Source organism: Scyliorhinus torazame, chromosome 21, assembly GCF_047496885.1.
Source record: "Scyliorhinus torazame isolate Kashiwa2021f chromosome 21, sScyTor2.1, whole genome shotgun sequence".
Classification (NCBI taxonomy): domain Eukaryota; kingdom Metazoa; phylum Chordata; class Chondrichthyes; order Carcharhiniformes; family Scyliorhinidae; genus Scyliorhinus; species Scyliorhinus torazame.
Genome location: NC_092727.1, coordinates 7612877 through 7678458, shown reverse-complemented (window position 1 = coordinate 7678458; position 65582 = coordinate 7612877). Strand labels below are relative to the sequence as shown.

At 47.4% G+C, this 65582-nt stretch overlaps 1 protein-coding gene across 1 annotated transcript; it reads left to right on the top strand.

Annotated features, from left to right (window-relative positions):
- The first annotated feature begins 36635 nt into the window (after positions 1-36635).
- On the top strand, positions 36636-64977 carry sdhdb (succinate dehydrogenase complex, subunit D, integral membrane protein b). Its single transcript, XM_072486398.1, has 4 exons — positions 36636-36724; positions 43446-43556; positions 50787-50931; positions 61649-64977. The coding sequence occupies exons 1-4, from the start codon at positions 36637-36639 to the stop codon at positions 61812-61814; spliced, it is 510 nt and encodes a 169-aa protein (XP_072342499.1). The 5' UTR covers position 36636; the 3' UTR covers positions 61815-64977.
- The last annotated feature ends 605 nt before the right edge of the window (positions 64978-65582 follow it).

The following is a 65582-nucleotide window of genomic DNA, read 5'->3' as shown; positions in this document are numbered from 1 at the left end:
GAAGTGTTCCCTGACTGGAAGGGAACATTCCTGCCTGGTGATTGTCGCGCGATGTCTGTTCATTCGTTGTCGCAGCGTCTGCATGGTCTAGCCAATGTACCACGCTTCGGGACATCCTTTCCTGCAGCGTATGAGGTAGGCAATGTTGGCCGAGTCGCACGAGTATGTACCGCGTACCTGGTGGATGGTGTTCTCACGTGTAATAGTGGTATCCATGTCGATGATCTGGCACGTCTTGCAGAGATTGCCATGACAGGGTTGTGTGGTGTCATGGTCACTGTTCTGAAGGCTGGGTAGTTTGCTGCAAACAATGGTTTGTTTGAGGTTGCGCGGTTGTTTGAAGGCAAGTAGTGGGGGTGTGGAGATGACCTTGGCAAGATGTTCATCTTCATCAATGACATGTTGAAGGCTGTGAAGAAGATGACGTTGTTTCTCCGCTCCGGGGAAGTACTGGACGCCGAAGGGTATTCTGTAGGTTGTGTCCCATATTTGTCTTCTGAGGAGGTCGATGCGGTTTTTTGCTGTGGCGCGTTGGAACTGTTGATCGATGAGTCGAGTGCCATATCCCGTTCATACAAGGGCATCTTTCAACGTCTGTAGATGTCTGTTACGCTCATCCTCGTCTGAGCAGATCCTGTGTATACGGAGAGCCTGTCCATAGGGGATGGCTTCTTTAATGTGTTTAGGGTGGAAGCTGGAGAAGTGGAGCATCGTGAGGTTATCCGTGGGTTTGCGGTAAAGCGAAGTGCTGAGGTGACCGTCCTTGATGGAGACGAGTGTGTCCAAGAATGCAACTGATTTTGGAGAGTAGTCCATGGTGAGTCTGATGGTGGGATGGAACTTATTGATGTCATCGTGTAGTCGTTTCAGTGATTCTTCGCCGTGGGTCCAAAGGAAAAAAATGTCATCGATGTATCTGGTGTATAACGTTGGTTGAAGGTCCTGTGCGGTGAGTAGGTCTTGTTCAAACTTGTGCATGAAGATGTTGGCGTATTGGGGTGCGAATTTGGTCCCCATGGCTGTTCCGTGCGTCTGGATGAAAAACTTGTTGTCAAAGGTGAAGACGTTGTGATCCAGAAGGAAGCGGATGAGTTGCAGAATTGCATCTGGAGATTGGCAGTTGTCGGTGTTGAGTACTGAGGCTGTTGCAGCAATGCCGTTGTCATGGGGGACGCTGGTGTAGAGTGCCGAGACGTCCATTGTGACGAGGAATGTTCCTGGTTCAACTGGTCAATGGGTGCTGAGTTTCTGTTCGGAAGTCCATCGTGTCGCGACAGAAGTTGGGCGTACCTTGTACGATGGGTTTCAAGATGCCCTCGATGTAGCCAGAGAGGTTTTCACACAGGGTCCCATTGCCTGAAACGATAGGACGGCCTGGTGTGTTGGCCTTGTGTATTTTCGGGAGGCATTAAAGATCTCCAATACGTGGGATGAGGGCACGTAGGGTGCTCTGAAGATCTGGATCCAAGGTCTTGATTAGTCTGTTAAGTCGGTGGATGTGTTCCTTGGTCGGATCTCCGGGTAACTGTCTGTAGTGTTCTTGGTTGTTCAGTTGTCGGTATAGAAACCCACGGATTCTTTGCAGTAGTCCGTTCTGTTCAGTATGACAGTGGCCCCTCCTTTGTCTGCTGGTTTGATGACGATGCTGCAGTTGGTCTTGAGAGCACGGATGGCATTGCGGTGTGCTTGGGTGACGTTCGAGGCTGTCTTGTGAATGCGACTGATGAATCTGGCATTGACGCGACTCCTGACGGCTTGAGCATATATGTCGAGTCTAGGGCAGCGGCCTTCCGGAGGGGTCCAATTCGACTCTTTCCTCTTCAGTTGCCGCACCGCAGATCTCTCGGTCTGCTGTTCCGGTTCATTGGTAGTCTGCTTGGGTTCGCTGTTGGCCTCTTGGGGTCTGTGGAAGAATTCCCGGAGCCTCATTCGCCTGATGAATTCCTCCGTGTCTGCCGCGAGACTGATGGGGTCCATTTTGGTGGTGGTGCAGAAATTGAGCCCTCTGCTGAGGACTTCGATTTTGTCTGGTTGAAGGGTGTAGTCTGACAAGTTGACAATAGATTTCCCTGTATTGTTTTCTACTGTGGTACCGGGGGTGGCTTGATGCCGAGTTTCTCAAGCTTCCTGTTCTTGGTGTGCATATAGGTGGCAGAGGACTATTGTCTCATCTGTTTCGCGGTGATCCGCAGCTGGTCTGCTGCGTCCTGAGCGCAAGTTGAGAATATGGCCTCTATCTTGGTTTCCAGGTTGCATCGTCTGCAGTAGAGCAGGCGTACGAGGTGGTTGAGGAGTGTGAGAGAGGTGCAACGGCAGAATCTCTCAGCGTAGTCTGTGTTGTAGGTCGACTTGAGTGGGTTTGTGATCTGTAGCCCTTTACGGATCTTGTCTGCTTTCTTGCATCTTTGGAGAAACTTAATGTATAAATCAGCATATATATAAATCAGCAGAGTAACCCTAATAACTATATATAAATCAGCACTGTAACCCCAATAACTATATATAAATCAGCAGAGTAACCCCAATAACTATATATAAATCAGCAGTGTAACCCTAATAACTATATATAAATCAGCAGAGTAACCCCAATAACTATATATAAATCAGCACTGTAACCCCAATAACTATATATAAATCAGCAGAGTAACACCAATAACGATATATAAATCAGCAGAGTAACCCCAATAACTATATATAAATCAGCACTGTAACCCCAATAACTATATATAAATCAGCAGAGTAACCAAAATAACTATATATAAATCAGCAGAGTAACCCCAATAACTATATATAAATCAGCACTGTAACCCCAATAACTATATATAAATCAGCAGAGTAACCCCAATAACTATATATAAATCAGCAGAGTAACCCCAATAACTATATATAAATCAGCAGAGTAACACCAATAACTATATATAAATCAGCACAGTAACCCCAATAACTATATATAAATCAGCAGAATAACCCCAATAACTATATATAAATCAGCAGAGTAACCCCAATAACTATATATAAATCAGAAGTGTAACCCTAATAACTATATATAAATCAGCACTGTAACCCCAATAACTATATATAAATCAGCAGAGTAACCCTAATAACTATATATAAATCAGCAGAATAACCCCAATAACTATATATAAATCAGCAGAATAACCCCAATAACTATATATAAATCAGAAGTGTAACCCTAATAACTATATATAAATCAGCAGAGTAACCCCAATAACAATATATAAATCAGCACAGTAACCCCAATAACTATATATAAATCAGCAGAATAACCCCAATAACTATATATAAATCAGCAGAGTAACCCCAATAACTATATATAAATCAGAAGTGTAACCCTAATAAATATATATAAATCAGCACTGTAACCCCAATAACTATATATAAATCAGCAGAGTAACCCTAATAACTATATATAAATCAGCAGAGTAACCCCAATAACTATATATAAATCAGCAGAGTAACCCCAATAACTATATATAAATCAGAAGTGTAACCCTAATAACTATATATAAATCAGCAGAGTAACACCAATAACGATATATAAATCAGCAGAGTAACCCCAGTAACTATATATAAATCAGCACTGTAACCCCAATAACAATATATAAATCAGCACAGTAACCCCAATAACTATATATAAATCAGTAGAGTAACCCTAATAACTATATGTAAATACACAGATTAACCCCAATAACTATATATAAATCAGCAGAGTAACCCCAATAACTATATATAAATCAGCACAGTAACCCCAATAACTATATATAAATCAGCACAGTAACCCCAATAACTATATATAAATCAGTAGAGTAACCCTAATAACTATATGTAAATACACAGATTAACCCCAATAACTATATATAAATCAGCAGAGTAACACCAACATCGATATATAAATCAGCAGAGTAACCCCAATAACTATATATAAATCAGCACTGTAACCCCAATAACTATATATAAATCAGCAGAGTAACCCCAATAACTATATATAAATCAGCACTGTAACCCCAATAACTATATATAAATCAGCAGAGTAACACCAATAACTATATATAAATCAGCAGAGTAACCCCAATAACAATATATAAATCAGCACAGTAACCCCAATAACTATATATAAATCAGCAGAATAACCCCAATAACTATATATAAATCAGCAGAGTAACCCTAATAACTATATATAAATCAGCAGAGTAACCCCAATAACTATATATAAATCAGCAGAGTAACCCCGATAACTATATATAAATCAGCAGAGTAACCCTAATAACTATATATAAATCAGCACTGTAACCCCAATAACTATATATAAATCAGCAGAGTAACCCCAATAACTACATATAAATCAGCAGGTTAACCCCAATAACTATTTAAAAAATCAGCACAGTAACCCCAATAACTATATATAAATCAGCAGTGTAACCCCAATAACTATATATAAATCAGCCCAGTAACCCCAATAACTATATATAAATCAGCAGTGTAACCCCAATAACTAGATATAAATCAGCACTGTAACCCCAATAACTATATATAAATCAGCAGAGTAACCCCAATAATTAAATATAAATCAGCAGAGTAACCCCAATAACTATATATAAATCAGCAGAGTAACCCCAATAACTATATATAAATCAGCAGAGTTACACCAATAACTATATATAAATCAGCAGAGTAACCCGAATAACTATATATAAATCAGCAGAGTAACCCCAATGACTTTATATAAATCAGCACTGGAACTCTAATAACTAGATATAAATCAGCAGAGTAATCCCAATAACTATATATAAATCAGCAGAGTAACACCAATAACTATATATAAATCAGCACTGTAACCCCAAGAACTATATATAAATCAGCAGAGTAACCCCAATAATTATATATAAATCGGCAGAGTAACCCCAATAACTATATATAAATCAGCAGAGTAACCCCAATAACTATATATAAATCAGCAGAGTAACACCAATAACTATATATAAATCAGCAGAGTAACCCTAATAACTATATATAAATCAGCAGAGTAACACCAATAACTATATATAAATCAGCACTGTAACCCCAAGAACTATATATAAATCAGCAGAGTAACCCCAATAATTATATATAAATCAGCAGAGTAACCCCAATAACTATATATAAATCAGCAGAGTAACCCCAATAACTATATATAAATCAGCAGAGTAACCCTAATAACTATATATAAATCAGCAGAGTAACCCCAATGACTTTATATAAATCAGCACTGGAACTCTAATAACTATATATAAATCAGCAGAGTAACCCCAATAACTATATATAAATCAGCACTGTAACCCCAATAACTATATATAAATCAGCAGAGTAACCCCAATAACTATATATAAATCAGCAGATTAACACCAATAACTATATATAAATCAGCACTGTAACCCCAATAGCTATATTTAAATCAGCAGAGTAACACCAATAACTATATATAAATCAGCACTGTAACCCCAATAACTATATATAAATCAGCAGAGTAACCCTAATAACTATATATAAATCAGCTGAGCAACCCCAATAACTATATATAATTCAGCAGAGTAACCCCAATAACTACATATAAATCAGCACTGCAACCCCAATAACTATATATAAATCAGCAGAGTAATACCAATAACTATATATAAATCAGCACTGTAACCCCAATAACTATATATAAATCAGCAGAGTAACCCTAATAACTAAGTATAAATCAGCAGAGTAACCCCAATAACTATATATAAATCAGCAGAGCAACCCCAATAACTATATATAAATCAGCAGAGTAACCCCAATAACTATATATAAATCAGCACTGTAACCCCAATAACTATATATAAATCAGCAGAGTAACCCCAATAACTATATATAAATCAGCAGAGTAACCCCAATAACTATATATAAATCAGCACTGTAACCCCAATAACTATATATAAATCAGCACTGTAACCCCAATAACTATATATAAATCAGCAGAGTAACCCAAATAACTATGTATAAATCAGCAGAGTAACATCAATAACGATATATAAATCAGCACTGTAACCCCAATAACTGTATATAAATCAGCAGAGTACCCCCAATAACTATATATAAATCAGCAGAGTAACACCAATAACGATATATAAATCAGCACTGTAACCCCAATAACTATATATAAATCAGCAGAGTAACCCCAATAACTATATATAAATCAGCAGAGTAACCCTAATAACTATATATAAATCAGCAGAGTAACCCCAATAACTATATATAAATCAGCAGAGTAACACCAATAACGATATATAAATCAGCACTGTAACCCCAATAACTATATATAAATCAGCAGAGTAACCCCAATAACTATATATAAATCAGCAGAGTAACCCTAATAACTATATATAATCAGCACTGTAACCCCAATAACTATATATAAGTCGGCAGAGTAACCCCAATAACTATATATAATCAGCACTGTAACCCCAATAACTATATATAAGTCAGCAGAGTAACCCCAATAACTATATATAAATCAGCAGAGTACCTCCAAGCTACTGACATCGAAACAAACCTGTTGGACTTTAACCTGGTGTTGTAAGACTTCGTACTGTGCTCACCCCAGTCCAACGCCGGCATCTCCACATCATATATATAAATCAGCACTGTAACCCCAATAACTATATATAAATCAGCACTGTAACCCCAATAACTTTCTATAAATCAGCAGAGTAACCCCAATAACTATGTATAAATCAGCAGAGTAATACGAATAACTACATATAAATCAGCAGAGTACCCCCAATAACTATATATAAATCAGCAGAGTACCCCCAATAACTATATATAAATCAACACTGTAACCCAAATAACTATATATAAATCAGCAGAGTAACCCCAATCACGATATATAAACCAGCAGAGTAACCCTAATAACTATATATAAATCAGCACTGTAACCACAATAACTATATATAAATCAGCAGAGTAATACCAATAACTATATATAAATCAGCAGAGTACCCCCAATTCCTATATATAAATCAGCAGAGTACCCCCAATAACTATATATAAATCAGCAGAGTAATACGAATAACTACATATAAATCAGCAGAGTACCCCCAATAACTATATATAAATCAGCAGAGTACCCCCAATAACTATATATAAATCAACACTGTAACCCAAATAACTATATATAAATCAGCAGAGTAACCCCAATCACGATATATAAACCAGCAGAGTAACCCTAATAACTATATATAAATCAGCACTGTAACCACAATAACTATATATAAATCAGCAGAGTAATACCAATAACTATATATAAATCAGCAGAGTACCCCCAATTCCTATATATAAATCAGCAGAGTACCCCCAATAACTATATATAAATCAGCACTGTAACCCCAATAACTTTCTATAAATCAGCAGAGTAACCCCAATAACGATACATAAACCAGCAGAGTAACCCCAATAACTATATATAAATCAGCAGAGTAATACCAATAACTATATATAAATCAGCAGAGTACCCCCAATAACTATATATAAATCGCAGAGTACCCCCAATAACTATATATAAATCAGCACTGTAACCCCAATAACTTTCTATAAATCAGCAGAGTAACCCCAATCGCGATATATAAACCAGCAGAGTAACCCTAATAACTATATATAAATCAGCACTGTAACCCCAATAACTATATATAAATCAGCAGAGTACCCCCAATAACTATATATAAATCAGCAGAGTACCCCCAATAACTATATATAAATCAGCACTGTTACCCCAATAACTATATATAAATCAGCACTGTAACACCATTAACTATATATAAATCAGCAGAGTAACACCAATAACGATATATAAATCAGCAGAGTAACCCCAATAACTATATATAAATCAGCACTGTAACCCCAATAACTATATCTAAGTCAGCAGAGTACCCCCAATGACTATATATAAATCAGCAGAGTAACACCAATAACTATATATAAATCAGCAGAGTACCCCCAATAACTATATATAAATCAGCACTGTAACCCCAATAACTTTCTATAAATCAGCAGAGTAACCCCAATCGCGATATATAAACCAGCAGAGTAACCCTAATAACTATATATAAATCAGCACTGTAACCCCAATAACTATATATAAATCAGCAGAGTAATACCAATAACTATATATAAATCAGCAGAGTACCCCCAATAACTATATATAAATCAGCAGAGTACTCCCAATAACTATATATAAATCAGTACTGTTACCCCAATAACTATATATAAATCAGCACTGTAACACCATTAACTATATATAAATCAGCAGAGTAACACCAATAACGATATATAAATCAGCAGAGTAACCCCAATAACTATATATAAATCAGCACTGTAACCCCAATAACTATATCTAAGTCAGCAGAGTAACACCAATAACTATATATAAATCAGCAGAGTAACACCAATAACTATATATAAATCAGCAGAGTAATACCAATAACTATATATAAATCAGCAGTGTAACCCTAATAACTATATATAAATCAGCACTGTAACCCCAATAACTATATATAAATCAGCAGAGTAACCCCAATAACCATATATAAATCAGCAGAGTACCCCCAATAACTTTCTATAAATCAGCAGAGTCACCCTAATAATTATATATAAATCAGCAGAGTACCCCCAATAACTATATATAAATCAGCAGAGTACCCCCAATAACTATATATAAATCAGCACTGTAACCCAAATAACTATATATAAATCAGCAGAGTAACCCCAATCACGATATATAAACCAGCAGAGTAACCCTAATAACTATATATAAATCAGCACTGTAACCACAATAACTATATATAAATCAGCAGAGTAATACCAATAACTATATATAAATCAGCAGAGTACCCCCAATAACTATATATAAATCAGCAGAGTACCCCCAATAACTATATCTAAATCAGCAGAGTAATACCAATAACTATATATAAATCAGCACTGTAACCCCAATAACTATATATAAATCAGCACTGTTACCCCAATAACTTTCTATAAATCAGCAGAGTAACTCCAATAACTATATACAAATCAGCAGAGTAACCCCAATAACTATTTTTGAATCAGCAGAGTAACACCAATAACTATATATAAATCAGCAGCGTAACCCCAATAACTATATACAAATCAGCACAGTTACCCCAATAACTATATATAAATCAGCACTGTAACCCCAATAACTATATATAAATCAGCACAGTTACCCCAATAACTAGATATAAATCATCAGAGTAACCCCAATAACTACATATAAAGCAGCAGAGTAACCCCAATAACTATATATAAATCATCAGAGTAACCCCAATAACTACATATAAATCAGCAGAGTAACCCCAATAACGATATATAAATCAGCACTGTAACCCCAATAACTATATATAAATCAGCACTGTTACCCCAATAACTTTCTATAAATCAGCAGAGTAACCCCAATAACTATATATAAATCAGCAGAGTAACCCCAATAACTATATATAAATCAGCAGAGTAACCCCAATAACGATATATAAATCAGCACTGTAACCCCAATAACTATATATAAATCAGCACTGTTACCCCAATAACTTTCTATAATTCAGCAGAGTAACCCCAATAACTATATATAAATCAGCAGAGTAACCCCAATAACTATTTTTGAATCAGCAGAGTAACACCAATATCTATATATAAATCAGCAGCGTAACCCCAATAACTATATACAAATCAGCACAGTTACCCCAATAACTATATATAAATCAGCACTGTAACCCCAATAACTATATATAAATCAGCACAGTTACCCCAATAACTAGATATAAATCATCAGAGTAACCCCAATAAGTATATATAAATCAGCAGAGTAACCCCAATAACTAAATACAAATCAGCACTGTAACCCCTACAACTATATATAAATCTCTGGGAGGGGGGTTGTCCCCGTGTTACAGGGTCTCAGTGTGGGTCTCCCTATTACAGAGGTTCCTGGGGGAGGCAGGTCACCCCCGAACCTGGGGGTAGGCGGGGCTACCCAGGCAATCTGGGGGATGGGTGCTGCTGAGTGGTGCAGGGAGGGAGGCTTTGGGCCGATTTGTGGCCCTGGGAATCCCTTGTATTCCAAGCCATGCATACGTCTGCATGGTGTGGAACATTGAATTGCTTACCGGTTTGCGCTCCCAGGGGAATTGTAAACCGATTGCAATTCAGCTCTGGCAGGAGATCACAGTCTTTCAAACGAATCCAGCCCATTGTTCTTGTCTTTTTTTAAGATGAGGTCGTTTATGGGAGGAGTCAGAGATTGAAGCAGCCAGGTGTTGAGTTTCAGTTTTGAGTTTCTGTTGAGTTAGAGATTTGACTGTGTACAGACCTGCAACTTTCCTCCAAACAGGTTAGTTAAATACATTTTGCCTGTGAACATAACATCAGTTTCTGAAAAGGCTCGCAGGTTAAACAACAGTTGACACAGGCAATAATTTGCAGCTGGATCTTGAAGGATCTTCTGGTGATGTCCCGGAGGACTGGAGAATAGCCAATGTTGTTCCTTTGTTTATGAAGGGTAGCAAGGATAATCCAGGGAACTACAGGCCGGTGAGCCTTACTTAAGTGGTAGGGAAATTACTGGAGAGAATTCTTTGAGACAGGATCTGATTTGTTATGTTGTAGGTGTAACATAAGCTGCTTCCCTGTGGTGCACTTGACAAAGGAAGGTTCAGACGTGGAGATAACTTCAACACGTTTATTAAACTATTTACACTTCTATTACTCGGGTTCGACACTACTGCTAATCCTAGTATAGCTACCCAGACTGACTAACCAGTTGCTGCAATCCACGTGGTGTGTGTAATATTGAATCAACCCTGTGTCTGTACTCACTGACTGTCTCCACTGGAAAGAGGCAGATCATGTGTGTGGTGTCCTTTATATATGGGTTGGTGTAATGCCCCCTTGTGGTCGTGTCACCTCCTTGTGTATCATGAATGTCTATTGGTCGTGTCCTATCTACTTGATCTATTGGTTGAGTGTGTGTGTGTGATGTCTCTTGTGCTCCCTCTAGTGTCTAGCTAGCCTACATGTATTTACATTGATGCACATCACCACAGGATCTAGTCCCATTTGGAAGCAAATAGATGTATTAGCGAGAGGCAGCACAGTTTTGTGAAGGGGAGATTGTGTCTCACTAACTTGATAGACTTTTTCGAAGAGGTCACAAAGATGATTGATGCAGGTAGGGCAGTGGATGTTGTCTATATAGACTTCAGTAAGGCCTTTGACAAGGTCCCTCATGGCAGGCTGGTACAAAAGGTGAAGTCACACGGGATCAGGGGTGAGCTGGCAAGGTGGATACAGAACTGGCTAGGTCATAGAAGGCAGAGAGTAGCAATGGAAGGGTGCTTTTCTGATTGGAGGGCTGTGACTAGTGGTGTTCCGCAGGGATCAGTGCTGGGACCTTTGCTGTTCGTAGTATATATAAATGATTTGGAGGAAAATGTAACTGGCTGATTAGTAAGTTTGCAGACGACACAAAGGTTGGTGGAATTGCGGATAGCGATGAGGACTGTCAGAGGATACGGCAGGATTTAGATTGTTTGGAGACTTGGGCGGAGAGACGGCAGATTGAGTTTAATAGGACAAATGTGAGGTAATGCATTTTGGAAGGTCTAATGCAGGTAGGAAATATACAGTGAATGGTAAAACCCTCAAGAGTATTGACAGTCAGAGAGATCTAGGTGTACAGGTCCACAGGTGACTGAAAGGGGCAACAAAGGTGGAGAAGGTAGTCAAGAAGACATACCGCATGCTTGCCTTCATTGGCCGAGGCATTGAGTATACGAATTGGCAAGTCATGTTGCAGCTGTATAGAACCTTAGTTAGGCCACACTTAGAGTATAGTGTTCAATTCAGAAGGATGTGGAGGCTTTAGAGAGGGTGCAGAAGAGATTTACCAGGATGTTGCCTGGTATGGAAGGCATTAGCTGTGAGGAGCGATTGAATAAACGCGGTTTGTTCTCACTGGAACAACGGAGGTTGAGGGGTTACTAGGGGGCATAGGTTTAAGGTGCGAGGGGCAAGGTTTAGAGTAGATGTACGAGGCAAGTTTTTTACACAGAGCATAGTGGGTGCCTGGAACTCGCTGCTGGAAGAGGTGGTGGAAGCAGGGACGACAGTGACGTTTAAGGGGCATCTTGACAAATACATGAATAGGATGAGAATGGAGGGATACGGACCCAGGAAGTGTAGAGGATTTTAGTTTAGACGGGCAGCATGTTCGGCACAGGCTTGGAGGGACGAAGGGCCTGCTCCTGTGCTGTACTTTTCTTTGCTCTTTTTTCTTTGATCTCTCTCTCAAAGTGGTTTATCCAAGACATCTCTTTACAGCACATATTCCTGGGTTGGCTAATTGTATTTAAAAGTGGATTTTGACCCAAGATGGGTTCTGTTTGAGTGGAGATAAATGATAGCAGTTAGGATTTACTGTTTCATTGCCATTATTTAGCATTGTTTAACTGGTAATTGTAAGCTATTTTCTTTTGATGTTAACGTTAATAATATTGTGTTAGTACTAACGTTTGTTTGAATATACCATATCCCCATTTATGCATGGAATCACTCCTGGAGCAAAACATCCTTTCTTTATAGTCTTACAAATGAAATAAAAGTTTGGGGTTTCTGGATGATCTCCTAGCAACTGTTGGGGTCGGTCCATGATCATAATATATTCATGTCTGTTACTAGAACAGGGACACTTTAAGAGCTCGATCACGTGATGTACTGATGACATAATCGGCAGATTTGGGCAGTCGCTCTACACTAGCAGCCTGTGTCACAACACCTTCCCAATAAAGCTCTTGTTTGTTTTGTACCTTTGTGGTCTGAAAGCTCTTGATCTAAAATACCACAATACTTATTGTGCGCCCCAATAGGTTACCTTCATCTGGTTCCTATTTTTAAAAACCTGTTGTGAACCTCGCCAATGTGACAGAAATTCCGAATGTGGGGAGCGATACGGCGGCGAAGCCGCTACTGGGAGTTATGTATTGAAATGAGATTGCGATCTTCCTGGGCAGGCGCCTCATCATGTCACCAATGGGGGAGGGGGTGGGGCGGGGAAAATCAGAAAACGATCTCACTGGAGAGATTCCCGTTTTCCAGCTCTCGAGGGATTTTGTGCCAGTGTTACCATTTGCTCGATGTGGACATGGAAAATCCCCCCCCCCCCCCGCATAATTATTTCTCCTTGTTTTGTTGAGGTGTGTTTATGTCATTCAGGAGTGAAACCTTGGTGTCTGAACAAAATGAAGTCACGAGCCACAGTCCAGGGTCTCTCTGTGCACTGATAAACCCTCTGATATCCTGTCCCAAAGAATCACTGTCCAGATCAGTGACCCTTGCACCTTGATGCTAATTGTGTTCACTACAAGAATATGTCACGTGATGCTATGTGTGCTTTAAGCATCTTTCAGGGGGGGGGTGCAGGGGGGGGGGGGGCTGAGCACCTCCCCCCCCCCCCCCTTCCCACCGTTTCCCATTGTCTTCAGAACAGATGAAGATGTAATGCTGAAGGAGACAGGTAACTGTGCGTACAATAGGATCAAGTACTTCTGAAGTCCATGTTTCCGCTGTATTCCAGCATGGTTTGTATGAGATGAGACTCTGCACACAGCGTGAGTGCGCTGACCTCTACCAGGTGACTTCCGGGGGCTCCCAGTTGCTACCTTGTGCTCTCTGGAAAATCCTCACTGAACCGCATCATCCAACTTGGGGAATCATGCAGCTATCAGGGCCTTACGGGCATGCCTGCCTTGTCTGCCCAGAGCAATGGCCTCATCGCCTGCATCCTGAGCTTCCAGGAGCTTATCGCCCTCCTCCCATTCCAATTACTCCTCTTTAAAGGAGGCGTGCAGCTCTTCCATTTCCTCATCATCCAGACACCCTCCCCCTTGCACCACTGGCCCAGTCTGCAATAAGCCACAATGGTGTGTGACACCATCTGGGGCGTGTGCTCCACCAGATCTGTCAAGGCACCGGAACCTAATTTTCAGGATCCCAATTGTGTGCTCCACCAAATTCCATGTTTTGGCTTGAGCCTCATTGTACTTTCTCTCATCTGGAGTCTCAGCCACATCCTCTGTAGATAGATTGTGTCCTGGAGGACCCTGCCCTGCAACCTCTGTGGACCCTGGACGATACCAGGGATCCGAGATCTGCTGAGTATGGGTGAGGCCCAGATGCTCCCTGGGTACTGTGTGCAGAACTGCATTATCCGCATATTATAGTCACAGACCAGCTGAACATTCAGCGAGTGGGGGCCCTTGTGGCTCACATGCTGCTTGTCTTTGGAGTCCTGGAAGGGGCTACTGCCTTAGAAATGGAGCACAGCGTTAATTTCAATTCCACTGGCAGTCAATGTCCTCATGTGCCCAAGGTGTTAAATCCTGCAGAAGGTGGACTATGTGAGTGACCAGTTCCCGTGACAATCTCAGTCTTCAGCAACATTAATTTTGGTTCATCTGCAGGTGGGACAAGTGCCTTCTATATAACCTGGGTCTAGCGATTTGTCCATGAATTATAGCATTCTGTGGATCTTCCTCTACATATGAAGTGGCCCTGCTGCCCCTTGATCTTGAGGGTTGTGCTCCTCCCTTTGATGAGACAGGCACCTCTGTCACATTCTGCTCCTTCTTCTATGCTGCGTATAAGCCGTGAGTCAGACAGTGAGATCACCAGGATCCATGTTCCTCATCATCTCCTCACTGCAGTATCAAAGAGAGAGACGCGAGGGTCAGCATTTGCCTCCGAAGGACCTCTCAGTTACATCTCCGGCTGTGTCTCAAGGTCCCTTCACGCAAGCCGGAAAGTCTTGACCATCACTTGGATGACCAGTCTTTTGTTTGCTTGATGTTTGACCAAACCTCCACCCACCTCAGCCCCACCCCACTATACCTTCGGCCATTCGACTTCATCCCGTGCTCTCAGCTCAGGCCCAAGTATTATCCAAACATGCACTCCAAAACTATGTGGTCAGCTTGCACCATGAGGATTACTGCTCAATGCTTGAATAACTACAATGCAAAGAGTTGTGAGTGCCTCCCTCAGTTCCATGTCTAGCTCTTGTAAGGGGGTTCTCCCACTTGCCCAGTTGTTCTGCAGCTCCATAAAACTCAAATTATTTTGCAATCTGCATCTGGGCGGTTAAAGGTTCAGGAACAATCAGTAGCACTGTCAGGAATTTGTGTTGCTTGAGTGGATATAAATGCTTCAAAAGCCAGATTCCAAACATGTCAATGGAGCTGACGCTGAATGGTTTCAACTGCAGGGGAATGTTCAATAGGGAAAAGCTTTTCCAAGTGCACAGCAATGATTTCTCGATTTTTTTTCACCAGGATGGTTCCAGTGTGTGGCCACAATAATGAGTAGCAAATTTCTTCAGATTAAGTTCCCGATGGGCAGCACGGTGGTGCAGTGGTTAGCACTGCTGCCTCACGGCGCCGAGGACCCAGGTTCGATCCCGGCCCCGGGTCACTGTCCGTGCGGAATTTGCACATTCTCCCCGTGTCTGCGTGGGTCTCACCTCGACAGCCCGAAAAGATATGCTGGGTAGGTGGATTGGTCTCGCTAAATTGCCGCTTAATTGGAAAAAAAGAAATGGAGACTCTAAATTTATATTTAAAAAAATTAATTTCCCGACATTTGACGGCTGGAAATACGGCCGCAATTGATGGCAGCATGGTAGCACAGTGGTTAGCATTGTTGCTTCACAACTCCAGGTGTCCCAGGTTCGATTCCCGGCTTGGGTCACTGTCTGTGCGGAGTCTGCACGTTCTCCCCGTGTCTGCGTGGGTTTCCTCCGGGTGCTCCGGTTTCCTCCCACACGTCCCAAAAGACGGACTTTTAGGTGAATTGGACATTCTGAATTCTCCCTCCGTGTACCCGAACAGGCATCGGAATGTGGCGACTAGGGGCTTTTCACAGTAACTTCACTGCAGTGTTAATGTAAGCCTACTTTGTGGCAATAAGGATTATTATCATTATTATGTGGGGGAGGGGTCAACCACATCCTGGATTTACATCGCTGAGTACCGCGACTGGGGCCTTATCGTGAGACTTCCCAATCACGCAACCAAATACACTGCCCAAGTCGAATGTGGAAAATCGCAACCATAATCTATTAAAACACAGAAACGTCAATAAAGTGAAAGATTAACTTTGAGTGTAACCTGAGTTCTGCAGCACCCAAATTGTTAATCATTCTAGAGTTCGATAACTCATGTGACTTAAACGGTGATCTTTAAGCATGCGACTCCTATTGGTTTGAATAAATAATAATTTAAATAAATACATTGGTTTAAATAAATCCCGATACGCAAACAAGGCATTTGAATTGAAATGAAATGAAAATCACTTATTGTCACAAGTAGGCTTCAATGAAGTTACTGTGAAAAGCCCCTCGTCGCCACATTCCAGCGCCTGTTCGGGGAGGCTGATACAGGAATTGAACCCGCGCTGCTGACCTGCCTGGGTCTGGCTTAATTTGTGGTGATGCAATTGTTAAACAGATTTTGCTTCAGTTGGTAGTACATTCCATTTCGCCTCATATCCTTCCGCCTGAAAAAGATTCTACTGTTCTCAATCTTGGTAGGAAGTCTTACAACAACCAGGTTAAAGTCCAACAGATTTGTTTCGAATCACTAGCTTTCGGAGCACTGCTCCTTCCTCAGATGAATCATTCACCTGAGGAAGGAGCAGTGCTCCGAAAGCTAGTGATTCGAAACAAACCTGTTGGACTTTAACCTGGTTGTTGTAAGACTTCTTACTGTGCTCACCCCAGTCCAACGCCCGCATCTCCACACCAAACTTAATCTTGTATTATAAATGATCTCATTCTCCACCACTTACTGGGAAAAGGTTATCCTGTCCATTAGCCTTAACCCTAACCCTGTCACTTTATAATTTTAAACACTGGATCTCAACCTACAATCTTCTCGATTCTAAGGAAAAATAGCCCCATTTCATTCTTTGTTTGTTTTTCTTCAGGCTGTGTAGCATCTGAACTGCCTCACGCCGAACCAAAGGATTTTACACTGCACCCCTTTAGTTTGTGCGCATTCTTCATCAATCCAAACAAAACCTATTGCTCTGCTCGCTCCACATAACCTGGTGTCCGCTGTGTCATGATATTCAGGCACACATCATAGCACATACATACATACATACTGATGGACAGATCAATGGACCAATCAACACACACAGCACGACAGCCAATCACGGGCAAGAGTATCTACAGTACAAAACAGGGAACACGACACTTCCTGGGCACTCGAGCAGGAGACGGCTCAGGGCACAGAGCTCATTGCAGGCCACTCAGACATCCACCATGTGCTGAGTACCACCACAAGACAGAATTAGGAATAGGTCCACAGAATCAAAGGTCATGATCGAACCTCAGTGAACAGTTCACCAATGTAAATAGTTGTCTGAAATAAAACTGCGTTGTACCATTCACAGCCGTGTTGGTTCATCTGTGTGGCAGAGCACCCAACACTTCATAGTACCAGGAGTGAATTTGGTACCTACCTAAAGATCCTCCGGAATCTGCCATCCTGCGCTATGGACACCGTCAGCACACCGCAGCCGCTGCAAGTCGCTGGAAACCTCGGCGTTAATTGGAAGCTGTTCAAACAGCGCTTCCAGCTCTTTCTGGAAGCCAACGAAAAGGAAAGCGCCTCGGACACCAGAAAGATCGCCATCCTTCTCACCACGGCAGGTCAACACGCCATCCATGTCTACAACTCCCTGGTGTTCGCGGAAGGCGAGGACAAGACCAAATACAAGACGGTCCTTCTCAAGCTCGACCAACACTTCAACGTCGAGGTCAACGAGAGCTTCGAGAGGTATCTCTTCCAGCAGCGCCTGCAGGGTAAGGATGAGCCCTTTCAGTCATTCCTTACGCATCTCCGTATCCTCGCGCAGTCCTGCGGTTACGACACCACCTCAGAGTCCATGATTCGGGACCGGATTGTTTTTGGGGTCGCCTCGGGCACCCTACGCCAGCAGCTCCTCAAAATAAAAGGCCTCACCTTAGCCTCCGCAATCGAAGCCTGTGTCCTGCACGAAAACGCGACTAGCCGTTATACCCAATTTCAGGCGGCCGATTCGGCGCGGCAGGGGTCCTACGCGGCCGGATCGGCGAGGCAGGCGCCCTACGAGGCCGAACGGGTCCAGGCGATCGAGTTCCTCCCGGCCCGCGGCCCGGACGAGGGCGGACATTTTGCGCGCCTTTCGAGGCCTCCTGCGCTTGTGCGCGGCAAAAACGACGGGAACACTGAGGGACGAGATGCGCAGGCGCGCTCGACGCAAGACCGAACCGCGCATGCGCAGTGGCGCAACAAACGTCATGACGTCACGACGTGCGGCAACTGTGGAGCCGCACATTTAAAGCGGCAATGTCCCGCAAGAACCCGACAATGCCTCCGCTGTGGCAAGGTGGACTACTATGCTGCTTACTGTTGAGCAGCTCAACCTGTCAATGTTCCCCAACTCCGACAACCTCGCAGGGACGTGCGGACCATTCAGCCTCCGTATTACGATGTCCAGACCAGTGACACTGACGACCGGGACGCCTTCCGTGTTGCGGTCATTGATGGGAACCGAATGTCTCCACCCAGGACCCACCAGCCGGTGCAAGTTAACACTATCAATCCGGGTGATGAATGGTGTGCCACCCTAATGGTCAACCGATCACCCATAACATTCCGCCTGGACACTGGCACCTCCGCCAACCTCATAGCATGGCCAGCTTTCTACGGCATGAAGGTCAGACTGCCAATTCGGCCGTCCCGTTGCAGGATGGTCGACTATAACAGGAACGTTATCCCGGCTATGGGATCCTGCCAGCTCCAGGTGACACACAACACACGCACGACCACACTCTCATTCGAGATAGTCGGCTCATCGAAGGACTCCCTGCTGGGCGCACAGGCATGCAAGGCTTCCACGTTGTGCAAAGAGTACACTCTCTCTCTCCAGACGGCACATCTGACTTCCCGGATGCAGAGTTCAGCGCATAGCTCCAATCGCTCCTCGCCCACAACCAGGAGACATTCGAGGGAATGGGTACACTGCCCTACATCTACAAAATTCGGCTCAAACCAGACGCCACCCCAGTCATTCACGCACCTTGCAGGGTCCCAGCGCCACTCAAAGACCACCTCAAACAGCAGCTGCAGGCTCTCCAGGACCAAGGGGTCCTATCCCGGGTCACGGAACCCACGCCATGGGTCAGCTCCATGGTGTGTGTTAAGAAGCCCTCCGGCGAGCTCCGGATCTGCATTGATCCAAAAGACCTCAACAACAACATTATGAGGGAACACTACCCCATACCCAAACGGGAAGAGATCACGAGCGAAATGGCCCGGGCTAAAACCTTCACGAAACTGGATGCTTCTCAGGGGTTTTGGCAGATCCAACTGGATCCGTCCAGCCGAAAGCTGTGCACCTTCAACACCCCTTTCGGCAGATTCTGCTACAACCGGATGCCATTTGGCATCATCTCGGCATCCGAGGTCTTTCATAGGATCATGGAGCAGATGATGGAAGGCATCGAAGGTGTGCGCGTATATGTGGACGACGTCATCATCTGGTCCACCACACCGCAGGAGCACATCTATCGTCTCCAGCGTGTTTTTGCGCGCATACGCGAAAATGGCCTACGCCTCAACCGAGCCAAGTGTTCTTTCGGCCAAACCGAGCTGAAGTTCATGGGGGACCACATTTCCCGGACAGGGGTCCGTCCGGATGCAGACAAGGTGAGCGCCATTACAGCCATGCCGCAGCCGGCAGACAAGAAAGCAGTGCTACGCTTCCTAGGCATGGTCAACTTCCTGGGGAAGTTCATTCCCAACCTTGCCTCCCACACGACAGCTCTGCGCCACCTCGTCAGGATGTCCACGGATTCTAGTGGCTACCCACACACCAGCAGGAATGGGAGGAGCTTAAACTTAAGCTCACCACAGCACTTCTGTTGAAGTTCTTCGGCACATCTCGTGCCACTAAAATCTCGACTGATGTCAGCCAGTCCGGCATTGGGGCGGTGCTCCTACAGCAGGATGACACTGCGTCATGGGCCCTGGTTGCCTATGCCTCGCGGGCCATGACCCCCACAGAACAGCGCTAAGCGCAGATCGAAAAGGAGTGCCTGGGCTTGCTAACTGGGTTAGGCAAGTTCCATGACTATGTGTATGGTCTCCCCCGGTTTACCGTTGAGACTGACCACTGCCCCCTGGTCAGCATCATTAATAAGGATCTAAATGAGATGACCCCTCACCTCCAGCGCATCCTACTTAAACGTAGGAGGTATGACTTCCAACTGGTCTACACCCCGAGTAAGGACCTTATCATTGCGGATGCCCTATCTAGAGCAGTGAGCACGCCGCCAGACTCGGAGGGGTTCGTCTGTCAGGTCCAGGCGCAAGTGGCTTTCACATCGGCAAATCTGCCAGTTGATGACTCCAGTCTGGCCCGTATTCGCCGAGAGAGTGCGGCTGACCCCCTTCTACAACGTGTGATGCACCACATGACAGGAGGGTGGCTCAAAGGGCAGTGCCCACAGTTCTACAATGTCCAAGACGACTTGGCCGTCATTGATGGTGTCCTTCTAAAGCTGGACGAGATTGTGATTCCGCACAGCATGCACAAGCTGGTCCTCGACCAACTACACGAAGGCCACCTGGGGGTCGAGAAGTGCAGACGGAGGGCCCGAGAGGTATTATACTGGCCGGGCATCAGTGATGACATTGCCAATATGGTGCTCAACTGACCCACCTGCCAAAGGTTCCAACTGGCGCAACCTCCTGAAACGCTTCTGCCCCATGAGCTGGTGACGTCCCCCTGGGCGAAGGTGGGTGTGGACCTCTTTCACGCGCTCAACAGGGAGTATGTGATCATCGTTGACTACTTCTCCAACTATCCGGAGGTCATACGCCTGCACAATTTGACATCATCCGCTGACATAAGGGCCTGCAAAGACACTTTCGCTCGCCACGGCATTCCGATGACTGTCATGTCAGACAATGGGCCCTGTTTCACCAGCCAGGAATGGTCATCTTTTGCTGCACACACATGACGTCCAGCCCTCTGCATCCCCAGTCCAATGGAAAGGCGGAGAAGGGTGGTCACATTGTCAAGCGGCTCCTCTGCAAGGCTGCTGCTGCCGGATCCGATTTCTGCCTAGCCCTGCTAGCCTATCGCTCGGCCCCACTAGCTACTGGCCTCTCACCAGCCCAGCTGTTGATGGGTCGCGCCCTCAGGACCACTGTGCCTTCCATTCAGGCACCCACAACCAACCATGCTCCGGTACTACACAGAATGCAACTGCAGCGAGGTCGCCAGAAGAGGGCATATGACACACGGGCAACTGATCTTCCCGCCCTGGCCCCTGGAGACGAAGTCCGCATCCACCTACCAGAAGGTGGCTGGTCAGGACCTGCCGAAGTTCTCCGACGCATGGCTCCCCGCTCGTTCCTGGTTCGCATGCCTGATGGATCCATTCGTAGGAGCAATCGCCGGGCTCTTCGCCTACTTCCACGCTTGCTACAGGACCTTACACCGACACCCCGCCCTCCTGTGGTTCCTGACATCGGCTTCGTGGAGCTGCCTGCCACCATGCCCCTTCCGTCGTCGCCCGTGGCCAGGCCCATTCCTCAGCTGGTGGTTCCAGACCTACCCTTGAGGCGGTCAACCCGAATTCGTCGCCCACCTACTAGACTGGACTTATGAGACTGCCTGTACATTGAACTCATACTACCACTGTGTTCACATGTTTATGTTCTTATCGTTACAGGAATTCGTTTTATCGTTCAACCGTTCTTTGTTTATGGTACAACCTCGTTGTTATGTCGCACCCGACATCGCCTCTTGTATATAGTTTAACCCCATGTACATGCTGTAAATATTGCACACACACACATTTAGCTACACTCAGTACACATCTCTATTTATGACCACGTAGGCACATGTTCTTGTAAAAAAAGGGGGGATGTCATGATATTCAGGCACACATCATAGCACATACATACATACATACTGATGGACCAATCAACACACACAGCGCGACAGCCAATCACAGGCAAGAGCATACACAGTACAAAACAGGGAACACAACACTTCCGGGGCACTCGAGCAGGAGATGGCTCAGGGCACAGAGCTCATTGCAGGCCATTCAGACATCCACCATGTGCTGAGTGCCACCACAAGACAGAATTAGGAATAGGTCCACAGGATAGTCAGCATGGCTTTGTGAAGGGTAGGTCATGCCTCACAAACCTTATCGAGTTCTTTGAGAAGGGGACTGAACAGGTAGACGAGGGTAGAGCAGTTAATGTGGTGTATATGGATTTCAGCTAAGCGTTTGATAAGGTTCCCCACGGTAGGCTATTGCAGAAAATACGGAGGCTGGGGATTGAGGGTGATTTAGAGATGTGGATCAGAAATTGGCTAGCTGAAAGAAGACAGAGGGTGGTGGTTGATGGGAAATGTTCAGAATGGAGTTCAGTTACAAGTGGAGTACCACAAGGATCTGTTCTGGGGCCGTTGCTGTTTGTCATTTTTATCAATGACCTAGAGGAAGGCGCAGAAGGGTGGGTGAGTAAATTTGCAGACGATACTAAAGTCGGTGGTGTTGTTGATAGTGTGGAAGGATGTAGCAGGTTACAGAGGGATATAGATAAGCTGCAGAGCTGGGCTGAGAGGTGGCAAATGGAGTTTAATGTAGAGAAGTGTGAGGTGATTCACTTTGGAAGGAATAACAGGAATGCGGAATATTTGGCTAATGGTAAAGTTCTTGGAAGTGTGGATGAGCAGAGGGATCTAGGTGTCCATGTACATAGATCCCTGAAAGTTGCCACCCAGGTTGATAGGGTTGTGAAGAAGGCCTATGGAGTGTTGGCCTTTATTGGTAGAGGGATTGAGTTCCGGAGTCAGGAGGTCATGTTGCAGCTGTACAGAACTCTGGTACGGCCGCATTTGGAATATTGCGTACAGTTCTGGTCACCGCATTATAGGAAGGACGTGGAGGCTTTGGAGCGGGTGCAGAGGAGATTTACCAGGATGTTGCCTGGAATGGAGGGAAAATCTTATGAGGAAAGGCTGATGGACTTGAGGTTGTTTTCGTTGGAGAGAAGAAGGTTAAGAGGAGACTTAATAGAGGCATACAAAATGATCAGGGGGTTGGATAGGGTGGACAGTGAGAGCCTTCTCCCGCGGATGGAAATGGCTGGCACAAGGGGACATAGCTTTAAACTGAGGGGTAATAGATATAGGACAGAGGTCAGAGGTAGGTTCTTTACGCAAAGAGTAGTGAGGCCGTGGAATGCCCTACCTGCTACAGTAGTGAACCCGCCAACATTGAGGGCATTTAAAAGTTTATTGGATAAACATATGGATGATAATGGCATAGTGTAGGTTGGATGGCTTTTGTTTCGGTGCAACATCGTGGGCCGAAGGGCCTGTACTGCGCTGTATCGTTCTATGTTCTATGTTCTATGTTCTAATCAACGGTCATGATCGAACCTCAGTGAACAGTTCACCAATGTATATAGTTGTCTGAAATAAAACTGCGTTGTACCATTCACAACCGTGTTGGTTCATCTGTGTGGCAGAGCACCCAACACTTCACGCTGCTTCAAACATTACTTCCCGTAAAGATGCAACAACATGTTTCACCGATCCACTGTGAATTACTTTAAAGTGCTGAGGCTGGTCTTGGGTGAAAAATGGTTACCAGAAAGTAAGTTCTCACAACAGCAATGAGTTGACGAACCAATTGTTTTTCTGGTAAATTCTCCAATTTACCAAGCAAATTCTCAATTCTTTGAACAGTCATTCAGTAAAGCAACGTCATATCAACCATACTTATTAGCACAGGTGTCAGGGTGGGTTTGTACACAAAATGTTCTGACTCAGAGATGAGAATATATAATTAAAGTCAGTTGGCATTCTGTATCGAACAGAATAAGGGGCGAAATTCTCCGTTATCGGCGGAAAGTCCGCCGATCGGCGCATAAAACGGCGCAAATCCGACTTGCGTCACGTCGGAAAAATGGGTCGAAAGTCTCCGGCCCGAAATGGGCTAGCAGCGATGTAACGGGATCCGCGCTTGCGCAGTGGTTCACGCCGTGCAGCGTCATACGCGCCGCACGGCGTGACGGCTCATAAGGCCGCGCTGCTCCCCCCCACCCGACCGGAACACCCGACCGCAACACCCGACTGGATGGCTGGCCGCCGCTCAGCCCCGAGGTTCGAGTCACGGGATGTGGAGGCGCTCCTGGACGCGGTGGAGCAGAGGAAGGACACCCTGTATCCCGGGCACGGCCGCAGAGTTGCCCCACGCCACAGCCGGCGTCTGTGGAGGGAAGTGGCAGAGGCCGTCACCGCTGTGGCCCTAACACCACGGACAGGCACCCAGTGCCACAAGAAGGTGAACGACCTCGTCAGAGCAGGCAGGTGAGCCTCCCCATATCCCCCCCTACCCCATATCCCCCCTCCCCCATATCCCCCCTCCCCCATATCCCCCCTTCCCCCATATCCCCCCTCCCCATATCCCCCCTCCCCCATATCCCCCTCCCCCATATCCCCCCTCCCCATACCCCCCCCATATCCCCCATATCCCCCATATCCCCCTCCCCCATATCCCCCCTCCCCCATATCCCCCTCCCCATATCCCCCATATCCCCCCTCCCCCATATCCCCCATATCCCCCTCCCCCATATCCCCCCTCCCCCATATCCCCCATATCCCCCTCCCCCATATCCCCCATATCCCCCCTCCCCCATGTCCCCCATATACCCCATATCCCCCCTCCCCATATCCCCCCTCCCCCATATCCCCCCTCCCCATATCCCCCCTCCCCATATCCCCCATATCCCCCCTCCCCATATCCCCCATATCCCCCCTCCCCCATATCCCCCATATCCCCCTCCACCATATCCCCCATATCCCCCCTCCCCCATATCCCCCATATCCCCCCTCCCCCATATCCCCCATATCCCCCCTCCCCCATGTCCCCCATATACCCCCTCCCCCATATCCCCCATATCCCCCCTCCCCATATCCCCCCTCCTCCATATCCCCCCTCCCCATATCCCCTCCTCCCCCATATCCCCCATATCCCCCCTCCCCATATCCCCCCTCCCCATATCCCCCCCCATATCCCCCATATCCCCCCCTCCCCCATATCCCCCATATCCCCAAGTGAATCCAGCCCTAACCTTAACCTCTGCAATGCACGCGCAACCGATGGCGTGCATTCATATACCTGCCTAACAGTGTTGCCTTTTACCCCTGCCACCCCGTCCCCGCCCCACAGGAGAAGCGCGCACACAACAATAGGGAGCATGTGAGGACTGGAGGAGGCCCCGCTGATGAGAGGCCACTGACCGAACACGAGGAAAGGGCCCTGGAACTGGCTGGCGGACCTGACGACCGGGAGGTTGCTGATGCAGAGGTCGGGGGCGTAGTAGCAAGTGAGCCACCGACAGCCCATCCCCATATCCCCCCTCCCCTATATCCCCCTCCCCCATATCACCTGATCACTGCCTGATGTCTAACCATGCATGCTTCATTGTGTATCGCAGGACCAAACGTCCAGGCACCCATCCCCGCAGATGCAGACCGCCCGCAGGATGCCCCTCGGAGGCCACGGGAGACGGAGAGACACGAACCTTCCAGCATGCGACGCCCGCAGGATGCCCCTCGCATACCACGGGAGACGGAGAGACCCGCACCATCCAGCATGCGACGCCCGCAGGATGCCCCTCGCACACCACGGGAGACGGAGAGACCTGGAGCAACAGGGAGACGACACCTCCGTCACGTGCGGGAGCGACCACCCAGCGACGAGGGGGGGCAGCCACAGGCCCCCGTCACATCTGAACCAGGACACCACTACCCAGGACACCACTACCTGGGACACCACTACCCGGGACACCACTACCCGGGACACCACTACCCGGGACACCACTACCCGGGACACCACTACCCAGGAAGGCGAAGTACCGGACAGTGACTCAGAGTGGATGGGTGGAGACGAACCCCCACCCCAAAGTGCCATGGACTCAGAGTGGGACGAAGAGCACGACACAACGCCACTGCTGTCACCAACACCCTCCACCATCGCAGAAACACTCACCTCGGTTGGGCACTTTAGTGATGAGGCGTCTGGTCCACTCACTGGTGCGCACAACACAGCCGTCCCGGTACAGCAGGTGGAGGTAGGAGCAGCAGAGGGGCCGGGCGGTCGGAGGGCAGCCCAGCCCAAGCGAACATCTGCCGCCCAGATGGATCCCGGGTTCCTGGAGTTACCACACCCACACATAGATCCGATGCAACCACCGACCCGGAGACGAGCGAAGAGGGTGACGGGCGGCTTGCGGCGGCTGCAGTCGCAGGTGGAGGAGTCCACCCGCGTCCAGGAGTTGGGAGTTGTGCCGGTCATGCGTGCCACCCAAGCTGACACTGCACGGGTGGCGTCCGCGGTGGAGGCAATGGGTGCGACGGTGTCAGACATGGGGAACGGTTTGCGAGGCCTGGGGCTTTCCGTGCAGGCGGCGTCTGTGGCCCAGGAAATGGCTGCCCTCTCACAGGAGGCCATGAGCCAGTGCCAGCGCCAGATGGCAGAGGCGCTCAATGCCATAGCCCAGTCTCTGCAAGCCATGGCCCAGTCTCAGCAGGCCATGGCCCAGTCTCAGCAGGCCATGGCCCAGTCTCTGCAGGCCATGGCTGAGGGCATCGGCGCCAGTGGCCATGTGCGAGCCGGCGTCGCACTGTCACAGACAGGGTTTGCCAACCCCCTGGGCTCCATGGCTGCAAACCTGCAGACCCCTGTCGATACCAGCACGGGCCTCCAGGACTGGCAGCGCCAGATGTCGGGGGGGCGTCGGATGGCCAGTCTGTTCGCATCCCCCACCCATGTAGAGGCCTGGGGGCCATCGGGCACGCCGAGGGAGGAGGAGGTGGTGTGGTCCGTCCCGGCTCCCCCTGTAGGGGAGGTTCCGGTACACCGCGACACCTCGGACTCCCCCCTTCCGTCCCAGGTGCATCGGGTGGGCAACGGGCAGGACAGGCTGGCAGCTTGCCATCCCAGTCGCCCGGGCCGCAGCCTGGCCCATCTAGGCCAGGACGCCCCAGGAAACGCCCGCCAAAGGGATCCAGTGTCAGAGGGCAGGAATCACAGGAGTCCACCTCCAGTTCTGCTGTACCGTCTGGGGAACCATGTAGACGTAGTCAAAGGGCCCGTAAGGCCAAACAATTAGACACTGAGTAAGTTGGCATGGGTGCAGGGCACAGATGAGTTTTAGGGGCTAGGGCACGTGCATGAACTCGTTTGGTTATTAAAGTCAATGTTACACCTACAGAAGCTGCCTTCGTGCTCTGTCCAAAGCGTGCGGGGGTGTCATGTACGTTGAGCGTAAGTGTGTGTGTGAGGGGTGGTCTTACCTCAGCCCCAGGTGAGTCTGCCCCCTTCCCCCTGGGCCGCCATCAACATCCCCCGGGCAGAGGACGGGACCGTGCGCTGCAGTGTCACAGCCGCATGCAGGGATGGTCCGGGTGGATGGTGGTACTGTGGCCATGGGTCAGACATAGTCCAACGATGTAGAGCCAGGAGCTCACCGCAGGGCGGGTTGTCATCATCCTCCATGGCCTGCAATAGACACGCGTCCACCCGCAACTGTGTGAGCCTGGCCCGTTGTGCCGCAGGTGGATCGGCAATGGGGGGGGGGGGGGGGGGGGTGTGCATGCGGGTGGGGTGGGTGGGGTTGGGGAGGGGGGTGAGGGTGCTGGGTGGGTGGATGGGTGGGGGGTGTGGGTGGTCGGCTGTTGCCATGGTGTGCGGTCTGTGGCCATACTACCCGATTCCCACGCCCATCTAGTCAGTGAAGCGGGCGGCTATCAGTCTGTCCCGTGCCCGCTGGGCCAGCCGGTAACAGTGGACAGCCACCCGCCTGTGTCTACCCCGTCTGCCCTGACCATTACCCCCATCCCCCTCATCTGGGGAGGGCTGCGCCTATTCCTGCTGCTCCTCCACTCCGCCCTCCTCTGCCTGCGGCACATCGCCCCTCTGCTGGGCTATGTTGTGCAGGACGCAGCACACCACAATGATGCGGCCGACCCTATCTGACCGATACTGGAGGGCGCCCCCAGAGAGGTCCAGGCACCTGAAACGCATCTTCAGCACGCCAAAGCACCTCTCTATCACTCCCCTTGTCGCTACATGGGCATCATTGTAGCGGTTCTCCGCCTCATTGCGTGGCCTCCGTATAGGCGTCATCAGCCACGATCGCAATGGGTAGCCCCTGTCGCCCAGCAACCAGCCCCTCAGCCGGGGATGGCGTCCCTCGTACATGCCGGGGATGGATGACCGCGACAACACGTATGAGTCGTGTACACTGCCTGGGTAACGGGCGCAGACGTGCAGGATCATCATGCGGTGGTCGCAGACCACCTGTATGTTCATCGAATAGTTCCCCTTCCTATTGGTGAACACGGCCCTGTTATCTGCAGGTGGCCGCACGGCGACGTGCATCCCATCGATCGCGCCCTGGACCATGGGGAACCCGGCCACAGCAGAGAAGCCCACGGCCCGGGCATCTTGGCTGGCCCGGTCCACGGGGAAGCGGATGTAGCGGTGTGCCATGGCATATAGGGCATCTGTCACTGCCCCGATGCACCGATCCACCGATGTCTGCGATATGCCGGACAGGTCCCCACTCGGTGTCTGGAATGACCCCGTTGCATAAAAGTTCAGGGCCACCGTAACCTTGACAGACACGGGGAGAGGGTGTCCCCCGCCAGTGCCACGCGGTGACAGGTGTGCCAGAAGGTGGCAGATGTGTGCCACGGTTTCCCGCCTCATCCGGAGTCTCCTCCTGCATTCCCGGTCCGTGAGGTCCTGGTATGACTGCCGGGGCCGGTACACACGGGGCGCCCTCGGGTGCCTCCGTTGCCGTGGGGCCGCGACGTCCTCCTCCCACTCCTCGTCCTGTCGGTCAGGTGTCCCTCCAGCCTGGGCGGCTGCCGCCTGTCCCTCTGCGGCAGCCTGCGCCGCCTCTCTGGCACGCTCCTCCTCCTCCTCATCCAGGGCAACATAGACACGACCGGCTGCCACCACGGCGGCCATCATCGCTGGATGATCGGAAAACATGACGGCCTGGTGGGGGGGAGGGGAACGACGACATGTCATCATTGCCCATGTCCCCTCCTCCCCCCAGCCAGGTGGCATGGACCGCATGGGTCCAACTGTTGGAGGCTGGCACCTGGCCAGGTGGACCAACTCACTTGCCCTCGCATCCCCCTCCCCGGCACGGGCCCCCCCCAACCTCCACCCCAGCACGGACCCCCCCCATCCCCCTCCCCGGCACAGACCCCCCCCCCATCCCCCTCCCCGGCACGGACCCCCCCCATCCCCCTCCCTGGCACGGACCCCCCCCATCCCCCTCCCCGGCACGGACCCCCCATCCCCCTCCCCGGCACGGACCCCCCCCCCAACCTCCACCCCGGCACAGACCCCCCCCCAACCTCCACCCCGGCACGGACCCCCCCCCCCCCCCCCAACCTCCACCCCGGCACGGACACCCCCCCCAACCTCCACCCCAGCACGGACCCCCCCCCAACCTCCACCCCGGCACGGACCCCCCCCCCCAACCTCCACCCCGGCACGGACCCCCCCCCCAACCTCCACCCCGGCACGGACCCCCATCCCCCTCCCCGGCACGGACCCCCCCCCAACCTCCACTCCGGCACGGACCCCCCATCCCCCTCCCCGGCACAGACCCCCCCCAACCTCCACCCCGGCACGGACCACCCCCCCCCAACCTCCACCCCGGCACGGGCCCCCCCGCCCCAACCTCCACCCTGGCACGGACCCCCCCCCAACCTCCACCCCGGCACAGACCCCCCCCCCAACCTCCACCCCGGCACGGACCCCCCCATCCCTCTCCCCGGCACAGACCCCCCCCCATCCCCCTCCCCGGCACGGACCCCCCCCCCCATCCCCCTCCCTGGCACGGACCCCCCCCATCCCCCTCCCCGGCACGGACCCCCCATCCCCCTCCCCGGCACGGACCCCCCCCCAACCTCCACCCCGGCACAGACCCCCCCCCAACCTCCACCCCGGCACGGACCCCCCCCCCAACCTCCACCCTGGCACGGACCCCCCCCCAACCTCCACCCCGGCACGGACCCCCCCCCCAACCTCCACCCCGGCACGGACCCCCCCCCAACCTCCACCCCGGCACAGACCCCCCCCCCAACCTCCACCCCGGCACGGACCCCCATCCCCCTCCCCGGCACGGACCCCGCCCCAACCTCCACCCCGGCACGGACCCCCCATCCCCCTCCCCGGCACAGACCCCCCCCCCAACCTCCACCCCGGCACGGACCCCCCCCCCCCCAACCTCCACCCCGGCACGGACCCCCCCCCCAACCTCCACCCCGGCACGGACCCCCCATCCCCCTCCCCGGCACGGACCCCCCCCCCCCCATCCCCCTCCCCGGCACGGACCCCCCCCCCCATCCCCCTCCCCGGCACGGACCCCCCCCCCCATCCCCCTCCCCGGCACGGACCCCCCTCCCGGCACTCCCCCAGAGCCCAGCCTACTCTAACTACCCGCCACCCCCCCCCCCACCCCGCACACACACACACACAAGCCGAGACACACCTCTCCTCACGCATTCAGACTGCGGCCACACCATCGCCTGCCCAGAGCCAACCCCCCAGGCCGTCACTCACCTCCTCGCTGGTCGGCGTGAACCTGGAGCACCGGGTCACGCCGATGAAAAGGAGGTTTAATTTACGTCCACGTGAACGGTCATCACGTCGACGGGACTTCGGCCCATCCGGAAGGGAGAATATCGGCAGGCCGAAAATCGGCTGCCTTGCGCAGACCCGTGACATTCTCCGCGGCAGTTGCGACATTAACGCCCCGCCGACTTTTCTCCCTTCGGAGACTTCGGCAACCGGCGGGGGCGGGATTCACGGCGGCCAACGGCCATTCTCCGACCCTCTGGGGGGTCGGAGAATGACGCCCAAGATTTATGCCAAAGCTATTGGTTGCCCTGAATTCCCTCCCAGGGACCCGGGATTAACACTGCTGTCTCACAGTGCCAGGGACCCGGGTTAACACTGCTGTCTCACAGTGCCAGGGACCCGGGTTAACACTGCTGTCTCACAGTGCCAGAGACCCGGGTTAACACTGCTGTCTGACAGTGCCAGGGACCCGGGTTAACACTGCTGTCTCACAGTGCCAGGGACCCAGGTTAACACTGCTGATCACAGTGCCAGGGACCCGGGTTAACACTGCTGTCTCACAGTGCCAGGGACCCGGGTTAACACTGCTGTCTCACAGTGCCAGGGACCCGGGTTAATACTGCTGTCTCACAGTGCCAGGGACCCGGGTTAACACTGCTGTCTCACAGTGCCAGGGACCCGGGTTAACACTGCTGTCTCACAGTGCCAGGGACCCGGGTTAACACTGCTGTCTCACAGTGCCAGGGACCCGGGTTAACACTGCTGTCTCACAGTGCCAGAGACCCGGGTTAACATTGGTGTCTCTCAGTGCCAGGGACCCGGGTTAACATTGGTGTCTCTCAGTGCCAGGTACCCGGGTTAACACTGCTGTCTCACAGTGCCAGGGACCCGGGTTAACATTGGTGTCTCACAGTGCCAGGTACCAGGGTTAACACTGCTGTCTCACAGTGCCAGGGACCCGGGTTAACACTGCTGTCTCACAGTGCCAGAGACCCGGGTTAACACTGCTGTCTCACAGTGCCAGGGACCCGGGTTAACACTGCTGTCTCACAGTGCCAGGGACCCGGGTTAACACTGCTGTCTCACAATGCCAGGTACCCGGGTTAACACTGCTGTCTCACAGTGCCAGGGACCCGGGTTAACATTGGTGTCTCACAGTGCCAGGTACCCGGGTTAACACTGCTGTCTCACAGTGCCAGGGACCCGGGTTAACACTGCTGTCTCACAGTGCCAGGTACCCGGGTTAACACTGCTGTCTCACAGTGCCAGAGACCCGGGTTAACATTGGTGTCTCACAGTGCCAGGGACCCGGGTTAATACTGCTGTCTCATAGTGCCAGGGACCCGGGTTAACATTGCTGTCTCACAGTCGGGGCACAAAGGTACACATTGTATTCTTCTCTTTGAAGTTTAAGTAGTGTGAGTCATCCTAAAGTCTGTATAAAAGACAGACAGAAAGCGCACTTAGTAAGCATTGCGCAGGTCAAGGAGACACAGACTGAGTGAGTGAGATACAGACAAAGTGAGAATTTGAAACTTGGTAATTTAAGACCATAAGACCATAAGACATAGGAGCGGAAGTAAGGCCATTCGGCCCATCGAGTCCACTCCACCATTCAATCATGGCTGATTTCAACTCCATTTACCCGCTCTCTCTCCATAGCCCTTAATTCCTCGAGAAATCAAGAATTTAGCAACTTCTGTCTTAAAGGCACTCAACGTCCCGGCCTCCACCGCCCTCTGTGGCAATGAATTCCACAGACCCACCACTCTCTGGCTGAAGAAATTTCTCCTCATCTCTGTTCTAAAGTGACTCCCTTTTATTCTAAGGCTGTGCCCCCGGGTCCTAGTCTCCCCTGCTAATGGAAACAACTTCCCTACATCCACCCTATCTAAGCCATTCATTATCTTGTAAGTTTCTATTAGATCTCCCCTCAACCTCCTAAACTCCAATGAATATAATCCCAGGATCCTCAGACGTTCATCGTATGTTAGGCCTACCATTCCTGGGATCATCCGTGTGAATCTCCGCTGGACCCGCTCCAGCGCCAGTATGTCCTTCCTGAGGTGTGGGGCCCAAAATTGCTCACAGTATTCTAAATGGGGCCTAACTAATGCTTAATAAAGCTTCAGAAGTACATCCCTGCTTTTATATTCCAAGCCTCTTGAGATAAATGACAACATTGCATTTGCTTTCTTAATTACGGACTCAACCTGCAAGTTTACCTTTAGAGAATCCTGGACTAGGACTCCCAAGTCCCTTTGCACTTCAGCATTATGAATTTTGTCACCGTTTAGAAAATAGTCCATGCCTCTATTCTTTTTTCCAAAGTGCAAGACCTCGCACTTGCCCACGTTGAATTTCATCAGCCATTTCTTGGACCACTCTCCTCAACTGTCTAAATCTTTCTGCAGCCTCCCCACCTCCTCCGTACTACCTGCCCCTCCACCTATCTTTGTATCATCGGCAAACTTAGCCAGAATGCCCTCAGTCCCGTCATCTAGATCGTTAATATATAAAGAGAACAGCAGTGAGGTAACCAGGAAAGGTAATGTGATAAATCTAATTCTGTTGTTTTTCAGTTAAAAGTGCAGTGTAGATTAGTGTCTGATTGGCTGAAGCTGCCCCCACCCTAATTGCTGAGAGGCAGTTATCTGGCAGTCACCTGAGGCCTGTTTAGGGGCACAAAGGTACACATTGTATTCTTCTCTTTGAAGTTTAAGTAGTGTGAGTCGGACTGAAGTGACATCACAGAAAAGCTGTGACCTGAGTGGCTGGTTGGGAATCTACACTAAATTAAAAAAATTAAGCATTGGTAACAAATTAAACATAATTAGTTAATTATAATTTAAAGGGGTATCTAAGCCAGAGATCGGAGAGTACTATATTTAGCTTTCACATTTATAGTAGAAATCTAGTGCTCGGAAGCAGATAGTTAACAGTAACTTTTTTTTAAAAAATGTAACTTTTAACTTTAATTTACTAATTAATTGACGCAATGTCAGTTAGAGGGGTGCAGTGCTCTGATTGTGAGATGTGGCAGGTCCGGGAGGCTTCCAGCCTCCCAGATGGCTTCATCTGCAGAAAGTGCACCCAACTGGAGCTCCTCACAGACAGCATGGTTCGGTTGGAGTAGCAATTGGATGCACTTAGGAGCATGTGGGTGGCAGAAAGCATCATAGATAGCAGTTATATAAATGTGGTCACACCCAAGGTGCAGGCAGAGAAATGGGTGATTACCAGAAAGGGCAGGCAGTCAGTGCAGGAATCCCTTGTGGTTTTCCCCCTCTCGAACAGGTATACCCCTTTAGATACTGTCGGGGGGATTGCCTATCAGGGGAAAACAGCAGCAGCCAGAGCAGTGGCACCAAGGCTGGCTCTGATGTTCAGAAGGGAGGGTCAAAGCGCAGAAGAGCAATAATAATAGGGGACTCTACAGTCAGGGGCACAGATAGGCTCTTCTGTGGACGTGAAAGAGACTCCAGGATGGTATGTTGCCTCCTTGGTGCCAGGATCCAGGATGTCTCCGAACGGGTAGAGGGCATCCTGAAGGGGGAGGGCAAACAGGCAGAGGTCGTTGTACATATTGGTACTAACGACATAGGCAGGAAGGGGCATGAGGTCCTGCAGCAGGAGTTCAGGGAGCTAGGCAGAAAGTTAAAAGACAGGACCTCTAGGATTGTAATCTCGGGATTATCCTTGGATAACGCGAGATATTGTAGGCCTCGCCAAAAAGAAAAAGGAGGCATTTGTCAGGGCTAAAAGGCTGGGAACAGACGAAGCCTGTGTGGAATATAAGGAAAGTAGGAAGGAACTTGAGCAAGGAGTCAGGTAGAAGGTGTCATGAAAAGCCATTGGCAAATAGGGTTAAGGAAAATCCCAAGGCTTTTTACACGTACATAAAAAGCAAGACGGTAGCCAGGGAAAGGGTTGGCCCACTGAAGGATAGGCAAGGGAATCTATGTGTGGAGCCAGAAGAAATGGGTGAGGTACTAAATGAATACTTTGCATCAGTATTCACCAAGGAGAAGGAATTGGTAGATGTTGAGTCTGGAGAAGTGGGTGTAGATAGCCTGGGTCACATTGAGATCCAAAAAGACGAGGTGTTGGGCGTCTTAAAAAATATTAAGGTAGATAAGTCTCCAGGGCCTGATGGAATCTACCCCAGAATACTGAAGGAGGCTGGAGGGGAAATTGCTGAGGCCTTGACAGAAATCTTTGGATCCTCACTGTCTTCAGGTGATGTCCCGGAGGACTGGAGAGTAGCCAATGTTGTTCCTCTGTTTAAGAAGGGTAGCAAGGATAATCCAGGGAACTACAGGCCGGTGAGCCTTACTTAAGTGGTAGGGAAATTACTGGAGAGAATTCTTCGCGACAGGATCTACTCCCATTTGGAAGCAAATGGACGTATTAGTGAGAGGCGGCATCTCACTAACTTGATAGAGTTTTTCGAGGAGGTCACAAAGATGTATTCGTTGTTTGGCCATGTGATGTGAGAAAAAAAAACTTTTTACACAGTTTGGGTCTGGGATGCGCTGCCTGGAGGTGTGGCAGAGGCAGGTTCAACTGAGGCATTCAAGAGGGCATTAGATGATTATTTCACCATAGATCATCATAGGACATACAGTGCAGGAGGCCATTCGGCCCATTGAGTCTGCACTGACCCACTTAAGCCCTCACTTCCACCCTATCCCCGTAACCCAATAACCCCTCCTAATCTTTTGGGTCACTAAGGGCAATTTATCATGGCCAATCCACCTAACCTGCACGTCTTTGGACTGTGGGAGGGAACCGGAGCACCCGGAGGAAACCCACGCAGACATGGGGAGAACGCGCAGACTCCGCACAGACAGTGACCCAGCGGGGAATCGAACCTGGGATCCTGGCGCTGTGAAGCCACAGTGCTATCCACTTGTGCTGCCCAAATTTGAATAGAAACAATGTGTAGGGGAGGAAGCAGGGGAATGGCACTAAGCCACGATGCTCCTTTGGAGAGCTGGTGCAGAGACGATGGGTCGAATGGCCTCCTTCTGCACCGTAACAATTCTGTGATTCTGATACGTTGACAAGTTTTCACCCTCATAATTTCCTAAAGTTGCAATCATAGAATCCCTACAGTGCAGAAGGAGACCATTTTGCCCATCGATTCTCCAAATAGCATCCCACCTAGGCCCACTCCCTCACCCTATCCCTGCAACACCGCCAAACCTTTGGACACAGTGTGGTGGCACAGTGGTTATCACTGTTGCCTCACAGCGCCAGAAACCAGGGTTCAACTCCACCCAAGCTGTGTGGAGCTTGCACTTTCTCCCTATGTCTGTGTGGGTTTCCTCCGGGTGCTCCGGTTTCCTCCCACAGTCCAAAGATGTGTGGGCTAGGTGGATTGGCCGTTGTAAATTGCCCCTTGGTGTCCAAAGGTTAGGTGGGGCTATGAGACTGCAGGGATATGGCGGGGAAGTGGGCTTGGGTACGGTGCTCTTTCAGAGGGTCGTTGCAGACTCAATGGGCCGAATGGTCTCCTTCTGGCACTCTAGGATTTCTACGACACTCAGGGGCAATTTTGCATGGCCAATCCACCCAACCTACACATCTTGGGGCTGCTTTTATCAGAGACACAGTCCATAGAACCATGGCTGGGGTGATGATGGTCAGAAGACTGGAAACAGGAGACACACAGTGAGGCAGCTTGTAAAGCACCCAAGAGCCATGGGAAAGAAAAGGCAACCCAGCCCAAGACTACAGCTCCCATCATCTCTCAGCAGGGGGAGCATGCGCGGCGATGAACTTCCGGCGGCGCGGCGATGACTTCCGGCGGGGTGACCTTGCCGGGGGAGTCAGACATGGCGGCCGTCGTCAGGCTAAGTTTGATGTGCGGACGCGGCTTCAGGCGTGAGTTGTCCCTTCCTTGGCGGCGCGGTGTCGGGACGGCGGGAGCGCTCCGCCGTCCGGGGGGGGATGTCTCTCCGGAGTTCATTTTAAATGTGTTTCACGTTCCAGCCGCGCACAGAGAGGGCGGGAGCGGCTGTCCGTGGCCGGACTCGGCCTGGTTGCTGTGGTAACGGCCTCCCCATCGGGACAGCCGCCTGTCAGCCCCTCGCTGGGCCCGATGTTAACCACTGGGCAGCGCAGAGAGACAGACACGGTGATGGGCAGGTACCCCACCATGGGGGCTTTCCCCACAGAGTCCATAGGGTGGCACAAAGGTGAGCACTGCTGCCTTACAGCGCCAGTGACCCGGGTTCAATTCCAGCCTTCTGACACAGTGCGGAGTCTGCACCTTCTCCCCGTATCTGCGGGGGTTTCCTCCGGATGCCGGTCAGGCGGATCGGCCGTGCTAAATTGCCCCCGGGCGCCCAGGGATGTGCAGGATAGGGGAGTGGGACGGGATGGGGTGCTCTTTCACATGGTCGGGGAAGACTCGTTGGGCCAAATGGCCTCCTTCTGCACAGCTGGGATTCTATGGGAACCCGCGGCTCAACGCCGCTCAAGAGGGTCGGCAACCAAAGGTGTCTTGGGGTGCCAATCCAATACACCCATCAACCTGGTCCTGAATTTCTCCATTTCCATGTGGCCTCTCCACAGATGTCCTGGAGAAGCTGTTGTTTTGGGTGTAATTGTTTTTGATCCAACCAGCAGGACACCCATCGCAACCCAGAAAATGCTGGAAAATCTCAGCAGGTCTGACAGCATCTGTGGAGAGACAGCAGACCTAATGTTTCTAGTCTGGACACCTTTGCCAGACTCTAAATGTTAGCTCTGTTCTCTCTGCAGATTTTTCAGCATTTTCTGTTTTTATTTCAGATCCTAACATTCTACAGTAATCTACTGAATTCCATCCCGGATAGACCAATACCAGCTGTCCTTGCTGCATCTTACCAGGCCATCGCTGGATCACTTGCTGAGGGAGCATCTTTGCAGGTCTCACCTCTAATTTTACTCCATTTCAGTGATATTAGATTCACGAGGTGAGTCTTTACCTGCAGTCACAACATTGGGGACAAGGATTAAGTGGAGCCTCTGCAACCACAGGACTCTGTGCCTTAGGGCAGCCTTCCTGGAACTTGGAGAGGCCTCCACCACAGACAAACCAATGGCGCTCATCGGTAAGCTTGAAATCTTTGACGCCGATACTGACGATTGAGCCCAGTATGTTGAATGGGTGCAGCTGTTTTTTTGAACCAATGCCATCGGCAACAGCGAGCAACAGGCCGTGACTTTGCTGACCGCCGTCGGCGGTCCAACTTCTGCCTTCATTTAAAACCATGCTTACCCAGACGAGCCTGACGAACTAGCCATCGATACATTGGTTGATCTGGTTGGCTATCGCCTGAATCCGCAAACCCCTATCATGGCTCGACAGTACCGGTTTCATATAGCTCATGCCATTACGCCTGCCTGGGTCCAGCGATGGCTGTCGTGGCTCACTGCTTATGAATATACCCTGAAGCACCATCCGGGCACAAGCATTCCGCATGCCAATGCGTTATTCCGGCTGCCCCTCTCCACAAAACCAGCAGCATCTGACGTGGCCGCACAGGTGAAAGCCACCCTCCACTTTTCAGACACCCAGTGACTGCAGCCCACATAAAAGAGTCAACCCAGACAGACCCGAAGTTGCCCCGGGTCTGGCATATGGTCCAGTACGGGACCCAGCATAATGAGCTACCGGATGAACAAGGCCTATACACCTCCAAGCTGCCAGAGATGAGTATCAAGGACAGCGTACTCTTGTGGGGGGTGCATGTGTTCGTGCCCGAACAGGGGTCACCACTTTGATGGACCTCCACAGCTGACATCTGGGGGTGGCAAAGGTGAAAATACTGGCTGGCAATTATGTTTGGTGACCTGGATTAGACTCCAAAATTGAGAAGGTGGCCCACAACTGTGCTGTGTGTCAGAAGCACCAAAAAGCCCCACCGACAGCCCTGATGCACCCATGGGAGTGGCCCGGGAAGCCATGGTCATGATTCCACCTAGACTTTGCCGGTCTGTTCCGGGGGGGGGGGGGGGGGGGGGGGGCACTATGTTGCTCATACTAGTAGACACTTTAAATGGCCAGAGGTACACCGCATTCCCACTATGCTAAATGAGCCTCGTAGACAGACTGTGGAGCATCTTCTCACGCAGATTGTCCAAAGTCCTGGTATCCAACAGCAGAACGGCATTCACCCAGGAGTTTGTGTCGTTCATGGCTGCAAACGGCATCTGGCATGTACATACTGCCCCGTATCACCCGGCTCAAGTGGGTTGGCCGAACGAGCGATTCAGACCTTTAACTGGGCAATGAAAAAAAAATACCTGCATGATCCTGGAAGATGAGATTGGAGCGTTTCTTTTTCAGTTACTGCACAATACCGTATGCCACGACCGGAATCGCACCAGCAGAATTACTCATGGGTCGACGACTCGGGACTCGTCTCAATCTCATCCTCCCCGATGTCGGAGAGTGGGCCCATCAGCACCAGGACTGCTCGACAAGGGACTCTGTTCGGGGCACAAGGATACGCACCTTTGAGAAGGGCGACGCAGTGTATGTCTGAAATTTCAGACGGGAGCCGCATGGATCCCTGGCATGGTTGCCCACGCAACAAGACCAATGTCCTAAACAGTCTGGACCCAAGGAAATGAAGTACACGCCACTTGGACCACGTAGGTTGATGTAACCATGTGCCGCCAGAGCGGCATCCAGAGACCCCACTCTGGATCCGAGCACCGTCTCTCGTGTTGCCTTAGGGGGCAACACAGTCCCTGAGGCCCTGCTGAGGTTGGACCCCCTCTCTCTATACGTGCCGGCCGTTGGAAGTCAGAGAGCAGAGGTGATTGCTGCGCCCACAGGTCCAAACAGCGACTATGATGACAGTGACGCTGGATCTGACATTTGCATTGGGCTGCCAGGTGACCATGTACCGGCACCGATAGCACCGACAACTTCTCCGGCCAATCAACCCTAACTTTGTTGCTCTTTGTGAAAACGCCAGTCGCCGGTGTGCTACACCCCTCCCGGGCCGGCTATGCCATCTCTAGACCCCCGACCACTGCCCAAGGGATCGAGGAATCTGTCCGAAGACATGGACATTTCTCCTGACTTGGGAGGGGGAGGTTGTTACGACCCCCAAGGGACTTGAACCTACATTGTATTAGATTCCGCTCCTACACCTTGCAATACAAATTGCCCAGGTGGTTAAGAGGCAGAGCTTCCTCCCAATTGGAGGAACCACCACAGGATATAAACCCCCACAGGATATGAACCCTGGCCTTGGAGCAGGTCAGGGATGAGGAACCTTAGGGGAGTGGAGAGAGAGAGAGTATTGTCTTGTGGAGTAGTAGAATAAATCTTGTATCCTGTCTGGCTACGTGTGGAGTCCTCGCCTTCGGTCACAACAACAAAGATGGGGCATCGGCTAGTGCCATTTCTCTATCTGGCTTTTCTTTCAGAGTGAAATTGTAACTCTGAAGCCTCGAGTAACCTCTGCAGTCTAGCTGGTGTTCTGTACAGATTGTTCCTGTAGATCTGTTCAGCGGAAAATGATCGTGCTTCATTATGAACTTGAGAAGCATAGGATCCTTACAGTGCAGGAGGAGGCCACTCAGCCCATTGAATCTGTAGCTACCCTCTGAAAGAGCACCCCACCGAAAGCAATTTAGTACAGCCAATTCACCTGACCTGCACATCTTTGGACTGGGAGGAAACCGGGCCATCTGGAGGGAACCCATGCAGACACGGGGAGAAAATGCGAACTCCACACATGCGAAGTCGCCCAAGGCCGGAATTGAACCCTTGTCCCTGGTGCTGTGAGGCAGCAGTGCTGGCCACTGTGCCGCCCGCTCTGAGTCACAGCACCTGGATCTCTTCTGGAGAGGCACTTTAGGTTTTATTGAACTGGCCCCTCAGCTCCAGGCTTCCTTCCAGGCCTCTCCCTGTAGAGACACTTCAGTTCGCATCAGCCTCTGCCTCCAGCTCGCGAACTTACTTAACTTTTCTGCAGTTTGAGGAAAAACATGTTCAGACGTGCTAGATCGAGAGAAGAGTTTTAGAAAGAATTTATTATATCAGGAAGAGAAAATCAGAAGCTTCTCCAGCCTCTGAACTCAAAGCGAAACTGAAAACAATCCAGCCTACTGGGGTGAGAGTAATATTCCAGAGAAGCCAGAACTGATCACCCCGTATCAGCAAAGACCGGCTTCTTGAGCCAGCTCATTGGCTGCCAGCCAAGTCCATCTCTCTTTAAGTCATCACTGATGTCTGTTAAATTGCTCTGGAATCTGCTGGTTGAAATTACAGACGGCTTCATGCAGACTGTTTTGCCTTGAGTCACGGGTTAATCTTCAGTTTAAACCAACGCAGGCTTCTGCTCAAATTAAAGGCATAGGCCCATTAATCATGGACAAAAATTGTCATGGCAAAAATAAAATAAATAAAAGAAAGGGGAAGACAGGGAACAAATAGAGTTTAAACAAGAGGATCCTTACACCACACACTATTCTGCATGGAATCCCACTCTGCTGTTACTTTTGTCCTTCTCATGGCATATAACTCTGTCGATAGCATTGCTCCATTCCTCCAGTTGTGACATCTCAATTGTCTGTGGCGGCACACACCCTCTGCTCTTCAATCCCGACCCTCCTGTGCATTTCCCCTCCTCACCCTTCACCACCTGTGGACGATTCTTCAGCTGTTTTATTTTCAAACCCTGAGACACTTCCTACCCATCACCTTGTCACTTCTCTCTTCATTTAAAAAAAACTAATTCTCAAAATCTAACTCCTCCACTGCACCTTCTGTTAACTGGGTCTGGTTTTGCACAGTGGGCTAAATAGCTGGCTTGTAATGAAGAACAAGGCCAGCAGCGCGGGTTCAATTCCCGTACCAGCCTCCCTGAACAGGTGCCGGAATGTGGCGACTAGAGGCTTTTCACAGTAACTTCGTTGAAGCCTACTTGTGACAATAAGCGATTATTATTATGTTACTTTTTTTTATTTTCCCTTTTTATAAATTTAGAGTGCCCATCATTTTTTTTTTTCCAATCCACCTACCCTGGACATCTTTGGGTTGTGGTGGTGAAACCTACGCAGACACTGGGAGAATGTGCAAACTCCACACAGACTGTGATCTGGGGCTGGGATCGAACCTGGGTCCTCAGTGCTGTGAGGCAGCAGTGCTAACCACCGGGCCACCCAACTTAACACTTCTACTACATATTTGTGACATGCTTAAGTCATTTACATTATAAAAGTCACTTTAAATGCAAGTGGTCATCGACCATTCCAGTTCAACGGCTCACTTGTCCAGGTGTGCTTCTTTAAACAAAATGCCTTACATTTGTTTGCATATTGCTTTTTTTCTGGTTGTTGAAAGGTGAGTATATTGTGATTTGTATCCGAATAACCTACCCAGCAAGTATCGTCTTTCATACATTCGATGTGTGGAAAAGCCAATAGATTTTTGGAGGACTGGGAAAGGCAGTGGCAGCTTCCAGGAGGACACTTGTTGCTGTGAAATATTCTCCTCGCTGTTTGGAGTTGGAGGTCAATAGGGAGTTGGAGCTTGAATCAACCTCTGTGGACCAAGGACACAACTTGCTCTTGTATAATGGATCCTTTATAATGGCAAATACCACCGGGAGCTTTATATTGATTGAGGAGGAATAGAGGCAGGTGAGGGTTGAGATAAACAGAAAGTATATTTGAACCTGCATAATGAGCCTTGTCATAGAGATTTGGGAGAACTGACTGAAAGCTTGAATGAAAAATAAAGGAGGGGGCATGGAATATAAATATATTTTAGGGGGTTTCTCACCAAACGGGGCGACACAAAAAGTCATACTCCGACATTGCAGACTCAATTTGTCACGTCCCACCATTCAAAGTGATGCCTCAATCCCAGAGGATTTTAGTTTTTAAACACTCTCGTGGGAAGACTGACCATTTCTTTTGGGAATCTATTCGTATTAAGTTGTTCAATACTTCTTGTAGCCCTCTCCCTAAATCAACCTCAAACTAGATCCCAGTCAATACCTTCAACACGTTACATTCTTGCATAACCATGTATGTGTTACCGATTCGGTAAAGATAGCACATCTCAATGCAAGTATTTCCCAAGATATTTGTTTTATATAAACCCATTTCATCACTGACTCACGATACCGTTTGTGATAAAAGCAGCGCCTGGTCTGTTTAGCTACTTCGCAGCAAACATTTCTCCACAGAGAAATGATTTCTCTGGTGTGGGATTACAGCACAAAGGGGGCATATCGTTGGAAATTAAGTCAGGAAATGCACCTTCACTTCTGATCCAAAAAGCTCCTGAGGCTGAGGAGGCCGATTGAAAATATCAAGACTCAGATATTTTTGTTAGGCAAGGGTATTAAGGGTTTTGGAGCAGAGACGAGTAAATTAAATTAAGATACAAATCAACGGTAATCTGTTGAAAGGCCGAAGAGACTGGAGGGGCTGAATGGTCCTATGTTCAAAAAATAAATGATTGCCGCGCGTGTGCGCACAATTATTTTGTATCCCTTATCTACTGGGTGTGTACATTTGTTGAAATATCTTCAATTGTGCAGCTGCTATTGAAGTTTAGGTTTGTTGCCTGTTTCTCTCTCCTCTCCAGCAACATTCTTCAGTAAATCACTGGCAGCTGGACCTCTTGTTGCATCCAGAAAGATCCAACAACCTCCAGTGCTTTTGACATCACAGATTCACACGTCTCCCCGCTACTTGGGTAAGTGTTGTACCCGCAGGTTTCTGTATATTGGGCAAAGCCAAGCTTTTTGTTTTTATTGGTTGCTGAGGCAGGATGGGACGAGCAAGGGGATGCACCTGTAATTCTTTCTTACAAGGCTGCAATTCCATGGACAGAGGGAAGGTTATTTGCGCAGTGTGCAATCACACTGGGGATTACAGAAACCACACTTGGGGTCACGAGCTCCCCCTCCTCTGAGGTATTAATGGCAACTGTGGGGTGGAATCTCTGGTAGTACAACCCTAGATCCATTGCAATGGGGTGGACAGTGAGCTGAAGTGCTCTTTTAACCTTGAAGCATTTCTGGAGGTGCTGGGATGATGGTGTCAACCTTGGCAGAGACAGACACGCATAAACCGGTCATTGACTGAGTGCAGGAAAAACCAGGAGCTCATGCAGTTCAGCCTTGATGGTGAGTGCCTTCAAACTTTAATGTGTTTCTTATCCTTATCGACCTGTACATCAATCTGACAACTGCTTCACAGGGACCATCAGGGTGAGCAGAGAGAAAAGGGAGAGGTGTGTTAGCAGTATGTCTGGGGCCTTGGGTGGGGTGGGGAGAAAAGGAGCTGATTACTGGGTGGGGGGGCGGATTACTGTGGGAGGAACAGGGGACGCGGGGCTTTGCAGTCTTCTGTCATTAGGAAATCCTGTGAAGCTTGAGTGAGTATATATACATTTTATATATGTAGAAACAAATATTCATGTTTCTATGATGTATTATACAAATGTTAATCATTGAGAAACACTGACAAAGTGTATGACAAAGGATGACCAATGGCATAAATGGTATTTGTGAGCAGTACAGATCAACAGGGGCTGTAAGCAAACTCGACCATCTTGTATGACATTTTATTAAATTTTGTCACAATATCCCAATCAGTTTCAAATAGAAGTAGGCCAATCAGCCCCTCCAGTCTGTTTCCAGATGGCACTTTGGTTTAAAAGCTCGTTTTATGGGTGGAACCTCTGACATTATTCAGAGTACAGGAGCTGGACTTGCAGCTTTCCTTGGGACCTCAGAGGTGTTGTATTAAATTCACCAGAATGATACCGGACCTAAAAGAGTAAAACAAATAATAATTTACGGGTGTGGGCATCGCTGGTTAGGCCAGCAGTCAGTGCACATTCGTAGTTGCCTTTGAGAAGGTGGTGGTGAGCTGCCTTCTTGAACTTTTGCAGTCCCTGCAGTGTAAGTACACCTACAATACTGTTATGAGGACAGGTTTGTATAGATCTTGTTTGCATCTGATGAAAGGTCATCAGCTTGACTGTCTTTCTTCCTTCACAGATGCTGCTCGACCTGAGTGTTTCCAATATTTTCTGTTTTTATTTCAAATTTCCAACATCAACAGTATTTTGCAATTTTTTGCGACCAGGCTTGTATTTCCTAAATCATACAAGATTTAAAAGTAAAAGAATTTCTTTAAATTTAAGAGTACCCAATTATTTTTTTTTTCCAATTAAGGGGCAATTTAGTGTGGCCAATTGACCTAACCTGCACACCTTTAGGTTGTGGGGGTGAAACCCACGCAAACACGGGGCGAATGTGCAAACTCCACACGGACAGTGACCCAGGGCTGGGATTCGAACCCAGGTCCACAGTGCCGCAGTCCCAGTGCTAACCACTGCCCCGCATGCCGCCCACAGATTGTACAAGATTAAGGGGGTGATCTAATTAAGCGTTAAAGATAATTGAAGGCTTAGCTAGTTTGAGGCAAACAATGTTCTCTAGTTAGTAGTCCAGAATAAGGCGGCAGAACCTCGCCATTCGAGTTGGGCTGGTCCAGGGTGATGTTAGGAAGCACTTTGCACAAATATTAGCGGAAATCTATAACATTTGTTTCTTCCGCCCCCCCCCCCCCCCCCCCCCCCCGTCCCCCCGCCCACTGCGCGCGCAAAAAAAAAAAACATTGTGGTTAGGTGTCAATGAAAACTGTGATGAATAGATTTTTGTTAGGCGGGTAGTTGCAGAACCAAAGCAGGTAGGGTCAAGATAGAGAGATCACCCGTGATCAAATTGAATTAAGGAACTGGCTTGAGAGGTTGCATATGACTGGAATTCGAAACAGAAATAAAATGTTGGTAATACAGCAGGTCAGTCAACCGCTGTGGATATAACAGAGTGGCTTGTTGCTAATGTGGAACCTTCTTCAGAACCCAAACGTTCACAAGGATCCCCACCTGAAACACAGAATTTTCCTTTTATTGCACAGATTTGCTTTTGTTTTTGTTTCTTGAACTGCACGTTTCCAATTAAAATTATAGGTAAACCAAGCTGCAGCATCACAAAATAATTTTCAGCTATGGATAATTTCCATCAGTTTATTCCACTTTCAATTATCTCCTGCTCAGTGCTTACTGCAGGATCAGATGTGTTTTAATGTTGGTTTCCAACTTAGTATGTGTTGCATGCTGTTGTATGCACTAGGTGGCAGTAAAGGCACTAAAATGTGCTGCATTTAAGAACAGATTTCTGTTCCTATAATTCCACGTTCAAGATATGGCTCAGCATCCCAAAGTGCGATAGAGGGGAAAATAAAATGGATACCAAATGGTGGGCAAGGACAGATGGCATTAGCAATTGGACCCAAACATATGGGTGATGAGAGATTTTCAGAAGATTTTCTATACAGAGAAGGGAATTGCAGAAGATGGAGGCATGTTGGGTATTAAACTGATGATGACTAATTCAAGATTACCCAGTAGTATCCTCTTGTTGGAATGACCTGAAGCCCTGAAAGAAGCCATTTGGCTGAGTGTGTGTTCGTGAGAGCCAAATAAGAGCCCTTGGTCTGGAGTCTTGTGGTTATGGACCTCAAACGCATATCCAAGAGTTTTTTTTAATCTGAAGAGGATTTCTGCCTGCCACCATTTCAGACAATGTGTTCCAGACACCTAACACCCACTGGTTGAGAAAATTACTCCTCTCGAATCATTCTGCCCATTACTTTAAATATATAACTCTTGGCTATTGACCTCTCTGCTAACGGAACAAAGTTATAGAACATAGCATCCCTGCAGTGCAGAAGGAGGCCATTCGGTCCATCAAGTCTGCACTGACCCTTCAAAAGTGCACCTCACCTAAGCCCGCTCCCCCACCTTATCCTGCAACCCCACCCTAAGGGGCAATTTATCATAGCCAATTCACCTAACCCGCACATCTTTGGACTGTGGAAGGAAACCGGAGCACCCGGAGGAAACCCACGCAGACACGGAGAGAACGTGCAAACTCCACACAGTCACCCGAGGTCGGAATCTAATCCGGTTCCTGATGCTGTGAGGCAGCAGTGCTAAACACAGTGCTGCCTTGCTGCCCCACATCCTTCCTATCCACTCTGACTATGCCCCTCATAATTGTTTACACCTTCAGTTAAATCTCCTTTCTGTCTCTTCTGTTCCAAAAAAGAATCCCAGTCTATCCAATCTTTCCTTGTACCTAACATTTTCCATTTCTGGAAGCCTTCTCTTGCCCTCTCCAGTGCGATCAGTACCTTCCTTAGTGCGGTTACCAAAGATGTCCAGTAATTTGCTAACTGTGTGCGTTTGCTTCACTTATGCAAACATGCTGAATTATTCATTTGAGTGTTTGGTTGCTTCACACAGGAACTGTTTTTCAGCCCTGTCCCCCTCCAGGCCCATATAACTGCTGTAATTGGTTGCTCCCTAATGTGGCCCTTAATCAGGCGATGGTGTGATGAGCACGTGGCCCAGGGTTGAGTGACAAAGCCTTTCCTCCCCGCATTTGAATGTGCCTGACTTCTCCTCAATGCCTGCTGTCATGGTATTGCTAAAGAAGCTAACTGTGCAGGATTAGAGAAGTGAATCTATGACCTAATGTAGCAAATTCATGTTCTGCTCGCCATTTGTCTAGTAATCTGTCCTAAATCGGGAAATAATAAACAAAATTAAAATATACATCTGAACTGCATCTTTCTCACTACTGTGTGCTGTGACCAATCTATTTATTTGCTTTCAAAAGGTTTCAGACATGGCTCCTGGTTTATAATAAGAAGTTGATCTCTACTGGGTGAGCAGTTGGGACACCATAATTAGCTTTTGGCACCTGAGAACTCGGCTAATGTTCCTGCTGGATAGGAGAGATGCATGGTTGCTCACAAAGGGCACAAATGGGCTCAGCTGTGGTCTTCCCTACCGTTCAGTTGCCATCTGGTACCCGATGACTTGGCTTACGTAGTAGCTGGCGAATGTGAAACTATATTTCAGCATAAAGCAACAAAACAAAAATATAATGGATTTACAAACAAAACATATTAATATGAAGCCATGGGGTGTCGATTTGTGTCCACAGTTTGAATTGAGTGCCTGATCTCAACTAGTATTGAGTAAAATTGAGCCGACAGCTCAAAAACAGTTTTGTTCAACTGGTCTCTGCTGGCATTTAAGCCGTTGGAGCCTCTTCGTCTCACTCTATCAGCATTTCCTTTTGTTCTTTATCCAATTTTATCCCCTCCTTTTTTAGTAATTTTCCCCATCTGTTCTGAAGACATTAATTGCTTAATGAAGTGCCTTTTTAATGGGTGTCAGTTGCCGTCTGCTAACTGGCGGACGTGTAACCCGGGACAAGAAGTGTCGACCCTTGTCACTTCTCTGATGCCCTCCTTTCAACCTGCCTAACTCGAGGAGGAACATGTTCAAAATACTTTGACCTGCCTAATTACTGGCACAACAAGTTCCTGCACTTCAATAATTCTGTTTGCAGCCCATTCTGGTGTGCCTCTAAGTTGATGGCATGAGTGAAATCTTTGCTTCCAAAAGTCTCCATGGTTGCCCATCCCCCCATCCACTTGTGCATGCACGTTTTCCACTCCTTGGGTGTTTACCGGCTTGGGTCACTGTCAGTGCGGAGTCCACACGTTCCCTCTGTGTCTGCGTAGGTTTCTTCCGGGTGCTCCGGTTTCCTCCCACAAGTCCCGAAAGACGTGCTGTTAGGTGAATTGGATATTCTGAATTCTCTCTCAGCGTACCCGAACAGGCGCCATAGTGTGGCAAATCGGGGATTTTCACAGTAACTTCATTCCAGTGTTAATGTAAGCCTACTTGTGACAATAAAGATTATTATTATTGTAATTGTAGCTCCATGACTCTCACTCCGGTGCGTGAGTCAGGAAGTTGTAGGTTCAAACCTTCTCCAGAGAGTCAAGCACAAAATCTAAACTGACACTTCAGTGCAGTATTGAGGGAGTGTTGCGCTGTTGCTGAGGTGTGTTCTTCCTGAGATAACATTAAACCAAGGCCATATCCTCTCTCTATTGTAAAATATCCCTCATAACTATTTTGGAAAAGAGCAGGCAAGTTCTACCAATGCCCAACATTTATTCCTCCACCATCATCACAAAAACACATGATCTGGGCATTATCTCATTGCTTTTTGTGGGATCCTACAATAGTGACTGCACTTCATTGTCTGTGAAGTGCTTTAGTATGTCCTGAGATGTGGGCAGGAGTCACTATTGTTATGGGCCAGAGTTTAGAGAACCCCAAAGTGTATCATGGAGTTCACCTGACCCACAACTTTTAATAGATTGTGGTATGGGGAGCACACGGCCCACTCTACAGGTGTGGTACAGCAGAAATGGAAAAGTATTTTTAAAAACAAAACAATTTATTCTATGAATTCAAGTTAACCTTTTTAAAACATACAGTGAACATCTTAGCAACCATCAATTCAAATACATCCCCCAAAGAATACAACACGAAGTAATCCTTAATAACTTCCCAAACAACATCCCAAAGACAAAAGAAACAACTTTTAACAGAAGCACATTAGGTTTACATTCACTACTGAGAACATTTATAATTCTGAATTCACCAAATAATCAAGAGATAGTCTTTTCATGGCAGAGAGATCAACAGTACACCTGCTCTGTCTGGCTTCAGCTCCAACATTGAAGCGAAACTAAAACACACCCTGCAGCCATCAGCCTAAAAAGAAAGTAGAAAGCTGACAGACAGCCCAGCTCCACCCACTGTCTGACATCACTGCAGTTGTAAACACCTATTCCTTAAAGGTACTCTCACTACAGATATTTATATACACACCCATTTATAAACATCCATTTCTTAAAGGTACTGTCACATGACACTATGTAAGTTCACATCAGTCTTTTAGCGCTTGGCTTTTCCTTATTTCCATTCTTCTGTTCCAGTGCTGGTGACCACAATGCCCCTGTCCCCCGTAATCCTGTCTGCTCTCTTCCACCTTGTCTTCTCCCTTTCAAAAATGAACTTGAAGCTCCTTCTGCAATCACGTTTTTGGTTCCGAAGTCTAATTCTGTCTACGTCTCATGTTGCTTGGCAGCTATCTTGCTTACCGCCATGTAAAGAGACCAGAGTTGTTTTTGTGTACTACTTTTGTGTACTGTTTCTGAAGCTGCAAAGGAAAGTTTTATACATTCGTATTTCTGCCACTTTTGAAGAAAAAGAGGAAGGACTTGATTTCAACTCTGCCAACATTTCCAAGAAACTGATAACTTCTCAGAGGAGCCATGTGTGGGAAGGAGAGTAATTAGCCTTTCATTTAACCACAGGAAGGACAGCAACCGGAGCTAGGGCACAGTAGGTTAACAGGAAAATAATGAATTATGTTGTAACACCATTTCATGGAGCAATGTTCATAGACGTATATTGTGAGCAATAACACTTAATTCTTGTGACATTCCATTTTCGCTTGTGTTTAAGTAAATGTGAGTGATGCAGAAATACAGACTTCAGATAATGAGATTGAGAGCATAATTAGGAATGACCATGGATTGGAAAGATGTCCTAATGTGATTCACAGATAATCTCACCTGTTCCACCTTCTATCAAATCTGCCTCCCTTCCAATTGTTCTAACCGCAAAAACAAGCACCTGAAATTTGACCTGAATTCCTAATGTTGCGCAATTTCTAACAGTGCCGTATTTTCTGTTTGTATTTATCCCAGTTTACTTTTGATTCACCGTTTCTAAGTCTAAATCGTTGGAATAATTTTTTTCACAAAAGAATAACTGAATTATCGGAGTTTTTAAACCCTCCTCCAGAAATTGGTTTCTGCAACAATTCTGATTTGCAAACTGGAATCATAGGGTCGTTTACGTGGCAGGTACTGTACAATTACATTAGCGTGGTTAGCTAGATTTGTACATCGTGTTATCGACATCATGAAGTCCAGTTATTGCATCTCATTTTATTCTCTCTTCTGTTAGCTGGTTCAAAAGCTGCCTCTCTACACTGGACTAGTGAACGGATACTAAGTGTAGCATTACTGGGCCTTTTTCCTGCGGCCTACATCTACCCGGGAGGTGTCATGGATTACTCACTGGCTGCAGCTGTCACTCTCCATGGTCACTGGTATGATCACTTTTTAAGTTCTTGTGGGTAATTTATCGTCTATTTTTTTCTCAATGAATTATTGGGACAAGGTAGACTACTCGGGAAGAATGACAGAGGAGGGGTGTGGTAGTTCATTTATGTGACGGGAAATTGGGATTGTTTCCTTTAGATTTTTTTATGCATTCATCGGATCTGAGCAGTGCTGGTAAGGCCAGCAATTATTGCCCATCCCCAAACACCCTTGAGCCATGAAGGTGGTGAGTTGCCTTCTTGAATCGCTGCTGTCCATCTGCTGTAGGTACGTCCACAATGTTCTTAGAAAGGGAGTTCCCAGGATTTTGACCTAGTGACAGTGGAGGAATAGGAATATAGAAGAGAATCACCTTCGTTGATTTACAGTTCCAAGACTGCCTTTACACTTAAAAAAAAAAAAAATTTTTAGAGTACTCAATTCTTTTTTTTCCAATTAAGGGGCAATTTGTTGTGGCCAATCCGCCTACCCTGCACATCTTTGGGTTGTGGGTGTGAGACCCATGCAGACACGGGGAGAACGTGCAAACTCCACGCGGACAATGACCCGGGACTGGATCGAACACAGGTCCTCTGTGCCATGAGGCAGCAGTGCTCGCCACTGTGCTGCCCCAACACTTGTTTGGATATTGCGTATGGTTGGATTGGGATGATCTAGCAGCCTGTTGACACTTGTTGCTTAGGGACTGTCCAATGCCGAGTGGCCAATTGAGTGAGATACTGGCAAGTTGATTAGCTCCCATAAGTAATTCGGTAAGTGAATAGGAGTTTGCTGATGATACCAAGTTAGGTGGAAAGCTAAACTGTGGGGAGCACACAGAGAGGCTTCAAAGAGATATAAGCAGGTTAGGTGAATGGACAACAAGGTGGCAGATGGAGTATAATGTAGCGAAATGTGAAGTGATTCACTTTGGTCATAAGAATGAAAAAAGAAGGTAAGAAACTCGAGAGGCTGAGTAAATCGGGTTCATATTCTCTGGCGTTTAGAAGGATGAAAGACAATCTAATTGAAATCTACAAAATTCTAAGGGGGCTTAATCGGGCGGATGCTGAGATTGTTTCCACTGATCAGGAAATCTTAAAGGTACAGTCACACGATAAGCGGCCAGTCATTAGGGCTGAGATGAGGAGGATATTCATCACTCAAAGAGTTGTGAATCTTTGGAATTCTCTCCCCCGGAGGTTTGTGGATGCTCCATTGCTGAAAATATTTTAAGGCTGGGACAGACAGATGGAGAGTGGCCGAGGAAATTGAGTTGAAGCCCAAAGATCAGCCGTGATCGTATTGAATGGTAGAGGAGGACTGATGAGCCGAGTGGTCTACTACTTTTTAAAATAGATTTAGAGCATCCAATTCTTTTTTTCCCAAGTAAGGGGCAATTTAGCATGGCCAATCCACTTACCCTGCACATCTTTGGGTTGTGGGGGTGAGACCCACGCAAACACGGGGAGAATGTGCAAACCTCACATGGACAGTGACCTGGGGCCAGGATCGAACCTGGGTCCTCGGTGCTTTGAGGCAGCGGTGCTAACCACTGTGCCACTGCGCCACCGCGCAGCTCCGAAGTGGTATAGTCCTCCTCCAATTTCTTATGTTATGGACCAGTGTCTTTGGGAGAGGCAGAAAAGCCTTCCCTTCTGAAATAAAAACAGAAAATGTTAGAAACAATCTGCAGGTCAGGCAGTGTCTGCAGAGACAGGAAGTTGAAGAGGGATCCAGTCTGAATGGTTACACGAGACCCATTGCCAGCTTCCGTTATCCAAGAAAATAGGAGGATATGACCTTTCACCCTGCCAATCTAGCTTTTGAGGTCTGTGCTGGAAGTGTAGAAAGGCTTTTAGTTCTGAGTCCTAATTTTTTATGTGAAGTATGCATAAATAATAGTCTACCAAATTTAAAATATATGTGTCATGCTATTCTTTGTGGTTCACTTCTGTTTTAAGATGGTTTTTATCCTTTTGCTTGTTGGACACTGAACATGTAAGAAATTTATAAATTTACACCTTCATGAGTTTTCTTCATGGGATGCGAGTGTCTTTGGCATGGTCAGCATTTGTTGCCCATACCTGATTTATCCTTGAAGGTGATGGTAAGCCACCGCCCTGAACCGCTACAGTCCGCTTTAAGGGTGTGGGATCAGTGGAGGCAGCATTTGGGACTGGAGGGTGCCTCGGTGTGGGCACAAGTTGTAGCCACCTGGGTTGGCCAACTCCCAACGTAAAAGGGAGAACAGCAAAGGCTGCAGGGAAATTCAGCCAACAGAGGCAGAAACTAGCAGGTGCAAGTTTACTGTGTATTAAACTCTGCAAAAGCCCAGACAGCATCGATACAAGCGACCATCGGCATAATAATGTCACAGACATCTACATACCGATGAGCGATCCCCGGGAACAATCAAAACATTTGGGATAAACAAGGCCAAGCCAGACTCCTCGGCGCCAGCAGGAGCCAACACAAAAGAGGTTAACGGACATCTCAAGACCGCCCATCGATCAGGGAACCGCTCCAGTATTGGAGAAATCGAACCAAGCGATTGGAACGAAGTCCAATCACTTGGAACCAGGTACAGGGTCCGCCCCGAAAGGCGGGAAGCCCCTGGGGACTATAAAGTTAAGCCCCCAAGTTCAAATCGTCCTTCTTGACAGGGTCACTCAGCAATGCGAACCAACCCTTGACAGTGACCGGTTCAGCTGCCGCCAAGAGCCCGTAAGTCTTAAGTCAACGCGCGCTACGAGATAGGCGCTCCTAGCTACCAGCCCGTACCAACCTTTGAATCCCGCAGACTCAGAACCCGAACGAAAGGCCATTTGTTCCCCTGACCTGGTGGGCCAGTCCGAAGCTAAGTATTGGCCTGTTAGTTGTAGAAGTAGCTTAGAAGTGGAATTTATGCATGAGTAGCGATTACTGTGTATAATAAATGTGCTTTGATTTGAATCTTACTAATTGGTGTATTGAGTTATTGATCATTACTTGAACTTGAACCTTGTGGCGGTATCATAAAGGTACCTGGCGACTCGAGAGCAAAGGTTATAAAACAGAGCCAATTGAACCAACCAAAAGTTAACAACAAGGTCTGCGACAACCATAGTTTGCGCCGGGGGGGCGGGGTTAGGCTCAAGGTTTTGTGGGTGGCGGCGAGCAAGGATAGAGCGATTTGGTGGCCTGTTTATAGGGAGAAAGTTTGCAAGGTTGGAGAACCTGGAAGAAGTACGAGCTGTCCGAGGAAACGGTTTTAGGTACCTGCAGGTCTAGGATTTTGTGAGGAGAAAGGTGTCGTCCTTTCCTGGGCTGCTGCCCCATGGGGTTGCAGGATAAGGTATTGTTGAGGGATGAGTTCGGGGAAGGTGAAGGTGTCCCAAGGTCTACAAAGAGTTGATGGACAGGGAGGGGCCCTGGTGGGGGGCATAAAGTGTAGGTTGGAGGAGGAGTTGAGAGGGGAGGTGTGGGACGTGGGCTGAGGCCCTGCGGAGGGTGAATGCGTCCTTGTTGTGTGGGAGGTTAAGCCTCATTCAGTTTAAAGTAGTTAATTGGGCACATATGACAGCAAGGATGAGTAGTTTTTTTGAGGGCGTAGAGGATAGGTGTGGGCGGTGCGCAGGGAGGCCCCGCAAATCACGTCTACATGCTTTGGACATCTCCGAAGCTGCAGGGGTTCGCCGATGTAATGTCCGAGATGCTGCGGCTGACGGTGGCCCCAAATCCAGAGATGGCGATACAATTCTTTTGAGGTAGTAACGAGCAGGGTAGATGTAGGGGAACCAGTAGATGTAATATACTTTGACTTCCAAAATCATTCAATAAGGTATCATGCAAAAGGCTACTTAAGATAAGAGCCCATGGTTTTGGGGTAGCATATTAGCATGGATAGAGGATTGTCTAACTGATAGAAGACCGAGAGTTTGGATAAGAAGGGCATTTTCAGGATGGCAACCTATAACTGGTGGAGTGCCACAGAGATCAATGCTGGGGCCACAATTATTTACAATATATATTAATGACTTGGACGCGGGAAGCGAATGCACTATTGCCAAGTTTGTAGATGGCACAAAAATAGCTGGGAGGCAAGTGGTGCGGATAACACGAGTTTACAGAGGCATATAGACAGGTTAAGTGAGTGGGCAAAAACCTGACCGATGGAATATGTCTGAAAATATGAAGTTATGCACTTGGGAAGAATAAAGGAGCTGAATATTATTAAAATGGAGAAAGACTGCAGAAACGTGCAGCACAGGGATTTGGGCGTCCTCGTGCATAAATCACTAAAAGCTAGCATGCATGTCCAGCAGGTAATAGGGATGGTAAATATCCTATTTATCTATTTATTTCAAAGGGAATGAGAGTCTAAAAATAAGGAAGCATAGGGAAGCCCTGCTGAAACTATACAAGGCACAAGGCACAAATTAGACCACAGCTGGAATACTGTGAACAGTTTTGCTCCCTTATCTAAGGAAAGATAGACTGGCATTGGCGGCAGTCCAGAGAAGGTTCACTAGGTTGATCCCGGGTATGGGAGGATTTTCTTATGAGGAGAGGTTGAGTAGATTGGGTCTGTCCTCATTGGAGTCAGAAGAATGAGAGGTGACAGGGTAGATGCTGAGAGGATGTTTCCCCCGGTGGGAGAGTCTACGAATAGGGGGCATAATCTCAGAGTAAGGGGTCGCCCATTAAGTTATATGAGGATAAATTCCTTTTCTGAGGGTATGAATCTGTAGAATTCTTTACTGCAGAGGGTTGTAGAGGCTGGATCATTATGTATGTTCAAGGCTGAGATGGAGAGACTTTTAATCAGGAAGGGAATCAAGGGTTATGGGGATAAGGCAGGAAAGTGGAGTTGAGGATTGCATCCGATCGACCATGATCTCATTGAATGGTGGGTAGACTCGATGGGCCGAATGGTCTACTACTCAATCTTACGGCCTTATACCCAAGGAAGAGAAGGGTGCAGCTCTGCCCTCAGCATCACTCAACAACCCTCAGATTCGTTGGGGAGAAATTAGGAAGGCAAAGATTTGCTAACCAGTGTCAGTTGCTGCTCTGCTCTGCATGCCGAGGATGCCCGTGTTTCTTGCTCAATAGAAACCAAATGAATGTTCTGGACAAGAGTGACCAATTTGCTTCTGAACTGGGTGGAGTCAGTGTGCCTCAATTCTTCGCCTATTGGACCTTCCGAACTATGTTTTCAAGTCCTTCTGAAATGCTGATCCCTCGTTATCTGTGTAATCTCCTGTCCTACATCCCTGGTTATAATCAGCCCATCATCAGTGGCCATATAGCTGTCTTGGCCCTTAATGCTGGCATTCCCCTTTGACATCTCCAAATAGGTTGATCTTTAAAATGTTCTGTCTGGTCAAGTATTGATAATGGTGCTGAGAAGTGTCTTGGATATTTCACTACATTAAAATGCCCTATAAACATAAATTGCTGCTGTTTGGGATAAATTGCAAACCATGTTCCACATTGTTCGATTATGTCCACTAACTGAACTGTACACTGGTGAATGCAGTTTTCATGTTGGTGATGGCTGGCACATGACTGATTTCTAAGTCTGTTTACAATAAATGTACTTCTGCAATTAATCAACGTTGGTGTGCCGACGAAAGAGAATTGATACTTTTTTTGTCTCAGATACAAATTCAATTTCTCTGGTCCTTGGGTCCTTGAGCTGAAAATAGAATTTGTTGTGGTTAACCCACACATTTACTGAAACTTCTCTGAAATCAATACATGTGACTGAATTTCCTGGTTCGAAAGAATACTTTTGTGTTTGATGGTTATGAACATACATTTCACCGCTGTTTGTTTGTTCCATGAGGGAAATTTATTTGACGAGTTTACAGTAACTGGACTAAAATCGAGCGATAGTCACCTATTCCGGCCGTTGGTGTTGGGGGGGGGGGGGGGGGGGGTGGGTGGAGGGGGGAGAAGAGACCGGGAAACAGGAATAGAGCAGTAACTGGATGAATAACCTTGCTTGTAAAGCAGTGTGGTAACCTTAAACGTGATAGGCACGATTCATTCTGAATACTGCGAGAAAATAGTGCACGAGAACAGAGTCCAGTTCACATAAAAGCAAATTACTGTGCATTCTGGAATCTGAAACGAAAACAGAAAATGCTGGACAATCTCAGCTGGTCTGGCAGCATCTGTGAAGAGAAAGTGGAGCTATTGTTTGTAGACCGGGCAACTCTTTGTCGGAACTTTAGTCAAATAGCTTGAACCTGCTTTCTCTGCAGGTTTGCACACCAAGCGTGCTCACTTAAGCAAGATGCCCAGCCTCTGCTGATGGCTGCCAAGCCATTACCGTGTGGGCGGCAGGGTAGCACAGGGGCTATCAGTTGCTTCACAGTGTCAGGGTCCCAGGTTCGATTCCCGGCTTGGGTCACTGTCTGTGTGGAGTCTGCATGTTCTCCCCGTGTCTGCGTGGGTTTCCTCCAGTTTCCTCCCACAAGTCCGGAAAGACGTGTTGTTAGGTGAATTGGACATTCTGAATCCTCCCTCTGTGTACCCGAGCAGGCGCCGGAATGTGGCGACTAGGGGATTTTCAGTCACTTCATTGCAGTGTTATTGTAAGCCTACTTGTGACTATAAAGATTATTATCATCAGGGTTGAGTTAGCACCTTCGGTGACCAAAGTAAACTTGGCCAAACCAGTTATGCAATGGCAAAATCTGCCTTTTAACTGTTAGGTTTATGGTCCATCTTGTTGAATGTTTTGGACAGGCCTGTGCTATTGGGTACTTTCTTCCATTTAAAAACAGATATGTGACATCCTGCTCTGCAGTACCTGCTCAAGTGATAAACTGCCTGCGCCCACATCCCATAACACTGCCCCTTTAGTTGTGTTGTTTATAGCTCTGCTTGAAGCAACCACAAATAATGTTTTGCGCTGGTGATTCTATCTTTTAACTTCTTTTGTTCTTTTAGTATTTTCTCTACCCTGATCCAAAGGATGGTGACTGGTGTTTAGAATAGATAGATTAGAAGTTTGTCACCGAGATGCAACACCTCAGGGAGCAATGGAGAAAACTGAGAGAACTAAACTAACCTGGGAAACAAAGGATTTCATAATGTACAGCAGGTATATAATTGTGCATGGTAATGGTTGGGCCACCTTTGGAGTATTGTGTGTATCCCATCATAGAAAGTCCATGAAGAGAGTGTAAAATGTTGACGTGTTAGAGATAAATGGAAAGGCCAACTGGAAATGTTTTAACTGACATGGAAGGCCAGGGTAAAGAATAAGAGCTTTTAATAATGCTGATGGGCTTTGATAGTGCGTATTTAAAGACTATTTACTCTTGATGGAAACTCCGTAATAGCGGGACGTTGATTTAAAATTGCTCATCACCTCCCACACTGCAGTAAATTTCTTCAAAACTGCTTTTATAAAATTTGACCTAGATTGGGTGCTCAACTCTGCAATGAGGCTTGAACTCATGACCTTCTGACTTAGAGATGAGAATGCTACTATTCCTTTCCCCTTTTCCTAGGCTTTCTTTTCTCTATTTCTGCAGCAGAGGGACAGAAGTTAGATTGCTGTTGGGAAATATTTCCAGAAGTGTCTCCTTGGAGCGCTTGAGTGCCACTTCACAGCCAGTTCTGGATACCTTGGAGCAAATTTTTCTATTTTCCTTCTTTGCTACAAATATACAATGCCCTGCGCAGCCGAGGGATGTGAGCAGCTATTGTAGGAATGGAATCACTGCGGAAATCCCAAATCTGACCTTTCTGCCCAGTTTTAGTTCTTCAGATTTGTCTGGTGACGATTCCTGAAAGTGGAATATCACTCGGGATCATTCTTCAGTTTGCTGCTCTCTCTAATGTTGTTTTTGCGTCACTCACTTGACTTTTTCTGCTTTGGCTTTCTTCACTGCAAAAAAATCTTTCTAAATGTAGGAACTGGGAAGGCTATTTATAATATAATCGTTTTTATTGTCACAAGTAGGCTTACATTAGACTTGCATAACATTACATTGGATGGCACGGTATAGCACAGTGGTTAGCACTGTTGCTTCACAGCTCCAGACTCCCAGGTTCGATTCCCAGCTTGAGTCACTGTGCGAAGTCTGCACGTCCTCCCTGTGTCTGCATGGTCTCCAGTTCCGGGTGCTCCAGTTTCCTCCCACAAGTCCCGAAGGATGTGCTGTTAGGTAATTTGGACATTTTGAATTGCCCCTCTGTGTACCTGAACAGGCACTGGAATGTGGCGACTAGGGGCTTTTCACAATAACTTCATTGCAGTGTTAACGTAAGCCTATTTGTGACAATGAAGATTATTATATTGTACATTAACTTCCTTTAAAAAGCAGTTAGACGGTTACATGGGCAAGGTGGGTATAGAACATAGAACTGTACAGCACAGTACAGGCCCTTCGGCCCACAATGTTGTGCCCAACTAGTCTGAAACTAAGATCAAATCAACCTACTCCCAATCATTCTAGCGCACTCCATATGCCTATCCAATAACCGCTTGAAAGTTCCTAAAGTGTCCGACTGCACTACCATAGCTGGGAGTGCGTTCCACACCCCAACCACTCTCTGAGTAAAGAACCTACCTCTGTCATACCTCCTACATCTTCCACCATGAACCTTAGTTATGCCCCCTTGTAACAGCTACATCTACCCGAGGAAAAAGTCACTGAACGTCCGCTCTATCTATCCAGTTTACAACTTGTGTTTAGCTTTATTAATTTTCGGCTTTAGGTCAAGTTATTGTCACCCCCATTCCATTTGCTTTTGGGTGTGGTTATATTCAACTGTGATGGCGTTTTGGGGTGGGGAGGGTTGGATTTTAGTGTTAGTTTGCTGACGGTGTCTGCTGGTCTCCCTGAGTCATCTGACTTGGCTCGGTGACCATCTTGGGTGGATCATTTTGCTTTATCTTAGTTGTGTCCCTTGTCTTAATATCTCTCTTTGGGAATGGCTGACTCTGGTTTGAGGGGTGATGGGAGACCTGCAAGCTGTCTGGTTACCTGGAATGTTAGGGGTTTGAACGGCCCTGGAAAACGGTCCAGCACGGTTCATCTCTGATAGTCTTTTTGCAGGAAAAACATTACATATTAAAGATTAAACCAGGCTGTGCAACGGTTGGGTTGGACACGTTTTTCATTCCAGTTTCAATGGTAGGGCCGGGGTGTAAAAGGGCCCAGGTCTCCTCTTCTCAGACTATTGCTGACCCCAGTGGTTGATATGTTACTGATTGTGGCTCCCTGTTGAATACCCCAGCAGCCTTGGTCAACGTGTATGCCCCTAACTGGGATGATTCAAGCTGCAGAATCCAGAAGGCTGTGCTGGTTTAGACTGGTGAGTGCAGACTGGACGGCATCAGTAATGACTCTGTTTGATTGATTTACTTAGTGGCCGATCAATTGGCACAAAAGACTGTGCTCAGCTCGGTAACAGGTGGTGATTGGATCAGATCCCACTGGAATTGTTTCAGAGTCACGAGGTTCCAGTTTTGATTCTGGCAGCCTGGATGAAGAGATCTAACTAACTCTCTCCAAAAAGATCTAACTAATCCTCTCAAGAAGGCCACAGTAGGGGCGGACTCTCTCTCTCCAGCAAGTCTGTGTGCCATTCTCCTAAGACTGCAGAGGCCTGAAGTCAAACCACAAAATGGAAGCAAGGTTTGATGTGAAATAGAGTGTCTCTCCAGAAATATATAGGCCTGAACACACAACTTGAGCTGAAGGCCCAGAATGAGAAATAAGGCATTTCTCTAGAAAGCCTGCTGCCTGTGAATACTGTATTGTCTAACCTGAATTAATGACTCTACAAAGAAACCCATTATCGGCTGTAAACCAGAGACTAGTGTTCTAAAGAACCGCCAGCTGAAGCAAAGATTCTTATCTTTTGACCTTCATCCTTCTGATTTATCACCCATTAAGTAACAACATTAGCTTCTGAGACAAAGTAACCAAGTGAGATGGAATACAACCAATCAAGAAGTGCTAGTCCTAGGAAAACTACCGGCCATCACACAGCAACCAATAAACCATTAACATGGAACAGAAAGATAATCAAAAAAATCATCTTGAAAATCAGTCATCCTGCCAAATATTTGATTTAAAAAGTCATGGAGAGATATGGGCTAAATGCGGGCAAGTAGGACTAGCTTAATGATAGAAACTGTGCGGCATGGACAAGCTGGGCCGAAGGACCTGTTTCCATGCTGTAAACATCTATGACTCAATGACTCTATAACATGTTAGATAGGGTGGACAGTGAGAGCCTTCTCCCGCGGATGGAAATGGCTAGCACGAGGGGACATAGCTTTAAACTGAGGGGTAATAGATATAGGACAGAGGTCAGAGGTAGGTTCTTTACGCAAAGAGTGGTGAGGCCGTGGAATGCCCTACCTGCAACAGTAGTGAACTCGCCAACATTGAGGGCATTTAAAAGTTTATTGGATAAGCATATGGATGATAATGGCATAGTGTAGGTTAGATGGCTTTTGTTTCGGTGCAACATCGTGGGTTGCATACTGCGCTGTATCGTTCCATGTTCTATGTTTGCAATGACATTATAGCAGGGCGGAGGAGTGACCTGTTTATTATTCTAAATTACAACCTCGGTAAATAGGCATTCACTGTGCACTGTGAAATGCATGGTCTGTACAATGATTTGGGATTTTGTTTACAATCTCACTGCCTGCTTATTTCCTCAGTTAATTTTGTTTTCCTTCACCAATCTGTTTTCTTTCAGGGGACTTGGGGAAATAGTCACAGATTACGTGCGTGGAGAGACCAAGGTGAAGCTAGCCAAGATGGGCCTCCTGATACTGTCAGCTGTCACTTTTGCTGGCCTGTGTTACTTCAATTACCACGACGTGGGGATCTGCAAGGCTGTTGCAATGGTCTGGAGCCTCTAATTCTCTAGCTGATCATGATGCCGTCCATCCATCCAAACCATTTCTGGGCTTACTTTGGTTTAAAAAAAACTATATATATTTTCTTTTATTATCTCGATAATTATTTCTTTACAAAGAGCTGACAAACATTTTTCCGAATGTATCTTTTGAAACCTCTGTCTACACTGATCGTAGATGTTGCCTTATGTCATCCAGTCCTACTACCGGCCTTGTGATTAAATTGCACTTCCCACTCCAGTGTGTGCAAGTTCCCATTGCAAAAATCTTCATTTATTTTTATTGCGTATCCAAAGGGATTTATATCGCACAAGCATACAAGCCAGAAGAAATGTCATTCACAGCTATATAGAAATCATCGTATTATTAACATCAAATTGTGCTTCTACCAAATAATTACTGATTAGCAACATAGGAGCAGACCATTTGATCCATCTGGTCCATGCCAGTGTTTCTGCTCCACATGAGCCTCCTCCACCATACTTCACATCCTATCAGCATTTCCTTTTGTTCTTTTCTCCCTCCAGTTTATATAGGGCAGGATTTCTCAGCTGCGCCCGCCCTGTGACCCGAAATTCCCGCCTGAGGTCAACGGACCTTTACATAGTCCCTGTCCTGTCCATGGCAATCTTAACAACGGGTGCGGCCGAAATATCCAGCCATAGCTGGATCTATGCCAGATATGCCTCAATGCATCCATGTGGTAGCGGATTGCACATTCCAACCGTTCTCTGGATAAAAGATGATGAGAGATTGTTTGATTTGAATGAGTTTGTTTTCATGGGCCTTGTTTTGTCAAAACAAGACCCTAGAAACTCTTTCCCCCCCCCCCCCCAGCTGTGAAGCCACAGTGCTAACCACTGTCCTACCATGCTGCCCTTAATAAACTCTGGAATAAACCCCAGCAGTGGGGCAATAGTTAGCACTGCTGTCTCACGGCGCCGAGGTCCCAGGTTCAATCCCGGCTCTGGGTCACTATCCGTGTGGAGTTTGCAAATTTCCACCTGTGTTTGCGTGGGTTTCGTCCCCACAACCCAAAGATGTACAGGGTCGGTGGATTGGCCACGATAATTACCCCATTAATTGGAAAAAAAGAATTGTGCATTCTAAATTTTTTTTTAAATGTCGCGAAACAGAAGTATCAGAGAGCTTTGTAAGTAAGCTTTGCTGTACTCTGCTGTTACATCATTGTTCTTGAAGTGACGAGTCTTGTTGGTAATTGTGGCTAGAGAAAGGAAGTTTCTTACGGGATGGGGACACTGAGGTTTTATTTGTGTCTTTGGAACTGGTGCCCCTGCCCCTCCTCCCTCTCAACAATGGTTTGCACAGGTCCAATGTGTAAAGAGTTTGGAAAAGCACACAGCACACAATTTGCCACAGTTTGGAGTACGAATAATAACAATTATCTTTCTAATCGCCAATCATTGTAACAACCCATTAGGATGGGATGTGGAAAGATACAATGACCAGTGTGTCTGGTTGTGTGTGAGATCTGTGGGGGAGGGCCAGGTGGTCTTGGACTGGAATAAAGGGAATTTTAGCATCTGTGTGACCCTGTGACCTGCTGAGGCAGTGCTTCATTGTGACATTTGGGTACCAGAATTAGAAAATCTTCATTTTATCTGCAACACTGACTTCATTCACTGTTCACATTTTTCAGCAAAAGTATTTGAAGGAGGTTTGCCTGATAATTCTGGGTTTAATTTAATTATTTTATAAATTCTTAGTTTACTGGTTGTAATCACTGATTATCTGTGCATAATCTTCGCTGTTTCTGGGAGTTTGCTGTAACTCCTACACTCTTAACAGTGACTGTACCTTAAAAGTATTTTATTGGCCGTTAAAGAATGTCCTGAAGGTGCTACAAAAATGCACGCCTTGTAGCAATACTGATGAACGCAGGATCTCAGAATGTATGCAAGGCAGAAGATTTGTCTGTCTTTAGCTTTTTCTTTACTGAAAAAGTGGGCTTGATTCTACAGTCATCAACACGGTTGGCTGCCACAATAGCATCATCTGCCAGCACTAAAAGAATGAACCAAAGTATGAAGGCCCAGCTGTCAATTTTGGGGACTAGAGAAGGGACAGAACGATCATTCAGGAGTCTTTCTCCAGATCACGATGAAGTGAGTGGAGCTGTAACGTATATTTGTGAATGTTGGCCTAAAATGAGATTTTGTTTGGCAAAAATAAGACTGCTTCTTTCACTTGTTGAAATGGATCGATTATAGCGCAGTGTAAATAGTGGGTAGAAATCTCAAACTGCTCTTGTGGTTTTGGATGTCATTCCATCCAATGTATTACTTTAGGGCATCTGAATCCTTTGGTTGAAGTTCAGTGTCATCAGTCACTGTGCCAAGAATTCCGAACTAGCTGCTGTTAATGTATAACTAAGTTTTGCAACCTTTCTTCTTGAGCTTGCATCATTGAAAAATATTATGCTGCAAAAATGTTTCATAACGTAGCAGATAACACAGGTGATAACTGTAGATTGGCAATATGGCTTCACTATGACTCATGTGGTCATGGGAGAGTAATTTGTGCAGAGTCTGAATTGTAGGCCTGCCTCACAAGCTATGATTTCAACAATGTGCATGATCAATAAAAAGGAATCTTCACAAATTTGGAGGAAGTTGGAAGAGAAAGGAATGTCCCTCCTCAGGTTACAGTGCAATGGATTTATGCATGCAGGAACATTTTGTCAGCAGCTTTTTGCCATGATGCATTGTTTACCCCTCCTGTGTGTATGATATGTAAACGACATGCTGAATGCATGCCTTTGGAAGCTTTGACAAAGAGTCATCCAGAGTTGAAACGTGAGCTCCCATTTCTCTCCACAGATGCTGTCAGACTTGCTGACATTGTCCAGTATTTTCTGTTTTTGTTGTAAAGGTATAATATGTTCCTTTAAAACTTTGGCATTTGTTTAAAAGAAATTGTATAAGTCAGTAACATCTGGTAATCTGTAGTTCTCCATAAAATCAGCAATCCTTAATACTTAAAATGTTGACCAATCAGTTTCAATGATGGTTATTACTAGAATTTTCTGCATTCATGCAAATCGTTAATTCTTTGTACATAATTTGTAAACTACAGCTTTGAGCTGAAGTGATTGCTCCAATAAAGCTGAAACCCAGTTAGAATAAAACTATGCACTCAATCAAAACTATTGACTTTTTGTTGCAGCACAGGAGATTCATGAGAGATGCTTGAGCCCCTTTCTCGGAAAGAGTAATTGTAGTTTCCCATTCCATTCTACATAGTTTTTACCTTCTGAGTCCTTCTGAGTGAGTGTCTTCTAGGTAAGGTTCCACCATGCATGAAAGCCATGTTGGGGAAGGGGAACCCTTACCCATTAGACGCAATCTCGTGTTGAGAGCTCACGTCTGAATTGAACCTAAACCTTCTGCCTCAAGAGATGGTCCAGTGATCACTCCATTCAGACAGTAACTCAGTATAGTCCATATTTGCTTGTGCTGCCTGGAGTGAGGTTGGGCTTACTCTAGACGCAATAATGCTACCAGAGATGCTGTATTAATCCCAATTCCTAAATCTGTTCTGAGCATTTTTTAACGGCAAGTTACTTAACAGAATATTATTTTGTGTATTTGAGTTAGGTGGCACCCTTTCTCTGATGTGGGTACTATTGTAGATGCGATGCTGGAAGGGCCCTGAAATGCTCAGTGGAAGGGTAAATCAATAAATCAATTCCATAGGTGATTAATTGTCTTCAGAGCCCTGCCTCGGTGTTCCCTTGGGATAAAGGAACGT

Coding starts and splice junctions, on each gene's coding strand:
- sdhdb (XM_072486398.1), top strand. CDS start 36,637: ATGACTTCCGGCGGGGTGACCTTGCCGGGGGAGTCAGACATGGCGGCC. Junction 36,725..43,445: donor GTGCGGACGCGGCTTCAGGC/GTGAGTTGTCCC, acceptor TCTCCTCTCCAG/CAACATTCTTCAGTAAATCA. Junction 50,932..61,648: donor GTCACTCTCCATGGTCACTG/GTATGATCACTT, acceptor GTTTTCTTTCAG/GGGACTTGGGGAAATAGTCA.